The sequence below is a fragment of the Pseudochaenichthys georgianus genome, chromosome 16 (genome assembly GCF_902827115.2).
Source record: "Pseudochaenichthys georgianus chromosome 16, fPseGeo1.2, whole genome shotgun sequence".
Lineage (NCBI taxonomy): Eukaryota > Metazoa > Chordata > Actinopteri > Perciformes > Channichthyidae > Pseudochaenichthys > Pseudochaenichthys georgianus.
Window position 1 is genome coordinate 13,514,388 of NC_047518.2, and position 72,089 is coordinate 13,586,476.

General features: G+C 41.9%; 1 protein-coding gene and 1 long non-coding RNA gene across 2 annotated transcripts; both read left to right on the top strand.

The window, feature by feature from the left end:
• Window positions 1–14,098: 14,098 nt before the first annotated feature.
• Window positions 14,099–39,974, top strand: LOC117460289 (galanin receptor type 1-like). The gene is made up of 3 exons (XM_034101605.2): window positions 14,099–15,060; window positions 15,149–15,214; window positions 36,408–39,974. The coding sequence occupies exons 1-3, from the start codon at window positions 14,398–14,400 to the stop codon at window positions 36,726–36,728; spliced, it is 1,050 nt and encodes a 349-aa protein (XP_033957496.1). The 5' UTR covers window positions 14,099–14,397; the 3' UTR covers window positions 36,729–39,974.
• A 13,348-nt stretch (window positions 39,975–53,322) lies between these two features.
• Window positions 53,323–55,119, top strand: LOC139435477 (uncharacterized). The gene is made up of 3 exons (XR_011644717.1): window positions 53,323–53,410; window positions 54,111–54,173; window positions 54,714–55,119. It is a non-coding gene; the product is annotated as an uncharacterized lncRNA (long non-coding RNA).
• The last annotated feature ends 16,970 nt before the right edge of the window (window positions 55,120–72,089 follow it).

Below are 72,089 nucleotides of genomic sequence, written 5' to 3' on the forward strand. Positions count from 1 at the left end.
CAAGGCAGAACGTATAAAAGTTAGCGCTGAGCTTCAGTCTGCAATGTTCAAAACAACAGATAAAGCCAGACATCTAGGTGTAGTCATGGACTCTGACCTGAGTTTCAACAGTCACATTAAAACAATTACTAAATCAGCCTACTATGTTATGATTCTGTTTAGTTGTATTTTTGTTGTGTGCTTTTGTGTGCTATTTCCTGTCTCACCCCTCTCTTCTCTGTTTTCCTCTGCAGGGCTGGTGTGTGACAGGGAGTTGGCTGGCTCCTCCCAGTAGCAGACGAGGCACACCTGTTTCCACTCACCTCTTCACCTGTAGAGATAAAAGCCCGGTCCTCATGCCACTTCCCTGCCATATAATTCCTCTGTGTTTCGACCCTCCGGTGTGTCTCGCTGCTCTCCTCGTTGTTTGGATTATTGTTTTGATTTTTGCCAGCCAACTTCCTGACTCCACTGCCGTATTTTTTGTTCTCTGCTTGAATAAAGCTTTTTGTTTATCGACCATCTCTCTCCAGTCTTTTGCTTTGGGGTCCAAAATCCTATAGGCCGTAACAGAATTATCTGGCCAAAGCATGGACCCCGCAGAGACTGAGAGATTGAAGCAAGCTATTTCGACACAGGGAGCTCGTGTGGGGCAGCACGAACAAGCTCTACAAGGTATCATGGAATCACCTCCACAACCTTACTGCCGGTTTCACTCAACTCAGCGGCCGCTTGGACCGGTCTTTCACCCAGCTCAACACTCTGACGGCTCCAGCTCCTGCGCCACCGCCTCCAGCTCCTGAGATTCCAGTCATTCATCCCGGCCAACCCCGTGAACCATTCATCCCCACCCCTGTGAGGTATTCAGGTGATTCAGGGACATGCAGTCAGTTTCTTCACCAGTGCTCCATAGTTTTTGATCAGCAGCCTTTAACTTACTCCTCTGACAGAACTAGAGTAGCTTTCGTTATGAGTTTGTTATTGGGTAAAGCAGCTGCATGGGCGGTAGCCATAGCCAAGAGTAACCCAGCTATCTATAACTCCTTTCCTGTGTTTGAGACCGAGATGTATCGAGTTTTTGACCACCTGCTTCAGGGTAAGGAGGCTGGTAATCGGCTCCTTTCTTTACGCCAGGGTTCTGAGTCAGTCTCCACTTACTCCGTTGATTTCCGCATTCTCGCAGCAGAGAGCGGGTGGGATGAGACGGCTCTACAGATAGTTTTTTCCCGTGGATTAAACGAGGAGTTAAAGGACGAGCTAGCTGCTCGAGATGAGACTTCGTCCCTTGAGGAGTTAATTTCTTTGGCCATTCGCTTAGATAATCGCCTCCGTGAGAGGCGTAGGGAGAGAACAGACAGGCAGAGATTCCCTCTCCCCTTTTCCCAACCCAAGTCACCATGTCCGCCTGGACAGTCTGCACCTCCTCACCAACGCCTGGAGCCTTTCTCCTACCGGGACCCACCCACCGTCTCCTCATCCCTAAGCCCAGAGGAGCCTATGCAGCTGGGGAGAATGAGGCTTTCACCTGCTGAACGGGAACGCCGTTTCCTCCAGAGGCTCTGCATATACTGTGGTCAGGCTGGCCACATTCGAGCCAACTGTTCCGCTCGGCCAAAAGAGCAGGCTCAGCAGCCGGGGAGGGGCGCTGGTGAGCCATACTTCTGTCTCCCCTTCCCACGCTAATCGTCTCCAGTTAAAGGGTACGGTTTCTAGTTCTCAAGTTTCCCTTCCTCTCCAAGTCTTAGTTGATTCAGGGGCTGATGAAAATTGTATTGACTCTGACCTGGTTTTCCAGTCTAATCTCCCCTCAGAACTCCTTCCCGAGCCCAAGAACATTTTTTCCCTTGATGGTAGGCTTCTTGCCCGTGTAACTCACCGTACTGCCCCAGTGTCATTGTTACTCTCAGGTAATCATCACGAGACCATTTCCCTGTATCTCATTCCCTCACCCCTTTCTCCGCTGGTATTAGGTCTCCCCTGGCTTAAACTCCACAACCCACACATAGACTGGGCCACTTTATCCATCGTCAATTGGAGTTTGTTCTGCCACTCACTGTTTACACTCTGCCATACCCACCACTGTTACTTCAAAACCTGTTCCCCCCCGACCTGTTGACCTCACGTCAGTTCCCTCTGAGTATCATGACCTCCAGGAGGTTTTCAGCAAGGATCGTGCCCTGTCTCTACCACCTCATCGACCTTATGACTGTGGCATTGACTTGCTCCCCGGTGCTCCCTTGCCTTCGAGCAGACTTTATAATATCTCCAAGCCGGAGAGGGAGGCCATGGAGACCTATATCACTGACTCTGTTGCTACTGGTCTCATTCGCCCTTCTCGCTCTCCATTGGGGGCAGGGTTTTTTTTTGTTGACAAGAAGGATAAGACTCTACGCCCCTGTATTGATTTCAGGGGCTTGAATGACATTACTGTAAAGAATAAGTATCCTCTTCCGCTCATAGACTCAGCTTTTGGTTTCCTCCATCAAGCCACCATCTTCTCTAAGTTGGACCTCCGAAATGCCTACCACCTAGTTAGGATAAGGGAGGGAGACGAGTGGGAGACTGCTACACTAATCACCCAGCATGTTTTTAGATTGCATGGCATTCCTCTGGACATTGTTTCTGACAGGGGTCCACAATTTGCCTCTCGAGTCTGGAAGGCCTTTTGCCAGGCATTGGGGGCGTCGGCCAGTCTGTCATCAGGTTACCACCCGCAGACCAACGGCCAGACTGAGCGTGCTAATCAGGACCTGGAGGCAGCCCTTCGCTGTGTCTCTTCTCACCATCCAGTCTCCTGGGCCTCCCACCTGCCTTGGGTTGAATATGCCCACAACTCCCTGGTTTGCTCCGCCACAGGAATGTCTCCATTCATGGCTTCTGTTGGGTTCCAACCCCCTCTCTTCCCCACCCGGGAGAGGGATGTGGCAGTCCCCTCAGTACAGGGGCATCTTCGGCGGGCCCGCAGAGTCTGGCATGAAGCTCGGGCAGCTCTCGTTCGCACTGCTGCTCGCAACCAGAGGCTTGCAGACCGCCATCGCACTCCAGCCCCGGACTACCAGCCCGGTCAGAAGGTCTGGCTGTCCTCCCGTGATCTGCCACTCCAGACTGACTCCCGCAAACTGGCACCCAGGTACATTGGCCCGTTTGTCATTGAACGGATTATTAACCCCGCTGTGGTTAGGCTCAAGCTGCCTGCTGCCTTGAATGTCCACCCATCATTTCATGTCTCACTTCTCAAACCAGTTTCCTCCAGTCCTCTGAGCCCTCCGGCCGAGCCCCCTCCTCCCCCCCGGAGTATTGACAATCATCCTGCTTTCACCGTCCAGCGGTTGTTGGATGTACGAAGGCGAGGCCGGGGGTTCCAGTACTTGGTGGATTGGGAGGGGTACGGACTAGAGGAGCGTCAATGGGTCTCCCGCTCCCTGATTTTGGACCCTGCTCTCCTTAGGGACTTTTATGAGAGGTACCCGGACAGGCCTGGTAGGACGCCAGGAGGCGTCCGTTGAGGGGGGAGTACTGTTATGATTCTGTTTAGTTGTATTTTTGTTGTGTGCTTTTGTGTGCTATTTCCTGTCTCACCCCTCTCTTCTCTGTGTTCCTCTGCAGGGCTGGCGTGTGACAGGGAGTTGGCTGGCTCCTCCCAGTAGCAGACGAGGCACACCTGTTTCCACTCACCTCTTCACCTGTAGAGATAAAAGCCCGGTCCTCATGCCACTTCCCTGCCAGATAATTCCTCTGTGTTTCGACCCTCCGGTGTGTCTCGCTGCTCTCCTCGTTGTTTGGATTATTGTTTTGATTTTTGCCAGCCAACTTCCTGACTCCACTGCCGTATTTTTGTTCTCTGCTTGAATAAAGCTTTTTGTTTATCGACCATCTCTCTCCAGTCTTTTGCTTTGGGGTCCAAAATCCTATAGGCCGTAACATACTATCACCTAAAGAACATATCTAGGATTAAAAGACTAATGTCACAGCAGGATTTGGAAAAACTTGTCCATGCTTTTATCTTTAGTAGACTGGACTACTGCAATGGTGTCTTCACAGGTCTCACTCAAATATCCATTAGAAAGCTGCAGCTGATTCAGAACGCCGCTGCTCGAGTCCTCACTAACACTAAGAAAGTGGATCACATCACTCCTGTTCTGATGTCTTTACACTGGCTTCCTGTGTGTCAAAGAATAGATTTCAAAAATACTGCTGCTGGTTTATAAAGCTTTGAATGGTTTAGGCTCAAAATACATTTCTGACCTCCTGCTAAATGATGAACCATCCAGATCTCTCAGGTCTTCAGGGACTGGTCAGCTTTCTGTCCCCAGAGTCAGAACTAAACATGGAGAAGCAGCGTTTAGTTATTATGCTCCAAATATCTGGAACAAACTCCCAGAAACCTGCAGGTCCGCTGCAACTCTGACTACTTTTAAATCCAGACTAAAGACTTTTCTTTTTGCCGCTGCTTTTAATTGAAACTGAGCCGTTGTGTTCATCAGTAAAGTGGAACTTCTGTGTGAACTATTCATATCTTAAACTGCACTGTAACTTTTTATTTATGTACTTTTTATTTATGTATTTTTTCTTTTATCTTTTACTGTTTTTAAATGCCTTTGTCTGAATGTCTTTCATTTTTGTAAAGCACCTTGAATTGCCTTGTGTTGAAAGGTGCTATATAAATAAACATGCCTTGCCTTGCCTAAAAGAGTTTGAATACTGGATTTATATTCACAACGATGTCGCAGAAACAACTCAGATTAAAGGATCGTGTTACTACATGCCTGCTAGATTCATAAATGAGCCACTGTTTGTTAATAAGTCCACCATAGCAACCTAAACAGTTAGAATATGTCAACATTGTGTTCACAAGTGATCAACCACTTATTCCAAGAGTCACACACCATCGGTCATTGCAGGTTGCAGAATTGAAACATCCTGGTTTACCGTTTAATCATTACTTGGCAATCAAAAAACACAGAAATGAGCTCCAAGATGGAGCCATAGATAAATCAAATCAGATATGATACAGTGCTTGTTCAGAGTCTTTAAACCTATTTGCAAGTCTTGGTTTTTAATGAGAGCAAATTGTAATGGATGGGCTATGGAAATTAGACCTGTTCACAAAGTGAACATGAGTGCACACAACTCTCATGGCTTTATCTCCAAGCAAAGCAGACTCCAGCACTGTTTACAAGTGTTTAAATTGCATGAGATTAAAATGTATTTTCCACATTATTACACTGTGTATGTTGGAAGCAGGACCCAAATATATAGATATAAACTGAAAAAAACTCCTTTATTTCAAGGCTAGGGATATAAACAAAGACAAAACAGAACACTCACCGACGAACTAGTCATGACACAAGACGAACCAACACTGAACACAGGAAGAGAACAGACTAAATACAGGGAGGGGTAATCACAAGACGAGAAACAGCCGGGCAGGGGAGGAGAAACACAAGGGCCACAGGTGAACACAATCAGACAACTAGACACACCAGGGAAACTAACGACGGGAGGAAAAACACAGGAAGAAGGACCAGACAATATACAATTTTTATCATGTTGACGATGATAAAAATAGCCTTACTGTTGCATTTAACTCTATATTAGATTCTGTTGGTTTCTGTCAGAGTGTAAATAAACCAACCCACTGCTATAATCACACTCTCGACCTTGTTCTGACTTATGGTATTGAAATTGAGCAACTATTAGTCGAACCGCATAATCCTGCTTTATCCGACCATTTCTTAGTAACTTTTGAAGTATTATTACGAGACTACAAAGCATTAGTCAAAAGCTCTTGCAGCAGAAACCTATCTGTTAGTGCTATAGCCACATTTAAGGAAGAGATTCCACCAATACTTAACTCGATAGCATGTCTGCATGTAGGGGAGGAAACTTATACAAAATGTACACCACCCCAAATTGATCATGTTGTTGATAGTGCTATAGATGCGCTGCGAATAAAATTAGACTCTGTTGCTCCTTTGAAAAAGAAGAAAATAAAACAACATAGATTAGCTCCATGACATAATGCCGAAACCCGCAAAATAAAGCAAAAGTCTAGACAACTTGAAAGGATATGGCGTTCCACTAAACTTGAAGAATCTCGTTTAATTTGGCATATTACTCTCAATGAATATAAGAAAGCACTGCGTAAAGCGAGAGCAGCCTACTACTCTTCATTAATAGATGAGAATAAGAATAATGCAAGATTTATTTTCAGCACTGTAGCCAGGCTGACAGAGAGCCACAGCTCCATTGAGCCTTCTATTCCCATAGCACTCAGTAGTAATGATTTTATGTGCTTTTTTAACGATAAAATTGTTACTCTTAGAAACAAAATTAATGACCTCTTGCCTTTGACCAGTATAGTGTTATCAACAGCTCCCGGAAACGTAAGTTCTAATATTACACTAGATAGTAAACTAGAATGCTTTTCAGCCATAAACCTTGAACAATTACATTAAATGATTCTCTCTTCTAAACCATCAACGTGCATGTTAGACCCAATTCCAACTAAGCTGTTGAAGGAAGTTTTTCCATTAATTAGCACTTCTTTATTAAATATTATGAATATGTCTTTATTATCAGGCTATGTTCCACAATAATTCAAAGTAGCAGTGATAAAACCGCTTCTTAAAAAGCACAACCTCGATCCAGAGGTTTTAGCCAACTATAGACCTATTTCTAATCTTCCGTTCCTCTCAAAGATTCTTGAGAAAGCGGTCGCAAAACAGTTGTGTGATTACTTAAAAAACAATGATTTATTTGAAGATTTTCAGTCTGGCTTTAGAACACATCATAACACAGAGACAGCTCTGGTTAAAGTCACAAATGACATTCTAATAGCCTCAGACCAGGGACTTGTCTCTATTCTTGTCTTGCTCGATCTCAGTGCTGCATTTGATACTATCGACCATGATATCCTATTGCAAAGACTAGAGCACTTAGTTGGCATACAGGGAACTGCTTTAGGCTGGTTTAGGTCCTATCTATCTGAACGCTCTCAGTTTGTACGTGTCAACGATGAATCTTCCATGCAAACCAAAGTTAGCCATGGAGTGCCACAGGGCTCAGTGCTCGGACCTATTTTGTTCACATTATATATGCTTCCATTAGGCAATATTATAAGGAATCATTCTGTAAACTTTCATTGTTATGCGGATGATACTCTACTATATTTATCAATCAAGCCTGATGAAATTAATCATCTAAATAAAATTCAAGACTGCCTTAAGGACTTAAAAACGTGGATGACCTTAAACTTTTTGATGTTAAACACGACCAAAACTGAAGTTATTGTACTTGGCCCGAAGAATCTACGAAACAAATTATCTAAAGATATACTAACTATGGATGGCATTAATTTGGCCTCCAGTGAGACTGTAAGGAATCTTGGTGTTATATTTGACGCCCACATAAAATCAATTTCAAGGACCGCCTACTTCCATCTACGTAACATTGCAAAAATCAGGCATATCTTGCCTCAAAACGATGCAGAGAAACTAGTCCATGCATTTGTTACTTCTAGGCTGGATTATTGTAACTCTTTATTATCAGGGAGTACCAAGAAGTCAGTCAAGTCGCTTCAGCTGATTCAAAATGCTGCGGCTCGTGTACTAACCATAGTTAGGAAAAGGGACCACATTACTCCTGTTCTGGCTGCCTTACACTGGCTCCCTATAGAACACAGGATATAATTTAAAATTCTTCTTCTCGCCTACAAAGCCCTTAATGGGCAGGCGCCATCTTACCTTAAAGAACTCATTATACCCTATTGTCCTACTAGGGCATTGCGTTCCAAGAATGCAGGGTTGTTGGTTGTTCCTAGAATCTCTAAAAGTACAATGGGAGCCAGAGCCTTTTCTTATCAAGCTCCACATTTGTGGAATCAGCTTCCAGTTTGTGTTCGGGCGGCAGACACCCTATCCGTTTTTAAGAGTGCGCTTAAAGAGCCTGTGACACCATCCCAACAACTGTTGTGCAATGAAATATTGGGCTACTAGTAATCTCGAACCGTCAGTTTAAAAAAGAAAAAGCGATACCGTTCCGTTAAATATCAATAATTTCGAACATCGCGGGGAAATTCCTTGACTCATTTTGAAGTTTTGGGGGAAGCCGGAAGTGACGTCAATGCGGGAACGCTTAGAGAGCCAAACACGGACAAAGTGTGTGTTGTCATGCGTAGAAATTGTGAATTACTGAGATTAGGCACGTTAATAACGTTTTAATGAAGTTGACTACAGTATATTCATATTTGTCAGTGCTTTCATGTCAATTCGGCGACATAAACATAAATGATCGTGGTGAAGATGATGATTACATTAGGATTAAAAATCGGGAGTGAGAGCTGCTGAATTTCCTCCCGTCGGATGTGATATAAAAACAAATCGATTATTTTTGTGGTTGTAAACTCAAGTGGATGAAACTACATTTATTAGTGCTTTCATGTCAATTCGGCGAACATATGATACATTAAATGATGGATTAAACGTGTGTTTTTTTTACCACAATGTTGGGGAAATTAATGGATAAAATGCACGGATTATTATTATTATTCCCACTCCGATCGGGACACTAGGTCCACCGTTTCCCCACAGCGAGGCTCTCCCCGTTGACAGTTTACGTGGGCTGGGTGCAGTGGCGGACTGGCCATCGGGACGAATCCCGATGGGCCGGTACCGAAGTGGGTCGGTCGGATAAGTAACTAGCACATCCCCCATAGGCGGCACGTGAGGCTCAGGTTTGAGAAGGCTAAATAACTTCTTTTACCTGACGCTGCCCGCCTCCGGCGTCTATAGAAAAGAGATCAACTCAGTGTGCGGAATTTAAATCTCTCAAGTCATATTACAGGATAAAGGAAATACAGTTTAAACTGCCATGCAGAGAAGACGCCGACGTGTCGCACTTATCATTCATATTACATCATCAATCAGATCATCGATCATATAATATCATAATATATCATATATTTCCTTATCTGAGTCAGCTTCTCCAGCCTCATCTGGCCGTGCAACACTCACAGTGTCACAGACTGGATGCAGAAGTATTATTTAACACATTATGTTGACGAAACACTCGAGACAAATGTAATTAAAGTCAGATCCACTCGTGTCTTAGACGTGAACGCGCTCTCAGCTGGAGAGAGAAACCCTGGCTTGATTTACCGAGTTGATAACCAGCGTCGTAGGACCGCTTAGCGAGATCTCGTTTGTTAGTTTGTTGTTGTTAGTTTGTTTGTTACTCAAACATATCCAGGGTCTGTTGAACTGGCTTCGTTGTAGGCTACAGGGCACAGGTGGCGAGCAGCGCTAATGTCAAAGACACAGACATTATACATTATATTTGTATTTTACAAGGATGCAGTGACACAAATATTTACATATTTACATTTACTATCTACAGCACCCTGACATCCCCACTCCCCCCGTTGACAATTTACTAGCGGTACCGAAGTGGGCCGGTCGAGAGTCCCGGGATGATTTTTAGTCCCATTCCACCACTGGCTACATGACCATATGATCGCCCATATTGACGCACCTCATTCCTAAACTTCTAACAGATACAACATAAACCGATCCTTCAGCCTCATATGAGCTCTCAGACACGTTCAACATTAACCTGTCATCGCTGTCTGAGCTTGCTGCTGTGTGCGCCGTCGTGCGTTTACATCTGACTGTATATATATAAAGGTTTTCATGCAGATGCTGGGATCCTGGACGGTGCAGCTGGAGCGCTGTGCCCGCAATGACGTCACCCATCATTTGGCGGGACTTGAAGAATCCGCGAGAAGATCCAGAAAATTGTCAACATTGAAGGCAGATTAATGGTTATCAAAGTACAAATATCCAAAATCAGTTCAGTAACGGTTTTCAAGGGGACAATATGTACTCAAATTGATGGGTTTGGATGATGGGGGAAAACCGTGTCACAGGCTCTTTAAGACCTTCCTTTTTGATAAAGCTTATAGTTAGGGCTGATTAGATTCAGCCCCTAGTTTTGCTGATATAGGCTTAGTTTGTCGGGGGACATCTTACTTCTTCCTTCTCTCTGTCTGTACCTGTGTACTCTCATGTTCCGATTAACCCAGCTTCCCCACATTTCTTTCTTTTTGGTGTATATATACGCCGGGATCCGGAGTCATGGATGATCCTGCGGTCCTGTGTCCTGGATCGCGAGCGCTGGATCTTGAGTCGTTGCTGTGGTCCTGGATCATCGGTCCTGGATGGATATCCTCGTGGATTCATCTTCCTATTATACACACATGCATTTCCAAACATCTGGACTACCTATGTTGCAAATGTATTATCTTTTCAATTTACACACGGCATCTATTGCACGTCTGTCCGTCCTGGGAGAGGGATCCCTCCTCTGTTGCTCTCCCTGAGGTTTCTCCCATTTTTCCCTTTAAACTGGGTTTTCTTTGGAAGTTTTTCCTTGTACGATGTGAGGGTCTAAGGACAGAGGGTGTCGTATTGTCATACTGATATTCTGTACACACTGTGAAGACCACTGAGACAAATGTAACATTTGTGATATTGGGCTATATAAATAAACATTGATTGATTGATTGAAGGAGGAAAATACCCATAACCAGACATACAAAACTACAAATGTGACAAAACATGAGACTCCTGACAGAACCCCCTCAAGCAGGGTGGGTGGAGGGGGTCCGGAGGAGGGATGCAAAACTAGGGCCACCAGGGTGGGTGGAGGGGGTCTGGAGGACAGCTCTTGCAAGGGCTGACAGCCCAGGGGCACGGCAGAGGACCAGGAAGGAGTCTCGGCGGACGGCCCCGGGGCAAGGCAGAAGCCGAGAAGGGGACTCGGGCGGACGGCCCGGGGGCAAGGCAGAGTCCAAAAAGGGGGACCCGGGTGGACGGCCCGGGGGCAAGGCATAGTCCGAGGTGGGGGACTCGGGCGGACGGCCCGGGGGCAAGGCAGAGTCCAAGGTGGGGCAAAAGCCAAACAGCTCCGGAGGCCGGGCAGGACCCGGTGTCGGCCGAACAGGAACCGGAGCCGGTGGGACAGGCTTCGGCAGGATCCCCCACGGAAGAGGACCAGGAGTTGGCAGGACCTCCGGCGAGACAGGTGATGGCGGGGCCTCCAACGGAACAGGACAAGGGGTTGGCAGGACCCCCGGCAGAAGAGTTGACGGCGGGACCCCCAACGGGACTGGACATAGGGTTGGCAGGACCCCCGGCAGGAGAGTGGTCGGCGGGACCTCCAACTGCATAGGACATAGGGTTGGCAGGACCCCCGGCAGAAGAGTCGTCGGCGAGACCCCCAACAGGACAGGACACAGGGTTGGCAGGACCCCCGGCAGGAGAGTAGTCAACGGGACCCCCAACGGGACAGGACATGGAGCTGGCAGGAACCCCAGCGGAACCTCCAACAGCACAGGACAGTGGGGTTGGCAGCACCTCCAGCGTAACCTCCACCAGCACGGACATACGATTGGAAGGACCCCCGGCAGAGGAGTAGTCGACGGGGCCTCCAACGGGACAGGACATGGAGTTGGCAGGACCCCCAGCGGAACATCCAACGGACCAGGACATTGGGTAGGGACTTGAGACGTGACTCGAGAGGGGACTCGAGAGGAGACTCGAGAGGGGAACCAAGGGGGAACTAGAGAGGGGAACTAGAGAGGGGACTCGAGGAGAGACTAGAGGAGAGACTAGAGGAGAGACTAGAGGAGAGACTAGAGAGGGGACTCGAGAGGGGAACTAGAGAGGGGAACTAGAGAGGGGACTAAAGGAGGGAACTCGAGAGGGAACTGGAGAGGGGACTAGAGAGGGAACTGGAGAGGGGACTAGAGAAGTGACTAGAGGAGGGACGAGAGATGGGACTAGGGAATTGACTAGAGGAGGGACTTGAGTAGGGACTAGAGGAGGGACTCGGGAAGGGACCAGAGAGGGGACTATAGAAGTGACTAGAGGAGGGACTTGAGAAGGGACTAGAGATGGAACTCGAGTGGGGACTTGAGAGGTGTCTCGAGAGGGGACTCGAGAGGGAGCTGGAGGGGTGACTTGAGAGGGGACTCGAGAGGAGACTTGAGAGATGACTCGAGAGGGGACTCGAGAGGGAACTGGAGGGGTGACTAGAGAGGGGACTCGAGAGGGGACTTGAGAGGGGACTTGAGAAGAAACTGGAGAGGGGACTCGAGAGGGAACTTGAGATGGGACTAGAGTTGGGACTATGGCAGCTGGGGCCAGAGCTGGGTCTGGAACCACGGCCGCTGGGGCCGGGACCATGGCTGCTGGGGCCAGAACTGGGTCTGGAACCATGGCTGCTGGGCCCAGTACTGGGACTGGAACCATGGCTGCTGGGCCCAGTACTGGGGCTGGAACCATGGCTGCTGGGGCCGGAACCATGGCTGTGTGGGCCTGTTCAGTAGCCGGAACCATGGCAGCTGGGGCTCGGGCTGCTAGCCTGGCCTTGCCACGACTCCTCTTAGCAGCCACCTGAATACTCCGTGGACCTCCATAAGCCAGACGAGTTCCGGATTACAACTCCTGGACAGGAGCAGGAACTGGGGCAGAAGCACGGGTTGACTTCAGGCGGAACCCACCAAGGCGTATGGTGCCAGGTTGGGAATTGGGAGACATGGAGCTAGCATGCCTGGGGCTAGCAGGCCGGGAATCACATGTTTCAAGGAAATCCAAAATCCAGTCAGGTAAGAATTCAACAAAACATAGTTTCTCTGCTACCAACCGGTGCGCCTCTACCAGAGTGGCCCTCTTCTGCCGAACACTGGACGCTCCCTTCCACCAATCGAAGCAGCAAGCCAGATAGAAGGTAAAATGCTGTAATTCTACCTCCCATGGATCATCTGCTGGGGCCATTTGTTGGTTGGTTCGTAATGTTACGGTGTATGTTGTGGGGGGAATATATTTGGATGTTAATACCTGATCACTTTTACTTAAGAAATAAAGTATATAAAATGTAGGACTTTTTTCTACACTGTGGTAGAATACTTATTTCACAACTACACACACAACATAAGTACTTGCATGCTTTATATACTTATATACTTTTCCAGTTATACATTGGTAAAGTGCTATTTTTATAAATGGGAGTGGACATAACACCCTCTAGGGGGGTCCTCACCTCCTCTAGGGGGGTCCGGGGGCATGCTCCCCGGGGAAGATATATATTTTTTTAAATATTGAAGTTAAAAGCATCAATCTGGTGCACTTTGAGAGCAAAATGAAGAGATCTATGGATACATCTCAACACCCATATGAAACAGAACTGTAAGCAGGTTTACTATTTCTTTATGGATATTTTACAAATCACTCCCCTTTCAAGACCGAAATGTCTACAGGCATTATGATGCACAGATGGCATCTTATTTAGAGGAATATTCCAGCCAATCTCTGTTGTGGAACCATTAGCTGCAAAATGTGCGCCTTACCCCACTGTACAGGCTCTGTTTTCCCGAGGTCCTCTGGCACTTGCGGGCCGCCGAGGGGTGGCGGTGTTTTGGGGCAACGAAGAGAGCTACCGCGGGTAACCTAATATCCCCATGATCTGAACTATTATTACCTGCAGTAGATGCAGTGTTACTGCTGGCGATAAGGGCTGGTTGTTTTAACCATTTTCTGATGTCCATCATTGACTGCGCAGCGGCACAGGTCACGCGCACCTGATATAATAACGTTACTTACCGTTTAAATTGACCAAATAAATGCAGCAGACAATGTTATTTAACCACAATTACAATTTATATTATTTCAACTATATTCTTATTATTATTATTACTACTATTATTATTATTATTATTGTTATTATATATGTAATATTTTTCACTTTTAATTAAAAAAAAAAAAGATTCACTTTTATTTATTCATTTTTCACTTTTAATTTTTTTAAATTTTTCTACACCCTTATGCACCCCCGTAGAACCGGACCTGTCAGCCAAACGAGATTGTTGTTGGTACACAATGTTGCCAATTACAGTTGCACACGAATACAAACAGGCTGAATGACTAAATGTATCCATTTGATGAATTTTCCCTATTCCATGGGAGGGTGGTGTACTGGGTGCTGACGTGAACGCCTCAGCCCGGCCCCTTGCTATAATGTGAAGGGGAAAAGTCCACACTCAAAGAGGCAAGGCTTCAGAGCGGATCAGCGCGGACGGTGCGCAGACGCATCAGGTGCGCACCAGGAGAGACTCCAAGACGCGCAGCAGCGAGACAATGCATGCTTTACAGCGAATAAAGTACTGTTGTTTAGAGGTGTTACTAATGTGAGGCGTAAGAAAAAGGGATATAGCGAAATATTGAGTAAGATGCAAGAAAGACAAGTGTGTTGAGGAGCGCGCATGGAGACGCACCGGACAACAAACCTTTTCCCCTAAAACCTCTGCACAGACCTCATTGAGATCATTTTCAAGTTAACATATAGGAGAAAGAATACATCATGAACGACTCGGAGTCTGTGTGGCTCTTGGAAGAGCAGTGGAACCGCAGCAGAGCGGAGGAAGAAGGGGAGAAACTTTTCGGCATCGGCGCGGATAATTTCATAACGCTGCTGGTGTTTGGACTCATCTTTATGCTCGGTGTGCTGGGTAACTCCATGGTGATCACCGTGCTGGCCCGGAGCAAACCGGGGAAGCCACGGAGCACCACCAACATCTTCATCCTCAACCTGAGCATCGCAGACCTGTCCTACCTGCTCTTCTGCATCCCTTTCCAGTCCGTCGTCTACATGATGCAGTCCTGGGTCCTGGGCGCATTCATTTGCAAATTCAGCCACTATGTTTTCACCGTGTCCATGCTGGTGAGCATCTTCACCCTGTCTGCCATGTCCGTGGACCGATACATTGCCATTGTGCACTCCAGGAAGTCCTCTTCTATCCGTGTGGCGAGGCACGCGCTGATCGGGGTGATGGTGATTTGGATACTCTCCCTGGTCATGGCTGCGCCCGTCATGTACTACCAGAACATTTTCCGCATGGGGGATAATCAAACCTACTGCTGGGAAGGGTGGCCAAATCAAACTCTGAAGAAAGTCTATGTGGTGTGCACGTTTATTTTTGGTTATGTGTTGCCTCTGCTGCTGATTTCCTTCTGTTATGCAAAGGTAAGGAAAAGCTTTCCAAACTGGTCGTTTAATAATTATGGACTTTATTTTAAAGACATACAGTTCACCTCTATTTTCTTGCTTGCAGGTTTTAAATCACTTGCACAAAAAACTGAGAAATATGTCCAAAAAGTCAGAGGCATCAAAGAAAAAGGTATGTATTCACACCTGTTTTTTAGGGGTCTGGGGTGTCATTGATTACAGCCATATGTTTCTGATTGTAATCACAAACCAAAAACGTATAAACACTGGATTGCAGATACAAATATGGGGTGAATTCAATAAACATTATGACAGAGATATGGTCATGTATTAGGTTAATAGTTTGTCTAACAATCATATATTAATAGCCAATACATGCTGTAATATGTTCACCAAGTCTCCAGTAGCAAATAGAAGGTTAAAATCTCAGCTATAAGTACATCAATGTGCATGGATAAAACCAACTTCTAAAATTAGTTGATTAGTGATTCCATGAATGTTGTGCATATTTGCCAGCAAACACGAGTTAAAAAAACAAAAGATATGATAACAAAAACTGCCAATTCTTAAGGAATAAAATACCACAGCAAAATTAAACATTCCCAGTGCAAACCCTACATCACAATTGACCCAATTCAGTGTTGAAATTATAGCTTATAGCACTCATGTTAGACTTTAAATCTTACATCGAAATGTAGCAGATTCCTATGGCTAATACCTAGAAGTATCATTTTTTAAGTTTTGTATATGTTTTGTCCACGGACCCCCTTTCTACTTAAAGGAAAGCCATAAAGAATCTTGACTTTGATTCATGCTTTAACATAGATGATTGCAGGTCAGGAAAACGAACATTTCTGATGTTCCATTTTTGTTTCTGTGACCTTCAAAGAAAATGAAAAATGTCCGTTTTCCAACCAGACCCTGTTGCCATTTAGCAAATGATGATTATTATGAAGGTTAAACTATGTCACCCTTTACAAAATGCCCTTTTCAAGAGAAGAAAGACCCAAGTAATTAATGAAATGACCTCAATATTTCTGGATCTGTGCATTTCATGCTAAAGCAGGAGCCTTTTCGTCTGTCGACACGTTGTTCCATTCAAAGCAGGGGTCAGGGTTCTTTGCCTTAAGGAAGATATAAACCACAACTTCAAGGACCCTCACATTATTCAGCGAGGGGCTACAATCCCTCTGCACCAAATACACCATCAGAGAAAACAATTTCCCTGGTTTCTGCTGTTCCTTAGGGTCAAAATGATTGAGATGAATATAATGTTCTAATGCTAACTGGTAATGGCACACTCGAGCAAAGTAGCCGAAAGGGCTATGTGCAATCATTCAGCCCTTAATTATGGCCGTAATTCCGCTTCCCTGAGAGACAGTTATCTGCTGTCGCCCGCTTGATTGTCTATCTGTCTGTCAGCCTCTTCATTGTCCCTAACATCGGGCAGGTTTCAGTAGCAAACCCTCTAATAACGGCATTGTGCAACGACACCAGGATGTGAGGAATTGATGCGTTAATGTGTACCTCTCTACATGCATGTTTTGTTGCACTAGGCTCAAAAAGGAAACTTCCACATATCCTGATGATTTACTGCGCTGACTGTGCAGAGTACTGGTCCAGAATACACACAGGGAATGTTACACTGACAGCTTTGTGACTAACAGTGCATTAAAGCCGGGGCTGAGAAATAAATTACCCTGGCAGGAAGGCTACTGTTAAACTCTAATGTCACAACAACGGACTGTTTGCACACACATATTAAATCTGAGTGAGGTATCAACAACTTCAGGGATTCATTTCATATTGGACGCTGACTTTTCTATTAATATACAAGCATGGAGCCATTGCCAAAATCTAATTTATTGGCAGTGTGTCTGTTTCGTACAGTGTGTTTCAAGGAGAATGTTGGAATGGAAAGAAGACTAATGTGCAGCCAAGCACTGTGCAGTATGTCGCTTGTATAATTGGTGGATAATAAATTATACATGCGCTAGGTAAATTAACTACTGGATAGAGTCACTGAAAAACACGATTACAAAATGAAGGAATAATATACAGGGAAAATGTACATTTCTAACCATTTAGAGAGCTTTGAAATTATTAGCCATAAACTGCACTTAACAAGCTATTCTCAAAACTGCTTTTAATTACTTCCATTGTAACCCGGCAGGAGCTGTCAAAGACGCTACAGTGTGTTCTAGCAGCTGTCACCAATGTCAAGCAGTCCTAAATCTGTCTTTCATTCCGTAAAGCTTATATTTAAATGAGTAGTCCAACAGTTTTTCAACTAAGCTTTTTTGCCCATTGTTAGACTAGGAGATCAATACACTCTTAAATCTGTACTGTAAATATGAAGCTACAGCCAGTAGCAGGTTAGCTTAGCATTCAAAACTAAACCACTGCTAGCCTGGCTCTGTCCAAAGGTAACAGGACAGGAAGGCTGTGGCTCAGCAGGTTATTCCCTAATTACCGTGTCCACATTCAGAAGTGTCCTCAACAAGACACTGAACCTCAATTGCTCCAGATGTCAGGCCGGTGCTTTGCATGGTGGCTTACTGACATTGATTGATGTGTGTGTGTGTGTGTGTGTGTGTGTGCGTGCGCGTGCGTGTGTGTGCGTGTGTGTGTGTGCCAATTGTATTTAAAAAAAAGAGATAAAAGTGCAACATAAATGCTGTCTTTTGAGTATGTTTTACAATATTTTAACAGACTCTCACCACAAATAACCCAATAACACATCTCAATCTCATAATATTGGCCATTATATCTTCTTATTTTACTCATGTTCTGTGAGTGAATGGCAACCCTTTAAATAATAAGTTGTGACAGATAATGGATGGATATAATGGAAAACATTCAATGTAACAACAACATGTATTTTGTTGGTTACAGACAGTTATGTAAGGGTATTTCTTGACCGGGAGTATTGACTTGGCTGGTTGCCTGGTAATCTAATGATAATGATAAGATATGGAAGTAAATGCTACACTTCAACTAAGAAGGAACAAATATGTGACATATAAACTATACAGTTTATTTTAACCCTGACGCGGTAAACCTCAAGCAATCTCCACAGGAGCAATTTGGGGTGAAGTATGTTGCCCAGGGACACAACGACATGCTGACTGCAGTGGGGTTTGAACCTGATGGGACCCCCTGATCCGAACACCAACGCACAACCCACTGCGTCACACACCTCCTATATGAGAAAATTACCTTTATTCTCACTTTTTTTTAACTCGGTTACCATTTTCTTAATGGTTATGGTCTCAATCACTAGTTTCAAATCTTCATATATACAGCTCCATATTTATTTTATACATTTAGTTCCCATTTCTTTATCAAGCAGATGATAAAAGAGGGTTTGTTTTATAGAATGTGAGGTAACCTACCTTTTTCAACATTTGGACAGAGCCAAACTTGCCATTTACCCCTGCCTCCAGTCTTGCCAAGCTATGCTAACTTTTATCTGGTTGTAGGTTCATATTTTTCGTACAGCTATGAGAGGGAAATCAAACTTTCATCTAACTCTTGGCCAAAAATGAATAACCAGATCTTCCACTATGTCAAACTATTAATTGAAGCCTTAACTAAAGTGTCTCAAAGGTTGGAGTGATGTTTGTTGGGGTCAATGTGCATATCATGTGCTCTCGTAAAGCATTAACTGATATGCCACAGGAGCATGGGTGCTTCTCACAAAACATCAGGTGAGACAAATCAGGAGATTGCAGAGGGTTACAGAGTAATAATAAGTGTTTAATCAATACTTTGCGGTTCACTTGGGTCTGCAGCTTAACACCAGGCCTGTGAATATCATGTCAGTGACAGCTGTAAAGAGCAAGGTTATTCCCACTGCTGTTCCGACAAACATCTTATCACCCTCAGTAGGCATCAGACAGCCTGTTAAAGTCATGCAGACACGCACAAAAGCTAATCTCAAAAAACAACATCAACCTAGCAGTACATCTTTCGTAATCTTTCCACAAGACCTGTGAGCATAAATGTGACACATCCACTTTTAATAAATCTCTTTCTCCCCTCTGGTTTTTATGTCGTGTTCAGATAAAGAACAGCTGAATATGTTTATTTATGGCTCACAGTTTTATGGTCTCGGAAATGAATACCTGAGTTTATTTGACTTGGCAAACAATAATGCTTTTAATGGCTTCTCAGAAGTTAAAATGTAGTAATTAACAATGTAGGTTAAGGATTTTCTTTCTTAGGGATATGAGTCAGTCATACATCCAGACTGAGCACACACAGATGGTTATGGATAATTAGGAATATGAATATTTAGCCAAGTCGTCTTGAAATTATTTTAACAGCATCTGTAAAGTGAAACAGGCACAGCTAACTACCCAACCTCTCACATGTGACGGAGATGCTCATTACCATCCTGAACTGAGTGTTGGTATGACACACTCAACATCACTGAGTCACATTTCAGTGGCTTTAATTGTTATTTAGAGGAATATTAAAGGAACATTTAGGAATAATTAAGATAAATATATTCATTTCCCTAATAGTGCTTTACATACTCAAACATTTTACTTCCACCCACATTAGGGTCGATGTCAAGATATGGAACCCCAATGCCAATAGGTGGGTCCCCAAGTGAAGTGCTAATTGTGGTTAGCAGCCTTTCTTATCCTCTAAAACCTTTTTAAAACAGAATTTGAAATCATTCTTAGAGTAAACTCCACATTAGATATTAAGTATCTTGAAGATAATGTTGTAGGAGTTAGCTAAATATAGTTTTGTAGTATGTAAACTGTAAAAGCGTTTCAGCTAAATAACACAAAGTACATCCTGGCTGATGTAAAGGGCAGGTAGTGTTAGCCTGTTTGAGAAGCTAGTAGTATAAAGACCATGTCAAAATGATTGTTATATCTGGAATAAAATATAAATCTATCCGAGGACGTCAATAAGTTCAATTTAATTCAATTCAAGTGTATTTATATAGCCCAAAATCACAAATCCTATTTGTCTCAGAGGGCTTCACAAGTCAACAAACACAATTGGCAATGTAAAACAATGTAAAAACAACAAACGTATCTTATAAGACCAATGTTAAAATACCAATTTAAAAAGAAACATAACACAATGACACAAATACAGTTAGAGTACAATAAATACAATTCCATACAATGAAGGGTCCATGAGGATGTATAAAAGGGAGTTTAAAACCAGTCTTAACTGTACGCTGTACTAAAAAGGAAAGTCTTTAACCTGCTCTTAAATGTGTGGACACTGTCTCCCTAATCGTCACTGGAAGTTGCTTGGTAGCCGAAAGCTCTAGCACCTGACCTTTTTTTGTGGACTCTGGGAACCACCAAGTACAATAGTGTGTTACCATTTACCCGTTGTAATGCACAATTTCATTTCATCCATAAACAAGCACACATTTGCAATAGCTAAGACCATGCACACACATCAAGCATTCAGACACAACAACGTTGTTGTTATATTATCCCAGTGTGTCTCACAGGCTTTTTATATCGAACAATATTACTTCTATATTGACTTTCAGCCTTCTAACTCAGATATGAGGTCTGCAGCTGAACCTCCAAACCAAATCAGTCTTATGCCTACAATGCATTCTGGTCTATTGAAAATGTTGTCAATACAAACCAACCTTGAAGAAAATTGGCACCTTGTTCCTGTGATGCATTTCTTCCCCTTTCATTCTGATATCAAAACCTGATGATTACCAATGACGCTTTACATGGCTGACGTATTTCCTGCAACAGTTTTCAATTCAGGTGCACTGGTAATACCTCCACAAGATTTGCTGTTGCCATTTATTATGGAATGTATGGATGAAAAGGCGCCTTGAATTGCAGAGAACATCATATCATGATAACCATGTTTGCCTTTAAATGTGTTGTTAGTATGTACTTTTTCTGTCTGTCTTGTGTCCTGATATCCTGGTTTGCCTTTCATTAGACACAAAGATGGATCATTGCAAATATAAAATAGGAATGTCAAAAATACATATTGACAGGTTTTAATCAATGGTTGGATGCTTTCCAGGGAGCAGCTAAACCAGCGTGCAGGAGAATATTTGAGTAGTTGTGTCTTCCTGTGATAATGCTGCTGTTTATATTAGCCTCTGACGGCTCTCTGGGGGTTGAGTTGAAGACATGAATATGTTATGGAGGCTATCCAAACAAGGCAGTTATTAACAATCTGCTCTTTGGGGAACCTCTGTTTGGTTAATGTCTATTTGTATGCGTTTGTGTGTGTATAACGGTCTGGCTGATATCTCTGGCCAATATTTACCTTTCTTTTCGATTTGTCCATGATCCACTCAGAGACATTTATTTCTCATAGGATCAATATATAAAACAGATCGACGCTGCATTCTGTTGGCTTTGGGGAGTCGACATTCTTTTGTGTTCGTTCTGCTAGAATCATTTTCATGATTGTTTAAATTCACCTTTCACAATGGTGTATTTTAGTTTAGGTGCTATAAAAATAAATTAGATATCCCTAAATTGAAACAACATTGATGCAACCTTTCAACAGGGAGAGATGTGGTATGGTCCCTTGATAAATATCTAGTGCATTCACACCTAATATTCCGCTTCTCTGGTGCGCACCAGACCACAATTTGTTACATTGTTTCATTTTTCAGAAGGTTCGGTTTGCGTTCACACCAAGGGGAAAACTCTCGGGAAGAGCCGGGACGCGAATACGGAAGTGCCACACACTGCAGTTCATCTAGTGGCCAGTAGGAGCAGTCTGCAGAAGGGAGCAATTTCCATAGACCCCATGTTAAAATGCCCAAATTTACAGCAGAAATAAACATGTTTACATCGTGGTTCAAAAAACCATATTCTCTGTATAGTTAGATTCCCCCTTCATGACTACTGTGTGGGGGGTGCATTTTTTCTCAACTCATCTGTTTAATTAATATTAAGCCTTAAAGTGATGCATATATTAGGGCGTGGTCACATTGAGTGACAGCTCTGTCAAGTGACTGCTGCTGCTAGCTTCTTGTCTCTCTGCTACCTGGTCCGTGAAGCTAGCTACAGGGACTCTGCCTGCTCAGCTCATCCAGGAACACAACTTGAAGCCGGCCGTGGTTGTTTGTTCTTCATGCTTATTATCGGACTATTGTGACTCGCTCTGCGGTTGAAACAGACGGTGCATGAATGCGGTTTTTGCGGTAAGTGAAATTCGAGTACTTATTGATGTGTTTATGATTTGAATCAGCTACGTAATGAATGTTAAGGCTTGGGTTAGCGTGTAAGTGAGTGGTAGCTACATCGGTGCTAACGATGCTAATCGTAGTCTCCAAGTTAAAACCATAGACTGTATATTCTTTCACACACACATACGGGTATTGGGCCGAGCGCGACACCGTACTTCCGGTATCCGCCGTTTTATGCGAGGTGCAAGCAGCCGTACACCGTCTAGGTGTTGCTAAGCTTACTGTACTGAATATCATAGTCTATTGCCTTAATCAATATCTAGTCAACTCTAAAATACCACATATATGCAATGGCATGATAATATTATTGTGACAAGTGGGGTATTCACCTGGTGTTTCCAGAAATTAGACGTAGATGCAGCCAAAATCGACGAAGGCCACTGTCGTTTTTCCATTCATCTGCATCTGTCTGTAAGGGCAATCCGACAACCCACACAACTCTAGTTTACGCTGGTAACGACCTAAAGCACACCCCTCAAGTCCAGAGATGTAATCCGAAGACATGCAGCGATTTCTTCGGTCGTTAATTCAGAAAAAAAACCTAGTGCGCTCTGCCTGGCTACATTGCTAGCTGTTTATATTTGCACTTCCAGGATATTTGCACCTCCAGGAAAATGGCGTATTTATATATATATTAGGGCTGTCATACATTTTTTTATCAGATTAATCACAGTTTAAAAATTAATTAATCATGATTAATCACCATTCGAACTATGTCCAAAATATGCCATTTATTTATGTATATTGTTGTGGGAATGGAAAGATAAATGAAAGAAGGCGGATATATCCATTCAACATATTATAACATTTTTCTGCGTGTCAAAATGAAAGACAACCCACACACCTATCAATCATCAAACCGTGGGGTCTTAATTCATTACGTGTTGATTTCTATCAACGGGGGAGTACTTCAGGAAAGTCGACAGGGGGTGGCGGCGGCTAGTGGAGTACTTCGTGACCACAGAGTGTGAACATTGTGATCAGCTGTTTTAGCGCAGTTCTCCAGTGAAGGGGGGGGGAGTCTCCCTCCGCAGCCGGTTGGCGTAGTTTTGGCACAAGTCCGTTGTACAGACCGACGTTAACAGCAGCCCTGGCCCCTGTCTGTGCACACGGAGACCGACTCTGTCGTCCGGTGATCTAACCGCCTTCTGGAAAAGCTTCACAAGTACGTCGGTACGCAAATGCGCTTTGTGACACAAGTGACGGTACGCATTTCAGATTACGCCATAACCTGCGTACCAGTTATGTGCACCCCTGTACTACAGCAAAAGTATTCTCCGTCGGGACTTCCTGCAACAACACCACGCCTATGAAAGATGTTCTATTGAGAAGACGATCACTACGTGACAAAAGTTTTCAAAACCGTGGCTACTGAAATCAATCTTACTAACTGCTGTCTGTGCAATTTACTCCGCGCGAGTTGGTAGACTTTATTTTGCTTACTTTAACATCATTTTTCATGGTGGGGCTAAGCCATTTCTTGGTATGGGTGTAGCCTACCCCAGCCATACCCTGGCGCTGCCACTGGTGGCACGTATGGGGCGGGCCTTTCTGCACATGCGTTAAATATTTTAACGCAATTAATTAAAAAAATTAATTACCGCCGTTAACGCGATAATTTTTACAGCACTAATATATATATATGGCGCGTGTTGCATTGTGGGTAGCTCGTGACGTCACTGTGTGTGAAAGAATATAAAGGTTAAAACAAAATAGACAAGTGTTAAGCGTTAAGTGGGATAATACTGTTGAACAAACGGCTTCTGTTTGAGGTTATAAAATAAGGTCATCCTTGTAACTTAGAGATATATTTTAGTATGTAGGAGGAACTGTATGCATCGCTAAGGTTAATTTAAATTGGCTATGCTCAAGTATGTAGACAAGCTCATGTCGAAGTAGTGTATGTGAAATCAACCTCACAATAAGATGTGTGTATATTACAAATAATAATGTCATATTTCAAGATGATTACTTAGATATTACAATATGGTTGGTTGAGCTGGAGTTCATTATTGAGATTACACGTTAACGTCACAGTCATCTGAAGAACGAACCCAAACCTCGTTGTTTTTATTAATTGCATTACCAAATTGATATCAAATAAACAGTAAGCATTGGTAACACAACTTCCAAAGTTACAGTAAAGTAAAAAGGACCCTGACTCGGACAATACACAATCCAACATGTTCAACAGAAGAGAATCAGTTATATTGTTTGTACACATGGTACATATATATATCTGTTTGTTTAAGGTGTCCAGGTGATGCAGACAGGCTGGACCAGAGAGTGAGAGACAGAACTGGACTCCTCACAGCAGTGAACTTCAGCACAGGTACAAAGACTCTATTTTTCATACTGTACAAAGAATCAAGAAAGATATTGTTTAAAAAATGAAGTATTGACTTGAATACACTGATATACATTCCATTAAACAATACTAAATACTAGATCACCTACACATCAGTTAAGTTGAGGGTTTTTCCATGCAAAAGGTTACATTTAGATGTTAACAAGCAATATGATTGTGTGAAAATGAGACCTTGTGTCTCAATGAGATCTACACCTGTATAAATAAAGGCTAAAGAAATATGGTTTTGTCAGCTTTCTAATTTAATGTATTGAAGGCAAAGATATTTAACACATAGTGAGAACTGCTACTATTTATCTCTCAATATTGTCTGAAAAAAACGTGGTAAAAGTTATTCTTTCAGTGAGACAACAGAGCAAGCTTCTCTAGTTGCACTACGTTTTGATAATAACATATATTTCAATGTTGATGAGCTTCATACTGTTCATTCATAATCTGATCGTCTTTGTAGCTCACTGTTGAAATAAAAAAAATCATTACAATTACAAAATAATTATATCTACAGCCCCTAAACACACAAACACTTTCATAAATAACACACTTGTTCTGCAATAATATGTTTTATGTGTCCTGTCATTTTTGTTAGGAAAGGACATGCCTGAAAGACACGACATTTTCTCCTTCTCTGAGGGTCAAGAAGAACATCCAAGAGGAACATTAAAAGCTGATGTTATGAGATTTTAAGACCAGTACAGGACATTCACTAAGAAACTACTTTTATTGTGAAAACACAGTCAGCTGATCGAATGCACCTATTTCCACATCTACACTCCATCAGCTGATTATTTCTATTTGCCTCACTTTATGAGCTTCACATCACTGTGCCTTGTACCGCAGAGTTTGCAACGTCACAAATAAATGGGGCCAATCTTCAGTCAGATGTGAATGTGTAATCTAACATTTCAGTAAGAATAATGGACAAAAGGAATGCAAATACAAATACAATTTATTGAAATGTGAACCAAAAGTTAATCAAATGTTTTAAATAAAAAGCACATATGGACAGAAGGTGTAAACCTATTAAATGTATAAGTAAACACATTTAGTCAAATAAAGTGACAGACTAGGCCTGTGCAGTTGGTATCAGCTTGCCCAGCATGGGCTCCTCCATCAGGCCTGGTCCTCCTCGCTGAGGAAAGACCCTCAGTCCTCTCCAAACCAACAGACAGGACGTCCATCACACGGAGGTTTCTCCCTGAAGTCTCTGCAGCCCTCTGGACGCCAGGCTGTCTCAATCCGTCCACACTGAATATGAGAGGGGGGAAATGAAAATAATAAATGCTTTAGACAATAAGAAATATAAAGTTGACTGTTGAGTTGCTCAGTTTTTTTAGATTGTCAATACTATTACTGTATAACTAATATCTCAGGTTAAGAGGCACATTCAAATAAAGATCTTGGTCTTGATCTTGGTCTTTAAATACATTTTGTCTTTTGAATTGTTTGTCTAAAGTCAAGGATCTCGAACTGGTACTTAGTTTTAATGATACAGTGTGGTTATTATGCTGTTTGGAGGAGGCCTCACAGGTAAGAGCACTAACTAGCTACCATCACATGTACCTTAGCTTGACTTAAATGTATTAAACGTATAATTAAGTGATATCAAAATATAAATAACTAATGTCATGCAAACATATTAATATTTGCTTGATTCGAGTGTTGAATTTAGCACAATTGCATACAGACGTTAAGGGGTTTTAAGATTCTGAAGTATTATGCTAAAAACTCAATAACTTAGATTATTATTTATAGTTTTGTTGAATAGTTTCATGTTCGCTTACCTTAGAAACGTAAAATGCCACTGCAGTGTGCAGATGGGGAGCTTGTTAGCTTAGCTTGGTAGCTTCAGCTAGCTCTGGAACTTCCAGCTCGGTGGCAGCAGGTCCCGCCTCTTTGCCCTTATTTGGAGCAGGCTGGAACAGGCGGGAGTTGAACTCTGACGTCACTGTCGAGCCGTTAGTGGCCGACTCCGCCTACTAAGGGCTTCTCGGCAACTCTGCAGAATCCTATGGGTGACGTCACGGACCCTGACCCTGACCTTTGCGTGAGTGAGCATCCTGAACTTGTATTTTCTGAGGTATTTGTTCAGAGCCCTTAAATCCAGGATAGGGCGAATTCCGTTCCCTCCCCGTTTGGGGACGAGGAAATACCTGGAATAAAAGCCGCTCTGACTCTGTTCGGGGGGCACTATATTGATGGCCTTTTTTTCTAACAGCGAGAAAATCTCCAGCTTTAGAATACGGGCCGAATTTCCCCAGGCTTGTGAATGCACAATGCCCGAGAAGTGAGGGGGGGTGACAGCGAATTGGAGTCCCGTGATATCGTCCTCAAGACCCAAGCTGAGCTTGTGAGCGCTTTCCACCTCTCGCTCATGAGAGTGAGAGGAGAAGTGGCCTCTGCCCTGCTGTCGGCTCTCTGTTCCTTTATTAGTTGTGTTATGGGGCCCTCTAGTGTCTGAACACGATAGTACCCCTGACTGACAACCTCGGCCGACACTGCGCATGCGCGAGCTGATAATGCGTTGACAGACTCGGTTACCGTCCGCTTGTTGAGAGAGGCGACAGCTCCCCTCAGAAACGGCACAGTCACCTGAATGTTTATTGTTTTTCTTTTCATTATTTTTGACTGCGCCCTTGGCGTCAAGCCTGGAAACGACAGTGGAATATGCTTTATTGAAAAACGTGGACATGTGCTTGTGTGACGGGCAGCAGAACCTGCTGTCTTCAACGTAAAGTCCACGTTCCCCATGGCGCGAACCGGATGTCGTTTGGACATCACATGAGGCAACAGGGAGTTGGGGGCATGGATGGCCTCCGGAAGCACAGTCCAGCGCAGAACAGGTGGAGCTGGAGAACAGGGAACTTCCAGCTCGTACACCGAGGAGAGGAGGGAAGGCTGTCAGGCTGCTCTCTTCTTCTTCCTCGCCTGATGACCGAAGGTCTGGGCCGCCTGTGCCGGTGGAGCCGCTATCGGAGCTGGGGACTTTCTTGGCCAGCTTGTCCTCGCCTCGTGCCTGGGTGGGGGACCCGGGGTGGGCTGTGGCTTTTGCCGTTTTGGGATCTTAAATTGGGAGGGTCGTGAGGCAGCCTGAGTGAAGGTCTGTCGCTGGGCCGTCGGAGGTGGCGGCTGGACCTTCCGGGGAAGACAGAGCTGGAGAGCCTCGTCTTCTCTTTTTTTAGCCTCACACCGCTGCTGCATCGAAGCCAGAGCAGTGCCAAATATGCCTTCAGGGACAATTGGCATGTCCAAAACGTCCTCTTTCTCCCGGTCTGGTAGGTTCGTCAGGTTAAGCCACCTGGCTCTCTCCTGCACCACCATCATCCCAAGCGACTTACCCGTGGCTTGGACCGCACAGCGCTGCACGCGGACGCAAATGTCCATGATGGCGGTAATTTCATCCCACACAGCAGACACAGGTTTATTTGTCATGTCTTCGCACAGCTCTGCTTGGTAAGCAGTCAGCATCGATGATACATTGAGCGCCGTGACAGACAAAGCCGCCACTTTGTAAGCCCGTTCGGTCATTGCTGACTGAAAACGATCTGCTTTTGTCGGCAGTGTGGGGTTCCTGTTAGACGCAGAAGACAGCCGCGGTTGGAGGTGGGCTGCAACAAGCGGCTCCATAGTCGGCATGCGAAGCAAGCTGAGTTTCTCCATGCCCTCGAAATCCAAAGAGGAAGCTCCTTATCATCCTCGTCTTCGTCTGAGTCGGATAAGAGAAACTCAGAGGCAGCCTCTTCGTCTTCCTCTATATAATCCAACTCCAGGACATCCTCCGCGAGCGGAACCACGGTGAGGTCCAGCTGGGAGCCCCAGCTAGCCTCAGCGCAAGGCTCAGCCTCCGCGGCAGCTACCTGCATGTCTCGGTTGCCGGCCGGCACATCGCCAGACATGAAAGGATCTCCTCCCGACAGGCTAGCTTGGCGCGCTAGCCGTCGGCGGAGGCTCTTGATGGTGTAGCGGGCACAGTGTCCGCACGAACCGGGGGCGTCGATAGCCTTCCGGGCATGTTCCAGCCCAAGGCAGGACGAGCAGACCTGGTGTGAGTCCGTGCTCGATATTTTATACCCGCAGCCGCAAAGTCGAGCCTCAGAGCCTCCGTCTCCTCTGGTGTGAGGAAGAGAAGGGTCCATCCTGGATAGCCGGAGTGCCGACTTGGAGGGATGGAACAACAACTGGTATGTTACTGTTCAATATATCAAAAACCCTTACCGTTAATAAATGGCGGGGCAGAATCGAGTATTAACTGGTGTGTTAATATTCGAATCTGCGAAGCAACAATAACTGGTATGTTACTGTTCAATAATCAAAAACCTTACCGTTGAAAAATAAAACGGCGGGGCAGAATTGAGTATTATCTGGTGTGTTAATATTCTAATCTTATGCGAAGCAAGTGTAGCCGGCAAGCGTCCAGCGACCGAAAGTTAGCTTAGAGTGGTTCAGTCTATGAACAGTTAAGCTAGCCAGGCTACTACAAATTTAGAGATGTGCTCCGAAGCGAGAAGAGGTGTTTGAATGACGCTGCGTCGTAGCGCAAGCTACTTAAAGGGTGGTCGGATTCCCTGACGTGGTCGTCAAGATCACCAGCCAATCAGGATTGGCGTAATGAGATTGATGCTTCTGAGGCATTCGCGGGGAGGCGTATCCCATAGTGAGACATCGAACGGAGTGTTATGAATGAGAACTCCGTGTGATGGACGTCCTGTCTGTTGGTTTGGAGAGGACTGAGGGTCTTTCCTCAGCGAGGAAGACCAGGCCTGATGGAGGAGCCCATGCTGGGCAAAGCTGATACCAACTGCACAGGCCTAGTCTGTCACGTTATTTGACTAAATGTGTTTACTTATACATTTAATAGGTTTACACCTTCTGTCCATACTGTATGTGATTTTTAATTAAAACATGTTTCAATAAATTGTATTTGTATTTGCATTCCTTTCGTCCATTATTCTTTCTGAAAATGTTACATTACACATTCACATCTGACTGAAGATTGGCCCCATTTATTTGTGACGTTGCAAACTCTGCGGTACAAGGCACAAGTGATGTGAAGCTCATAAAGTGAGGCAAATAGAAATAATCAGCTGATGGAGTGTAGATGTGGAAATAGGTGCATTCGATCAGCTGACTGTGTTTTGACAATAAAAGTAGTTTCTTAGTGAATGTCCTGTACTGGTCTTAAAATCTCATAACATCAGCTGTTAATGTTCCTCTTGGATGTTCTTCATGACCCTCTGAGAAGGAGAAAATGTTGTGTCTTTCAGGCATGTCCTTTCCTAACAAAAATGACAGGAAACATAAAACATATTATTGCAGAACAAGTGTGTTATTTATGAAAGTGGTGTGTTTGTGTGTTTAGGGGCTGTAGATATAATTATTTTGTAATTGTAATGTTTTTTTTTTATTTCAACAGTGAGCTAAGACAATCAGATTATGAATGAACAGTATGAAGCTCATCAACATTGAAATATATGTTATTATCAAAATAATATTAAACTGTTATCAAAATGTAGTGCAACTGTAGAAGCTTGCTCTGTTATCTCACTGAAAGAATAACTTTCACCACGTTTTTTACAGACAATATTGAGAGATAAATAGTAGCAGTTCTCACTATGTGTTAAATATCTTTGCCTTCAATACATTAAATTAGAAAGCTGACACAATCATATTGCTTGTTAACATCTAAATGTAACTTTTTGCATGGAAAAAACCCTCAACTTAACTGATGTGTAGGTGATCTAGTATTTAGTATTGTTTAATGGAATACATATCAGTGTATTCAAGTCAATACTTCATTAATTTAAACCAATATCTTTCTTGATTCTTTGTGCAGTATGAAAAAAAGAGTCTTTGTACCTGTGCTGAAGTTCACTGCTGTGAGGAGTCCAGTTCTGTCTCTCACTCTCTGGTCCAGCCTGTCTGCATCACCTGGACACCTTAAACAAACAGATATATATGTAAAGTACCATGTGTACAAACAATATAACTGATTCTCTTCTGTTGAACATGTTGGATTGTGTATTGTCCGAGTCAGGGTCCTTTTTATTTTACTGTAACTTTGGAAGTTGTGTAATGCTTACTGTTTATTTGATACCAATTTGGTAATGCAATTAATAAAAACAACAAGGTTTGGGTTCGTTCTTCAGATGACTGTGACGTTAACGTGTAAGCTCAATAATGAACTCCAGCTCAACCAACCATATTGTAATATCTAAGTAATCATCTTGAAATATGACATTAATAATTGTAATATACACACATCTTATTGTGAAGTTGATTTCACATACACTACTTCGACATTAGCTTGTCTACATACTTGAGCATAGCCAATTTAAATTAACCTTAGCGATGCATACAGTTCCTACCCACATAATAAAATATCTCTAAGTTACAAGGATGACCTTATTTTATAACCTCAAACAGAAGCCGTTTGTTCAACAGTATTATCCCACTTAACGCTTAACACTTGTCTATTTCGTTTCAACCTTTATATATGCAGTCTATGATTTTAACTTGGAGGCTACGATTAGCATTGTTAGAACCGATGTAGCTACCACTCGCTTAACCCAAGCCTTAACATTCATTACGTAGCTGATTAAAATCATTAACACATAAATAAAGTACTCGATTTCACTTACCGCAAAACCGCATTCATGCACCGTCTGTTTCAACCGCAGAGCGAGTCACAATAGTCCGATCCGATATATAAGCATGAAGAACAAACAAACACGGCCGGGGTCAAGTTGTGTTCCCTGGATGAACTGAGCAGCAGGGTCGGCTCTAGAACAAATCGAATGGGGGGGGGGCAATCATTTACCAAGGGGGGGCACACACTGCCGTCAACAACCAACACACAAACACCAACGCAACTTCAAAAAACATGCTGTGAAGTCTATTGTTTTTCACACACATTGCAGGGGTGTAGTGCTATTGTATAGCCAGTGGCGTTTTTATATGTACAAAAGTGGTGGGGAACAACAAACTTAGATGTCTATAAGCTTCTGCAGTGAGGTTCATGGCTGGTGAGGCACTGGCACTGACTCTTCAGGTTTACAAATATTATATTTTGACCTAAATCAAAATATAATATTATTTGTCTGATGCTTCAATTAATTTTAAACAGACAGTTCAACAGAAGGATACCCAAAACATTTAATTTGATCATTTAAATATTGAATTGTTCTCTCTTAGTAAGATCCCATTTTCAATAAAATTGCAGTCTTACCTTGACTTGAAGATTAAGTCCATTTGCCTTTCCTTCTGGACAAAAATCTCTATTACTTTTTTGTAAAAGTCCTCCTTATGTTCTTGTAGTTTCAAAAGTCTATCATAAATCTAATCTAATCAATAGATTTATGATTCGAAAATAATAAAAGTAGGGTAGACATGTGGATGTTATCCGGCTGAACAAAACGTGCATTTATCTAACAGGTTTGTTTCCCACAGATCTTATTTGGAGCTATTTTCTAAAATCCTATGGAGAAATCTCATTGCTTTTTTGTCGAGGGAAGCCATGCGCAGCTTACTTCCGGGTTTTAGGACGCGTCACTGCAGCTCTCTCGTCTCCTCTTCACACACCACACTTTTCGCGGCACACGTACTTACAGCCAATCAGCTCTGAATTATGTGAGATGACGTATGGTGGGAATGGCAGCTCTATGCCCCTCTGGTCATTATTCTTTTGCCACACACATTAAATAGGAAAATATTCTGAACATGTAGTTTTTACAGTCACCATTGAATTAGACAGTAAGGGGGAGGGGCAGTATCGGGTTTTGTCCCACATGGCTCTAAACAGCTCAATAGGCACACACTGTAGACACTAATTAGAAGAACACAGACTAAAACAGCAATTTACAGACGAATCAGATGATTAAACATGATCTTAAAATATATTTTATATATCTTTTTATTTATTTTTTGCATTTTTTTGTAATAATTATTTTTAATACTTTCCATGTGAACATATTTTAGGTGGGGGTGGACCTAACCTCCTCTAGGAGGGTCTGGGAGCATGCTCCCCCGGGAAGATTCTTTAAGTTAAATGCATCAATCTGGTGCACTTTGAGAGCAAAATGAAGAGATCTATGGATAGCCTACATCTCTCAGCATCCATATGAAACAGAACTGCACACAAATGCACTTTTTCTTTATGGATATTTGACTAATCACTCCCCTTTTAAACTGTATTCTTGTGTTACTGTCCTATAGTATTTCATCCCCGTTTTTCATTTATTCTCTTATTCTTTAATAACTATAATGATCATATAAAGGTATTCCTCACAAATACTTGTTTACATAAATGGTGACCAAACCGTTTGAGACCCACTGAGATAACCTACACTAAAGTTAACTACCTAAACACTGAGAGAGTCCTTACCTCACTGAGCTGACGTTATAAGATCCTCTCAGTCTGACAGGAGAGGACTCTCCTCCACCTTGGTGTAGAAACAGCTCTTTATATCCGTTAGCATAGCTAGCTAACCAGATGCTAACAACAACATTCCGTTACCGCTCATGCACTCATAAAATGCGCTCGTGCCACACACAGAGCCGAGCTTGAATGAAACACAGAGACCCAGAAGTAGGCTACTTGTACTGTGCTGTATATCGTATTATTTTCGATGGCTTTACTGTATAATCAGTGTAACAGATTAACAGATCGCCACTGGGCTTTCATCTAAACACACAGCCACGTAATGATAACAAAACAAAGGTCGGGGGTCATTGGTCAATCAACACACCAATCAGAGAGCAGCAGTGAGCACACCTCAGGCTGTGTTTTATATTTGTATTCTTTATTTCTGATGTATTTCACACAAAACGTTTTCACTTATATGATTTAAAAAATTAAAGAAACGGCAAAGTGGCAAGGCTTGCCCACCCTGCGTTGGGGGGGCACAGTGACTCATTTGGGGGAGCATGGCCCGCGAATGACCCCCCATGACGCCGACCCTGCTGAGCAGGCAGTGCCTGTAGCTTCACAGAGCAGCTAGCAGAGAGACAAGAAGCTAGCAGCAGCAGTCACTTGACAGAGCTGTCTCTCAATGTGACCACGCCCTAATTTATGCAAAAACTTCAAGACCTAATATAAATAAAAGGGTCGTGTTAGAAAACAATTCACTCACATATCCATAATCATGAAGGTGGAATTTAACTTTATCCATAATAATATGTATTGCAGCCAGGGGTAGAAACATGTTTTTTTTCTGCTGTAAAGTTGGGCATTTTAACATGGGGGTCTATGGAAATTGCTCCTTTCTGCAGTCATCGCCTATCGGCCAATATATGAACTGCAATGTGTGGCACTTCCGTATTGGCGTCCCGGCTCTTCCCCAGAGTTTGCCGCTTGGTGTGAATGCACCCAACATTGAATGTTTTCCAATAAATGAACCAGTTTAATTTTAAGGGGTTTCTTTCAATTTTAATTTTTAATTTTTCAACGTAATTCGACTCTCATTTTAGCTCTGTGTCGGCTTGTTGGAGCTCTTGCCCCCCCTTCCCCGTGAGCCCAGTGTGCTCCGATTGGTCAGCTCGGCCACTCTGTTCTGATTAGTCAACCACCAGAGAGGCTCCGCCCATGTCTAACACAGTGCATTTTTCGGCTCTGAGCGGAACATAAGTTTTACAATGTAAGTTATTCTTACCTGTAATAAACTACTACTGTGTTTGATGAAAAATCAAATCATGGTTTGCTATATATGAATGATATGTTATAGGAGCAAATAATTCAGTGAAGAAAGGCTACTAAGTATTTCCATCAAACTTTATTTTTAGAAATGTACAAAATGTACATATATACACTGTATATCATCCATTCCTCCCCTTATAGGCGTTTTCGGCATCTTGCCTATCGCAGCTTTGTAAGCTGGTGCTGTGGCTTTTTAGGACGAGGCTTCAGAGTGGTCATCCCGTCATGTGTTGGCCGCCAGATACGCCAGGAGTTTCCTGATCTGGCTGGACGAAATCAAATGCAAATCACAAAATATTAGAGAAACTTAGTTGTTTTAGGTTTGTTAGCTTGCCAGCTAGATTAATATGCTAACCTACGTTCGCTAGTTGTTTAGTGTAATATGCCAACCTACTATGAACAACAGCTAGTGGTTCATATTAGGCTAGCAAGAACATGTTTACAATTGCAATCTTATAGGCCTACGGGTAGTCTGCTACGTTCGGTCATTCATTGTAGCTGGCATAAAAACAATGTTTTCCCTAGCAAACTCATGTCTAGCTCTTGGTAGCCTTCTTTTTTAGCTCGGTAGCATACACGCTAGGAACGCCAACTATAATGTAATTACGTTTCGCGACTGACCGTACGGTAAATTCCCCGGAGTATACTGTCTATGAGTATTTCATGTGTGAATGCAGACATTCTCCTGCTATGAGATACATGTAAGGCCATCTGCTAACATTGGAGTTGATATATGAAAACGCTAGCAACTTAATTAGTTAGCCCAGTTAGCATTGAGTCCAGGGGCCATCGTGGGCCGGTACTGAAGTGGGCCGGTCGGACGAAGTGGGCCGGCCGGATAAGTCATTAGCACCCCCCCCCCCATTGACAATTTACTAGCGGTAATTACTTGCGGTACCAAAGTGAGCGGTCGAGAGTCCCGGGCTGATTTGTAGTCCCAGTTCGCCCGAAAAACGTTTACCCATTTAAACAGTTGTGGGATATACCTTGTTTGTTTTAAACATCATAAATACACAAACAACGATGAATACTTAGGTTTTGTACCCGAATCTCCCGCTGGTCCAAACAAAGTAGGAACAGCATCGTTCTTCAGTGCCCTACGCTGTACATATCCGGCATGAGTCTCTGAAAGGTTTGTGAAGCTTTGTTTCATGAAATGCCGCACACACAGTACAATACCGGCTCGAACATCTGAAGGAACAGTGTTAAAAATACATTTCAACCACTGACTTTGTCGTGGTTCTGCCCTCGGTAAGGCATGCATTGAAGATTTCCCCTCACAATACAGGACACAGACCCTCGTTGGCATGACTGGATACAATTTTGAACTGAACCTGAGCTTCCAACAGTATATGTTCTGCTGGCAGAGGGTGTGGCCTCTGGGTGTTCACATGTCACAGTACCCAGGAAGTAAACAATGGAAAATGAGAAATTTCCAACGAGGCGTTTAGGGGCAGGTCTTTTCTGTGTTAGAGTTTTACTCGCTACAAGGTGTACTTTGAGGGTTTTTGACACTGCAGACCGTTAACATGCATAAAAACCTTCATAACACACAAGTAGACGGGTAATAACCGGAAAAGCATGACATGGGCCCTTTAATGGTGCATTTTCGTATATTTCTGCTCAATGTTTTATTCATTTGGTCTCATTATTATCAGTTAGTTTCTAGCAAGTGAACATGGTGGTTTATTTCTTTCTAAAAAGCTGGATATGTTTTTCAGAAGTTGGTAAATAGAGCTAAAAGAAGAGACAATATCCGGCCTACATTTACCAAACTGTCTGAAATCAAAAAATTACCTGTGATGAAATTTAAACTAGGACTCGTATCAAAGCATAAGACATTCGTAAATGTTTGGATAATTTACTACCCAGGTACAACTATTGCCATTTTTATGGAAATATCGCAACATGCAAGGGCATCCCATAGAGCAAAAAAGATAAAAAGGTAACAAGCTAACACTGAGAAATTAACAAACAAGTGGTCATTTTGATTTTCATTTAAACCTAAGTACAAATGTTGATTCTCTGAGTAATGTTGTCGCAGTTACCTGACTAAATCTCTCTCTGTATCCCCCATTTGTATCTCCCAGACTGCTCAGACGGTCCTGGTGGTGGTGGTGGTGTTCTGCATCTCTTGGCTCCCTCACCACATCGTCCACCTGTGGGCGGAGTTTGGGGAATTCCCGCTGAACCAGGCCTCTTTCGTGTTTCGGGTGGCCGCCCACTGCCTGGCGTACAGCAACTCCTCTGTGAACCCGGTCATCTATGCCTTCCTGTCGGAGAACTTCAGGAAGGCCTACAAGCAGGTGTTCAAATGCCAGATCGGCACCAGTGACTCCCCGCTCAACGACCTCAAAGAGATTCGCAGCAAGGCAGACACCCCACCCTCGACTAACTGCACCAACGTCTGACATAGGAGGTGGGGATGGTGGCTCAAATTGAATACCTACCATCCCACTGAAACTCAATGTAAAGTCATAATGAAAGAGCCATAGGACATGAGTTGGTGTGTGGACCTTTTGCTCTAGGTAAGTGTGGTTACTTGGATATTGCTGCAGCTATATTGTTCCACATAAGCGCTGTTCATTATTGGACCAGAGGAGATAAAGCCACTGTAGCTGCAGGGCATGATTACTCCGTCTTTGATCAGTGTCTGTGTCTCTCTTTCATAATAAACGGTGGAGTCCTTCACCCACAAAATCACCCTCTCTCTAAATAAAAATGACTTTGATTGGAGACAGAATTTACTAAAGGTCAAAATACAATAGGCCTACCTATATGAGGTTGTTTTACTTTCGGACTTCAAACATATTGAAAATGTAAATTGGCAGTCTTCTTTCAAGATTATTATTGCATTGTATATATATATATATATGAACTCCAATGTCACAGCATCATCATCTGCTGAAGTAAAACTGTTTTAGAACAGTAGAACAGTGTTTTGGGCATTACTCAGTGAGCTTTTACAGAATTGTGTTCTTTGAGGTATGAGTAAGAGATTACAACTTGAAATTCAGAAAATACATTTACTAAACCCAGTAACACAATTGTGTTTGAACAGGACTACAGAAGCTGATTTCACAGAGTTATGACCAGTGGCGTCGCCTGGCTTTAGCCCCGAATGTTTTTTCTGTAGCCCCGGACAATTCTCCCCCAATAATATAATATATTAATTAACCATGCTTTACGTGAACTTTATCATGACACAAGAGAGGACGGCAGGACTGTAATTTCCCGTGTTCAGTGAATGCAACAGAGGCATGACACCAGACCAATCAGAGAGTTGCATGGAAATAAACGTGTGCTTGTGTCATTCAAGCTCGGCTCTGTGTGTGTGTGGGGAGAGAGAGAGAGAGAGAGAGAGAGAGAGAGAGAGAGAGAGAGAGAGAGAGAGAGAGAGAGAGAGAGAGCTCAGGTGAGCTCCAGGACTCTCTGAGTGTTTAGATAGTTAATTTAGTCTAAGTTATCTCAGTGGGTCTCAAACGGTTTGGTCACACATTATTCAAAAGATTATTTCCACGGCACACCTTCATATGATCATTATAGTTATAAAAAAAATAAGAGAATAAAGGAAAAACAGTTATGAAATACTAGCTAGCTAGATTTCCAAGTTAACAGAGACGATCGTTAACAGAGAAAATCGCCACTGCTGGGGAGGGACTAGCAGCCATTTAAGCCATTTAAGAACACACTATATATTACAAATGCATGCACTGCATTAGTGTGTCCACAGTGTATGACATGCAGTGTATTAAGGGAAGTATACAAATTTGTCAAACTGCCTAGCCCTCCTTGCTTTAGTAGGATGAAATCTCAATGTGACCAGTAACACGACTGGCTGGCAAGACAAGGGCTAGGTTATTTAGCTAACTTATCAATAAGAAGTCATGTTTCTATTCCATTCTCAAATGCGATTGAAGTGCGTTTTTATCAAATTACTTTGCAAATTGTAGTTTTGTCAGATATTGTTGGACTTTGCACTTGACCCATAAACAGAGTAGATGAAGTAATGTGCACATTGTAACAAAACAACTCACCATGGCCATCTAACCAATCTACAATAGATACATGCCTTATTGAACCCCTCCACTCTGTAGGTTGGCCCCTTGTTAAACTACAACAACACGCTTTTTTATTTCTACACAAGTACAGAAAATGCTGTGTGTATGTGTGGAGTTTTGGTGTTGTCAAAAAGTATAATGGTAATGACAGTAATGTATAGACTAATGGATAAAATGTTAAATAAAATAAAAGTTTTATGTTAATTGCTCAACACTGCTAAAAAAGGTTGCATCTGTAAATATGGAGAAAAAACACCATACCATTGCCACTGCATTAAAGCCTGTATTTTACATTTGGTTGTCATTACTGAGAACCAACGAAGCTGATTTTCACATATGCCTGTAAAAGCTTCACTATGCTATGTTAACAGTTTTCAGATTGTGTTGTGCTGTATGAGCCGGAATATTGGGCATATAAGGCTCCATGCTTGTTTTGCACCCTTTCTGGTAGCCATCTTTCCGACCATAAAAAAAGAGATCTTGTGGAAATAAATAATTCTGATGTTGCTTTGTGTATGTGATGTGCCAAGCCTCCACGCAGCAGCTTTACCTCAGTTTCACAACATCATTATACGTGAGGCCTTTAACCTGGACCTACAGTGTCACATATTTTGGAAGTTGTGGACTTCAAGGAATGTGCCGCATCCATAATTCGTTTTTTAATTATTGTTGCTGAATAGTGTGAAACACAAATTAAGTGTTGTGTTCTGAGATATAACCACTTAAAGAGCACATGAACAACATATGTTTTGTTAGCAGAACACTTTCAATTACATCTCACAGATTAATGTAATGTATTAACCATAGGAGGTATCAGTATAATATGTACATATAGGGGAGGAAGACAAGTTTCAGCTATTTTAGAGGGACTTAGAAATAAATAACACTATTACATTAATAAAACACTTGATATGGAAGCCAACAGAGGAAAGAGAGAAAAAAAATCCTGTCAACCATATCCCTGGAAATAAACTACAAATAATGTTTCTTCTCTACAGTAAGGACTTTTTTCTTCTCTTGGTGTAAGGACTTTACAGTTTTCTTTGGTTCCTTTTAATGTAGTAATGGATTACCCATTTTCAATGTTTGTTGGGTTAAAAGGCAAGAAAAATGAAAAATAAAATAAAACGAGTTATGGTTAAGGTTATCATTGGTTTTATAATCATAACTTTCAGGTTTTTTAAATAATTGTTGTACAAACAATAAGTCTAAAGTGAAACAAAAAAGAAAATACAGTATGTTCAAATGTAAAAATCTCTTAATAACAAATACAGATATATTCTTCACTGCCCTTAATTCCAAAGTGTTAATTTAAACTTTCACAACATCATTTGACTTTGGGTGAAAATATTTATTTTTTAATATTTACAGAAAATATTTGTACAGCGTTCAGTGCTTTATGTGTTTTACTGAGGTGGTCCTGGTGTGTATTTTCAACCTTCTTTCCTGTATTGATTCAGTGTGTCGTCTAAATCAAATTATTTACCAGATGTTTAATCTGTTTATGCTTGAAAATGCAACATGTAAAACACTTTGAAGGCTCTGGATGGTATTTTTAAATATATCAAGGCGATTGATTGTGTCTTTATGCAGTGCTACTGATATTAAATGATTGTATTAACCTGTCCTGCATTTTTTTGAAAATATTTTATTTCTTTGTCACTATCTGCCTTTTTATTAATTTAGACTAGGCAGAATTTCAGAAAATGTGCTTATTTAAAGTGCTGAAGGCATTTTGTGTTTATTTATGCTATACAACATTTCTAGGGGTATTAAGGGGTGCTGAATCCACATCTGCTGTATATGAAGCTCAAAAATGTCCCAGAATGCCTCAAAATTGAGAAATCCAACATGGCTGAAATCTATTTTAGTACATTACTTTTTGACTAAACAAGGTACAAACTAGAATTAAATGTGTTTTTTATATGTTTTCACACATGGGGAATTGAATATACTGTCCTGATTTTAGATCAAATGTGAATAATCAGCTTGAAATCATACATGTATAGTGAAAAAGGTGGTCATTAGTGATAAATAAGTTGTCAGACTCAACCAGGGCTTGCTTAGAAAGTGTATTAATACAATTTTTATTTGGCCACCAAACCATAACGTAAACATGACGCGATTAGGCCTACAGTGGAGCAACAGTACCGTCAACAAAGCCCTATTGATGCTTTTATTTGCTCCAATACAGTAAGAACATGGGTGGCATTGGAATTTTCAACTCAATAAGAATACAAATCATACTGAAATGGTAAAAACCTCATTCAAGTATCTCATAAAACACCACCATATATCAATGATTACAAAATAATAATAATGTAAAAAATATATTAAAACAACAAATAAACCCAAATTATAGCTCTCAGGCCATCCAGTGTTAAGGCAATGAAGAAGAAGGAGTGGGCCTGTTCACACTGCCTTTTTTACATCAAACCCTATGGGAAATTGCCAAAAGGCAGGCACTTTTAAAAAGCAGCGTCTTCTTCAGTGTTCCGGCAGGTGTTGTCATGTTTCCTGCTGTTGCATGCCTCTATACATTCCATGTGACTCTTTCTGAATATAATATAATATAATAGACAGATTATGACCAGTACAAGTACAGGTACATTGGAATACACGTTACAGTTATCCTTACACTTATTGTGTTCCTTTGTTACTTTTTTTCTCAGTTATAGGTTCACAATTATCCGGTTATGGTTTCAACAATCTGTTAACAACAAACAGTCAGCAGTATGCAGTCTGGCAGGCTGATATTCTCAACCAGTCTATCATATTTGTACGATCTTGTACACATTGATCAGCTAATCCTCTACACATACCTGCAGCTGCAGCGTTGGCTGAGGCATCCCTTGGTACACCCACATGAAGTGAACTCCCTGCAGGCTTTAGGCATAGGTGGCAAAGACAGTAGCCGTGGCACTAACTGACCTTCCTTGTGCATCCATCCCATTTCATCCACGGAAGATCAGGATGTGGCAGGTGAGCTTGGTTCCAGATTGTCGATTGATAGTGTAAACGCATGATATGAAACTTCACTGCATCTGAGGTTGGTGGCAGAGTCTCTTGTGGACGACCTTTGCAAAACAACTTAACTCTTGCTTTGTTGCATGTATCAACCTCTGGCACACCATACATCTTACAGATACATTTATCTGTTGATGTTACAATACCTTCTGTGAGAGGGCCCTTCACAAGGCCAGTAAGATCGGTGTGATGTTGCTCGAACACCTGCCAGGCTGTTTTCTTTCCGTGACCGCTGAACTGAGACACACTATCACAGCCAGTGATGGCATGGAAGGCAAGGAGTGTGTCCACTTGATCATCAGATAATAACTTGCGAATGTCATGTACTGGAAAATACTTTGGATCCTTTGATGTCCCGGCTTTAATGTAGAGATGGGTACATCCGATTCTGTCATGTTGTGCTAAAAGTAGAAGAAGCACGTCTGTGTCACGCACTGACACAACTATTGTGTCCATTGGAGCCTGGATGCAGTGCAAAATCAGACGTGTATCAGCCTCCTCGTGGTCAGCCATTGAAGAGGAGAAATCAAGATCAGGATCTGATGACTTGACAGTGGTTGCTTCAACAAACCCACCCGATATTACAACCACAGGCTCATCTTCTGGGCTGTGTTCTATCAGATGGTTTGAGAGTATTCGAGCGAGATCTGCTTTGTTCTCTTCCAGTGCCATGAAGCTTGACCAGTCTGCTGGAAGTGGAACGGAGTCATTAACGATTTCTCTGCGTACTGGTCGGTGACGCTGTTTACGTTTCCTCCTTGTGCCCGTTTTGATGGATTTGTCACGGTACCTGTCAAAGACTACATCAACCCTCTGGTACTTCTCTCCCATCTTCAACACCGTCTCAGCAAACTTGTTGGCATAGTCGCCAAATGTTGTAGTGTCAGGCGGCTTCCCAAGTGCCATTACAAGTGCTTGGCCATCAATAGCCAGGCAGCTGGGTTCCTGAAGGGGCACATCTGCAGGCGTTTGGACATGTTTTGTCAGTATATTTGCTAAAACAGACTTGTTGGTGGAATGTAGACTGCCGTTAGTTGCGGCCAGAGATGGCGGGATGGGCATGAGTTCATGCTGGAGGACATTTTCCAGGTCTACCTTACGACCTGCTCTGTAAGCTGTGACTAGCCTTTGTAGAATCTGCCTGTCCACTTTGATGGTGTTTTGCTTGTTCTTGGAAAGTTGCACGACTTCATACAAAGAGGCAAATGTCTTGGCTTTGTTCTTTGGAATGGGTGACTTCAGTCCCAAGTGCTGGTCACTAGCTGGAGGTTCACACAGACGTTTGTCCACAAACACTTTCATTTGTGCCTGTCCAAGGTGTTCTGCACCAAGCAGAGATTCTTGAATCTCCGGTGTGACCACTTCCTTGTTGATTATGTTCTTGAGTGTGTCCCCACCATCTTGAAACACACAGTGCTCTTTCAATGATACACATATTTTGCTTTCATCCCTGTCGTCTCTCTCCATTCTACTCTTTGTGCACTCAGTGTGTGTGTACTCATCGTCTTCATCATCTGTTGTCAGTCTCAGCATTTCTTTTGTCTGAGAAGCTATGACTGTTCTCAGATTATACGACAATGTCCATCTACTGAGGGATGTTGCTATCCTGGTGATGCCCACTAAACCTCCACTCTTTTTGCCTGTTCAGGTTCAGGTTCAGGTTCAGGTTCAGGTTATTTATTTGTACCCGTAGGTAGATTCTGTTTGCAGAGAAAAATACAAGGGTTCCATCCTGACACTAAAAACAAACACAAACAACAGACACATCTCTAATAAAGGACTTGTAAAAGTACAAGTATACCCTGCTCAACCAAATCTCAAAAATATTTAAAAAACATTTTAAGAAGGAAAACACTAGTACAAACATGGACATTCAAAATTCACAATTCAAAATTAAATAAATAAATAAAATAGGCATCAGTGTGACGCTCCTATGATGTGTTAATGTGTGCAATAGCTGCTGGGATAAAACTGTTTTTATACCGCTTCGTTCTACTCCTTGGGACAAGTAACCTCCGGCCCGAAGGAAGAAGCTTGAATTCTGAGTGCAGAGGGTGGGAGTCATCGTCTAATATGGAGCTGGATAACCGCTGTAACTGCCTGAGGTACAGGGTCTCCAGGTTTAGCTGTGGCTCACCAATCAGCCTGCTGGACCACTTTATGATCTGACTCAGAGAGTTTCTGCTCTTCAAAGTCAGGTTACCAAACCATGACATTAGTGAAAAAGACAGAATTGACTCGATAAAAGCACGATAAAACATAATCATCATGGTTTTGTCAATGTTAAAATAGGACAGTTTCCTAAGACAATACAAACGATGGTGCCCCCTTTTGCACACAGCTTCACAGTTTGGATCAGAGCTCAATTTTGAATCAATAATTGTCCCGAGATATTTGTATGTAGTGCTGCGTACCTGGACTCACATTCAGGTTCAGGTCCGGACTCAAGTCCAGAGGTTCAGGTGCAGGTCCGGACTTATAAGTCCGGACCTGAACCCATGGCTTGTGTCAAGTTGTGTGAGTAACTAAAGTGAACTTATTGTGAGCTAATTATCAATTGAAAATTAACTCATAATCAACTCAAATTCAAACTCGTGAGGTTTATTGTGCTCCCTTCCAACTTGTGTCTACATTTCTCTACAAAGTACAAATGTAAAAAAAACACTTTTTGCCACTTAGTCTACAAATGACTTATGACAGCAGTGAACTACTACAAAGTTCAAACATTTATTTCATTTACCAAACAGTCCCTGAGCTGACTGAGCCTAAATCCCTAAAGCGTTGCTGAAAGGTAGAGTGTAGAGTAGACTATACGCATTACACTGTTACACACCTACTATACAGTATACACTGTAGTGACTGTACAGTCAGAGTGTACTGTACTGTCTGACAGTACACCATGTATTTTCTACAACTCTACATGTGTACATTATACAGTACATACTACATACATAGTGATGTACATACACACTGTTAGAAATTAAAATCAATGTTGATGTGGCGTAATTTTGAATTAAATACACTATTTAATTTAAATCAGTTTTATTCTGAAAACACCGAAAGTTCACACTATTAACTTAATACTTTTATTCTGAAAATTCTTCACTTCCGGTTAGCATTAGCATGTGGCGAAATGCTACGTTTTCAAACTGTGAATCGAAGGTGAAATGACATGTGATGTTGTACACTGAGCACACTGGGATTAGCACTCATTTATTGACGCTGAATAACGTTTATCAGGGAATGTTTAAATAACAACAGACACCAGAATATACGTAAGTGCTAGTCTTTTTGCGAGTCCAAGTACCGGTTCCCGACGTTCCGGTTTTAACCGGACTTGAACCGAAACTTTTTACAAGTCCAGTACCGGTTCGGCGTACCGGTACGCAGCACTATTTGTATGATTGCACAAATTCTACATTCTGATTCTGGATTGTTAAGACTTCATGTATGTGGGGATGTCTTCTAAAATCAATGATCATGCCTGTAGCGTTTAGCCACTCGGTACTTTGATCCGCAGAACCTGATTGAAGCGTCGATCACTGCGTTTCACAAAGAAGTTGCCTTTCTGAAACTCGAGGAGGATTTCTGGTGGGAGAGCAGACATCTCAGCCAGGTACACAGTACCCCATCTGGCGTCGTTTATATGATCGTACCTGAAGAAGAAGGGCAGCTTACGTTTGAAAGCATACAGGTGGAGATCCCACAATCCATCACGTTGCGCTCTTATGAAGCAGAGTACGATGCTGACCATAGTCATGTAGTCCCACCAGAATGCGGCATTCGGGTCATCAACTGCAAGCAATGCAGCAAACTCTTTCATGGGCTGCTGGAATCTGTCTGTAGTCAGTTTGTCGACCATCTGCGCGATGTGGTCAGCATCTACGGATTGGCAGAGATCTGAGAGTTCAGCTCTCAGTGTAACATCAACCTCATCCAGATATGTGTAAAGCCGTGGGAGCAGTAGCTGCCAAAGAGCCTGTAGGGTAAGTTTGTGGGTCCTTATGGCACGTGCATACCCCTTTCCTGCCATGACATGCTGAGCAGCATTTTCTCCCATTAGATCACACTTGACCCATAGCTCGCTCAGGCCAAAATCAACCATGTGTTGTCCTATCACACCCAGGAAGTTCATGGCAATGTGAAGGCCTCCAAGGCAAGGGATAAGCACGTCCTTGTATTCTTCTACTGACCACTTTAGTTCTAGCAACTTCGGATAAAGTGCCTCGCCCACTGTCAGAATGACATGCTGTTGTTCCATTGATTTGGAGATATGAAGCACTCGCTTGATAACTGTGTTCAGTGTATCGAGTTCAGATGCAGGAGCCTGGATGATAGGTAGGTAGCCTACTGTAGTTTTCTCTGGGTTGACTGTGCTTGCCTTTTGATTGTACAATATCCAGGAAGGCATTGGCTTTTTAGATGTCCTGGACATGAAGAAGGCCATGTCTGTAGCTTGTGCTTTCTGTGCTGCAGGACATTGTTCAGATGACTGTGTGAAACAGTCATCTGCTAATACACCGCTGAATGGGCGCTCTGTGATTCCTCTTTTTGGTTTGTTTTTTTGCTTTTGTGGGTGGGGGGGCAATAGTGGGGAAGGCAAAGGTTCCATCACAGCACATTTGAAACATTTAATCTCAAAACAATATACAACGTAAGTAAAAGTAGCCTCATAATAATAATAATAGCTGAGTAATTATTCATAGTTAAAAACTACTATTTTTGCAATATATATGAGATCTAAGCAGTTTATTCACATAACATCTCAAATCTGAATATGGCATCAGATTGCCCATGTAGGAGAACTTACAAAAGCACATTTAATTCAAGTTTGTACCTTGTTTAGTCAAAAAGATATACTTAAAATAGATTTCAGGCTGGTGGTGGTGGCCATGTTGGATTTCTCAATTTCGAGGCATTTTGGGACATTTTTGAGCTTCATATACAGCAGATTTGGATTCAGCACCCCTTAATACCCCTATAAATGTTGTATGGCATAAATAAACACAAAATGCCTTCAGGGTTCTGATTTTGTGAAAATTGACCCTGTCTAATTCCTCTATTTTCTCATGAATGAAAATCTCAAAATACAATTTATTGAGGCTTTCACTTCTATAAAAGGAGCTTTTCTTCAGCCTCACTGACACATCAATCCTCACCTCCCTCACTCTCACAACGGGATGTGAAAAAAGAAAGAAAATAGCACGGTAGGTTCCCACCAGTTGGGTTCCCCTCTGAGTTTTTATGTATTACATTTCCTGGCATCAAGTCAACCCAATGATCTGAGGCCTGAGGAAACACAGCCTTGCCCTGTAAATGTCTATAGCAACAAGGGGTCTTTTTCAATTAAATTAGCAAAGAATGGATTATAAAGATTAGATTATTTTTACATGGGAAAGATATGAACCAAAGCATATATGATGCTTTGGTTGATGGACGCAGCGATGGTATGCACATCCTCCACTGAAATACAAAAACACAAGGGACTAGAAAATAAAGGATATGGTGTATAATGTGTACCTTAAATATGGCATGCATGTTTATTAGGGTTGCCAATCGATAAAAAATGTAATCCCAATAAATGTTTTTGATTGTCCATTGTCGCGATTAATTATTTGTTTTGAAAATGGACATTTAAGGGATATTTTTTGTTTTTAATACCCTTTTAAACATGGGAGTGGATAAATATGCTTGTTTTATAGAAGATTAATCTTTGTCTGTCCTCCGCTCGCCATGAAACACGGTTTTCTCATAACTTAAGTGAAAATACTCCAAACAGCCCAAAACTTCCCAGGTTTGGTAATGATGCAGCCATCAACGCATCTAAGTGTATTATGGGGTGTCATCAAATGCCGTTGCCATGGCGACAGACCACTCACCATGAAACATGCTGTTGCTGTAAGTCCAATGGACACGGTCCAATCGTCCCCCAATCTTCACTTGTATATCACCGGTCCATGCCTCAACAGCTCTACGACAAATCTGAGATCTCACCATATGCCGTTTCCATGGAAACGCATCCCTCGCCATAAAACATGATGTCACTATAAGTCCAATGGACACGGTCCAATCGTCTCCCAATCTTCACTTGTATATCACCGGTCCATGCCTCAACAGCTCTACGCCAAATATGAGATCTCACCATATGCCGTTTCCATGGAAACGCATCCCTCGCCATAAAACATCATGTCGCTATAACTCCTATGCAAATGTTCAAAAAGTGCTCAAACTTCACAAGTGTGCTAACAGTCCAGCCGTGAAGACATCTACAGGACAGTTTTAAGATTTCTTCAAATGCCGTTGCCATGGCAACACAACGCTCACCTTGAAACACGGTTTTCTCATAACTTCAGTGAAAATACTCCAAACAGCCCAAAACTTCACAGGTTTGTTAACAATGCAGCCATAAACGCATCTAAGCGTATTATGGGGTGTCATCAAATGCCGTTGCCATGCCGACAGATCATTCGCCACCAAGTTCGTTCAGAAGTTTGCGGTTCAAATATTCTGTTGCTATTCCAAGCCTTTTCACTTTCTTTTCTTCTCTCATCACACATTCAAGCCACCAGTGTTCATGTATCATTTCAATCTAAATGATTCACTTTTTTTCTTACACATTACATTTCAACATAGCAGTTTAGCGTCAGATTTTCAGCATAAAGCATTCCCACTAGCAATTTCTTCAGGAATTGCATTATCTAGTTACAGTATAACACCCAATTCTGGTCACTTGTAAGCAACAGCAGTTTTTCAGACACACTAGCCTCAAACTTTCCTGAGTGTTATATGTCATAGGAAAAAACGTTAAAGCTTATATTAGGCTTCTGACCACATACACATTCAAGAAACCATTGTCTTCATGACAAGGGAAGTGGTGAAATGCCAAGTCATTACTGGGTTTTAGGAATCATATACCACTCTATTAGAACACAGCACAACACCTTTGCGGCAGCTTAACTGATGCTTATAATAAAAAATAAGCAATGCCTCTCAATTTTACAAGTGGATTCATCATTCAGCACACCTGGGTAAGACCCAATATTGATGGTTTAGAATTGTTGGTGCATTGGGAGTTATACTCTCTTAACAGAGAAGTAAGAAAAAGCAGAGAGAAAAAGGTCAGATAAGATAAAGATATCTTGATTGATCCCAATTTGGGAAATTCGTTGCTACACAAAGATTTTGCCTTAATCAAGCTTTCAGAGTCAGTGCTGTTCTGTTGGCTCTGGACAAATTAAATAAACTGTATGCAAGGCACAACTCTGCTGGACAAGTCTAGGTGATATGCAGGGGAAGATTGTTTTTTGTCTATCAAATTATTATTCCTCTGCTTTTGCTGCCTGACACTCATCTGGGCTTGATTCCAAATAAACAAACTTTGCCAATGTAAAAACAATATTTGCTTACGTGGGAAAACTGCTTCTAGTTCCATAATACATTTTGAGTTGTTTCATGGCTTGAGTTTTATGTTCAGCCACATGTAAGGTAATTATCCTAATTTGTGTACGTGAAACTATTAATGATGCCAACACTTTCTATGTCCGATCATTTGACAATTTGATCACAGTTCCAGTTAGTAGTTGGTTTATACATGAAGTATGCAGACTCATTTTAATTGATTGCGTAAGATAATTCTCCCCAAATCTGATAATTTTAAGGTTTTGTACGATAGTTTGACATTTCCCATTTGGCAATGCTGCTCGGGTTAGGGATACATTTAGAGATATCTATGTGAACATGGTTTGTTTTAAATTTGTTGTTGTTTACTCCATTTGTTGACATGTCAGAAAGTCATTTAAATATGTGTCTTTTTGTCTTGAGCCGCTGAGAGTGGGGTTGTTGAATTACTCCAAAGAGTTTTCTCTTTTGTTTTTATCTGATGACCAAAGAACCATTGACACTGGCTGGTATGATCGAAAGTCAAACGGCCTTCCTACATTAGCCTTAATAAAACAAGTAGAGGGAATGGCAATTTCTTAGTTTTTTTTCTCCTAAATTTCTTAATCGACTTTTACATTGGCCTTTAAATCCCGTCGGTTCTTGCAACAGTAAAAAGGATCTTAATGATTCATTTTTCACACACTAAAACTACAAGAAAAAAAACATTTCACGACTGTCAATTCATTAAAAAGGAATGAACTGATTCTGCTATTTTAAAAGAAGTACAATTGGGAAGATCACCTGAGTAACACTTCATTTCATCTCATGGTTCTTTAGCCATCTAACACATAATGCTTCTTTATTTCCTTCTCATGAAGAAAGGACTTAGTATTGCTAATCTAACCATCACACCTTGAGACTAGCACAAGAGACTAATACCACTCACACTGCGTTTTCTTCACCACAAAAGGACAAGAGACAAAAAGCTGTCTTGCTGAAAGCAACAGCAAAACACTCCTAGCAGTGATCAACACTTAGGCTTAAAAATACCTCACTCCAGAACACGTCTCTCACTCTACCCACGTACACTTAGCGTAGCCTAATTTCCTAATTAGAAATTCTAATTGACATTGATGGAGCGAGAATTGGTTCAAATTTGGCTCGAATGAGCAGCTGTGCATACTGGAGGTAAATTATTAAAATTAGAGAGCCGCATTGAAAAGGTCCCATTACCAAGTGTGTACTGTTCTCGTTTCAACATATGGATATTGAACTTAACAGCCAGCTAAACTCTCCTCAGCATCATTCCTCCAAGGAACAGGCAGGTGTTGTTTTTGGCAGGAATTTTAATGATAAGAAGTGTAAAACTGAAACAGAATACATTTCTCCATAAGTACTCATAAAACAATGATATGTTCTTAACATTTACAGAATACATTTATTTTTTAAAAGAGCAGGTTATTGGAGGTAAATATGCGATGCAACATTACAGTGCATTACGTAACACACTATAACACAGCAACAAGTTTTTACAAAAATAATAATTATCCTTACTACAAAATTATATTACCACAAATAATATCAAACACTTGTAGCTAAGATAATAATTATTAACTTGACTTACTGATAATGTCACGTTTAGGGCTTAGAACGAAGGATGGATGGAGATTCTGCAGCGAGTGCTCCCATTACATGCTTATTGCATTAGTGTCCATGTGTAAAAGGACTAGTGATGTGTCGGCTCTTTTAAGTGAACAACGGGAGTCGGCTCGTTTTAATTTTTTTTAAGTAATACAAGACAGAATGATATGATGATCTCCGCGCTACGGGTGCTCTGTGCATGCCTGCAGTGACATGTAATATCCAAGGATTAGAGACTGTTGGATGCTGCTGTTTTGAGCATTGCAATATATTTATTTTCATTATGTTATTTATTTATGATTATTTTTAGGCTCAGCAAAGATTTGTTGTCAGGTTGTATCGGTGTTGCTATCTGCTTTTTTTTAGCGTGGTTCTACAATCAGAGTCAGAGAGTTACAAGGGTCTGTAAATGCAATTAAAACAATTGGCCACAGCAAATCATTTATATTAAAAACGTAATTTTTACTTTTGAATACTTCAGTACAAAGGATGTTGTAGGAGCCATGAAACGTGTTTAGTAATCCTTTATGTTTTAATATAAGATATTTGTTTGATCACTATTGATTGGTTGGCTTGGGTCACATGGATATGGCCGGCACTCATTATAATCCTGTTCACCTGCGTGAGGTGTGTGTGTGTGGAAGAGAGGGTGACACAGGGCCGTTTTACTTTTTTGTTGACCGCAAGATTTACGATTGCTTTGATTATTATAACAATGTATATGTCTTATCACCGAGTCTTTTGTCATTAAACTACAATACTACGAAACAGAGCTTTTGATCTCAGCAAGTACTTTTTTAGCGTGTCATACAACATCAAACAGGCCCGGCCGAAGCCTCTCAGCGACTTAGTTTGTTTCCTGCTGTCGCTATAGATGTATTGAATAATTTAAGTGATATATGTGTACACATATAAATCATTAGTCAAAACAGGGCTATATTTGATTGAATTATTAAAGGTATATTTTGCAGATAAACCTATTAACCCCGCCCCCTTAAAAAAAACGGCTCTTTTGAACGGCTCTCGCAATGGAACGGAGCCATAACATCCGGCTCCCTTCAAAGAGTCATAATTCCCATTGTCACTACCCGATCTGCCCCCCTGCCCGATCTGTACTGCGCATGTGCGAGATGATCCGCCATATTGGACAACTCTGTACGGCAACCCAACTAGGACACTTGACACAGTGGCGTTTGGCAAAGCACACAGAAAACTCGAAAAACCGAGAGGGATGAGTTATTGTTATTACAACGTGACTTCACTATTATTCAACAACTCTTTTTATTGGGTTCTTTTATTTGGGGTTAAGTACATTGTCATAATAAGTGAGAAATGGATTTAACTTCTGTTAGACAGCTATCATACTGAATAAATATTTACTGTGAATACATGCAAAAATGTATTGCATATAGCTGTCTAACAGAAGTTAAATCCATTTCTCACTTTTTTTTTTTTTCACAAGTATTTTTATTGGGCCATCAATCTTAAAACATACAAATTGTTGACATAAGATCACCCGATTTTACTTTTTTTTTTCAACAAACATGGCATAGTAACCACCCCCCCACCCCCCTACAAAACAAAACCGAAAAGCGTCACAATACAATATAAAAGAGGAGCAAAAATAAGTAAATACAAAAGAAATACAAAAAAAAAAAAATACAAGAGGATATCACAAAAGCACAGAAATACAAAGAAACACTGTGTTGCACCATGCACATTGGGCTGCATGACCATTCACACGCCAAAGGAGACAATCACTTATCATTGCATTATAACTGTCCAGTCTCAATAGTAGCTACGACGTACATTAATGAGTAATAGAATTGTCTAATCCCCTAAAGAAGGAATCGAATTAACAAAAGAGAGAATAGGATCCCAGGTTTTACTAAATTTATCAGAGCATCCCCTTATACTATACTTAATCTTCTCTAAGTATAAGAAAGACATTAAGTCCTTCAGCCACGACTGAGAAGATGGAGGTTTCTGGTCCTTCCACTGCAGTAAAATACGTCTGCGGGCTACAAGTGAAGCAAAAGCAATAACATTTCTCTCCTTGTTAGTGAAACTAGAGAATTCCTCAGGGACACCAAAAATATAAATTAAAGGGCTAGGAACCACCGGCTTATTGAAGGCCTTTGAGAGTGTATCATAAAAAGAGGACCAGAATGAACCCAGCTTTGGACAGGAGAAAAACATGTGTGTGTGGTTGGCCGGAGAGAGAGAGCATCTATCACACATCTCACTTGTGTCAAACAGTTTGCTGAGTCTAACTTTGGTCAGGTGTGATCTGTGTAGGACCTTAAACTGTATCAGTGTCAGTCTGGCGCAAGATGAAGTAGAGTTGACTCTGTCTAGGGCCCCCTGCCACCATTCATCTGAAAAGGTAGCCCCAATATGAAGGTAGATATGGTGCAAAATGCGAGAGCGTGAAAACCTGATGTGAGCACTTGCAGAAAAAAAATCTGAGTTTGTGTGCTTACATTTACACTTGTATACAATATCCACATAACTGTGAACCAAATTTACACTTGTAAAAAATATCCACGTAACTGTGAACCAAATTTGAAGTCACAGAAGAAGAAAAAAATGTTTTGTAGCTTGTAGGAAAAAAATGAACTTAGAGATGAAATGTTCACTTGCAGAAAAATACACATTTTTTAAATATATTTTCCATTACAACTGCAACTTTATTTATTACAACCTCTCAAATCAGTCATTACAACTTGACGAATCTGCTCTGTGGCAGTATAAATCGACGAATCTGCGGTCTTGACTTTTGCTACACTTCTTGCGATAAATGTGTCGCAAAAGTAATTTTCACCTGTAGATGTGGGGGGAGGGAGGGGGGTTGGAGCGAAGGGGCGGAGCTATCAGAAGGACGAGGCTTGGGTCTGTCACAGTCACAGTCAGGTCGAACCGGATGACAGCGGGGCTACTGTTCGTGTCGCTACCAGTCCGCTGACATGGCGCGTCAATCAACGGTAAGTTTCGCCCATTACTTGCCCAGTATTACTTTGAATATTATTATTGTGATTGAGGATTAAATCCGCTTTGAAGACCACCGTTTTATATCGTGCAGTTTATAACGCTAGCTTTGTTGAGTGTAGGCTAGCTAAACAAGTAGTGGTTGTAGTCTATACAGCAGTAATTCATATATTATAGCCTACTGCTTTGGCACTAACGGTTGATAAGCGTTTATAAAAATAAAACCAATTGAACTGTACTGAAATAATGACACGTTTTATAATTGTCTTGGGCTCCTGCAGTGTTTTTAAAGCCTTTGTAAATTATCCATGCTATTTTCTATTTAGCTAACGTCAAAGTAGTGTATGTGAAATCAACCTCACAATAAGATGTGTGTATATTACAATTATTCATGTCATATTTCAAGATGATTACTTAGATATTACAATATGGTTGGTTGAGCTGGAGTTCATTATTGAGCTTACACGTTAACGTCACAGTCATCTGAATAACGAACCCAAACCTTGTTGTTTTTATTAATTGTATTACAAATTGATATCAAATAAACAGTAAGCATTGGTAACACAATTTCCAAAGTTACAGTAAAATAAAAAGGACCCTGACTCGGACAATACACAATCCAACATGTTCAACAGAAGATCATTAGTTATATTGTTTGTACACATGGTACTTTACATATATATCTGTTTGTTTAAGGTGTCCAGGTGATGCAGACAGGCTGGACCAGAGAGTGAGAGACAGAACTGGACTCCAGCACAGGTACTAAGACTCTTTTTTCATACTGTACAAAGAATCAAGAAAGATATTGGTTTAAATGAATGAAGTATTGACTTCAATACACTGATATACATTCCATTAAACAATACTAAATACTAGATCACCTACACATCAGTTAAGTTGAGGGTTTATTCCATGCAAAAGTCACATTTAGATGTTAACAAGCAATATGACTTTGTCAGCTTTCTAATTTAATGTATTGAAGGCAAAGATATTTAACACATAGTGAGAACTGCTACTATTTATCTCTCAATATTGTCTGTAAAAAACGTGGTAAAAGTTATTCTTTCAGTGAGACAACAGAGCAAGCTTCTACAGTTGCACTATGTTTTGATAACAGTTAAATATTATTTTGATAATAACATATATTTCAATGTTGATGAATTTCATAGTGTTCATTCATAATCTGATTACAATTAAAAAAATAATTATATCAACAGCCCCATAACACACAAACACACCTCTTTCATAAATAACACCTTTTCTGCAATAATGTTTTATGTTTCCTGTAATTTTTGTTAGGAAAGGACATGCCCGAAAGACACAACATCTTCTCCTTCTCTGAGAGAAGAACATCCAAGAGGAACATTAAAAGCTGATGTTATGAGATTTTAAGACCAGTTCAAGACATTCACTAAGAAACTACTTTTATTGTGAAAACAAAGATCTGCACACCGAATATTTTTGTAGTCTATCAGGACCATCATTTGTTTGTGACACTGCCTGCACCTCAGAGAAGGGGTGGTTATAGTCAGGCTTATAAAGTGTGGCGAAAAACATAGTCAGCTGATCGAATGCACCTATTTCCACATCTACACTCCATCAGCTGATTATTTCTATGTGCCTCACTTTATGAGCTTCACATCACTTGTGCCTTGTACCGCAGAGTTTGCAACGTCACAAATAAATGGGGCCAATCTTCAGTCAGATGTGAAATCTAACATTTTCAGTAAGAATAATGGACAAATACAAATACAATTTCTTGAAATGTGAACCAAAAGTTAATCAAATGTTTTAAATAAAAAGCACATATGGACAGAAGGTGTAAACCTATTAAATGTATAAGTAAACACATTTAGTCAAATAACGTGACAGACTAGGCCTGTGCAGTTGGTATCAGCTTTGCCCAGCATGGGCTCCTTCATCAGCCCTGGTCCTCCTCGCAGAGGAAAGACCCTCAGTCCTCTCCAAACCAACAGACAGGACGTCCATCACACGGAGGTTTCCCCCTGAAGTCTCTGCAGCCCTCTGGACACCACGCTGTCTCAATCCGTCCACACTGAATATGAGAGGGGAAAAATGAAAATAATAAATGCTTTAGAGACAATAAGAAACATAAAGTTGACTGTTGAGTTGCTCAGTTTTTTTAGATTATCAATACTATTACTGTATAACTAATATCTCAGGTTAAGAGGCACCTTCAAATAAAGATTGGTCTTTAAATACATGTTGTCTTTTGAATTGTTTGTCTAAAGTCAAGGATCTAGAACTGGTACTTAGTTTTAATGATACAGTCTGGTTATTATGCTGTTTGGAGGAGGCATCGGTAAGAGCACTAACTAGCTGTACACATGTAACACATGTACCTTAGCTTGACTTAAATGTATTAAACGTATAGTTCAGTGATGGCAACATATAAATAACTAATGTCATGCAAACATTAATATTTGCTTGATTCCAGAGTTGAATTTAGCACAATTGCATACAAACGTTACGGGATTTTAAGATTCTGAAGTCTTCGTTCTAAATAGAAAATAGCATGGATAATTTACAAAGGCTTTAAAAACACAGCAGGAGTCCAAGACAATTATAAAACTTGTCATTATTTCAGTACAGTTCAATTGGTTTTATTTTCATAAACGGTTATCAACCGTTAGTGCCAAAGCAGTAGGCTATAATATATGAATTACTGCTGTATAGACGACAACCACTACTTGTTTAGCTAGAATAAACTCAACAAAGCTAGCGTTAGCTGGCTGACTGACGTTATTTCGCCGCTAAACTGCACGATATAAAACGGTGGTCTTCAAAGCGGATTTAATCCTCAATCACAATAATAATATTCAAAGTAATACTGGGCAAGTAATGGGCCAAAATGTACCGTTCATTGATGCGCCATGTCAGTGGACTGGTAGCGACGACACGAACCGTTAGCCCCGCAGTCTCCAGTCACCCGAGCCTCGTCCTTCTGATAGCTCCGCCCAGAGCCATTTAATAGAAGAGTTACGACATCTCCGTTCACTCCAATGGACCACTTTTTTACAGCAATGGCGGATCGTGGAGCCTCTCAATCGTTCCCCGGAAGTTAGCGCCAAGGCTGGCAGAGCTGTGGAGTTGCAGCATAATACACCGTTCGTGACGGACTTTTAAAGGTAAGAAGAAGTTTAAAGATGTATATTGCGGATATTATCAGTACATCTGATTCAAATGAACATGTGTATTAAAGGATGTCAGTGGATTATCCCTAAATTAGTAGATTTAGGGAACGTTTACAGATAACAGATTAAGCTAGCATACCGAAGCAAGTTAGCAACACACGTTGAACAGCCTTTTAATTGTAAATTCCGTTCTCTCTATGTCATTTCGTCCAACATGTTGAATTAGAGAAGAGGGGCTTCTAAACGGGATTGTATGCGGGGGTGGAGGGAGTTAAATATTAGATAAATATAACTTTGGTGCGTGTAAGAGTGAGTGTTTTTAGCAGAGCCATATTGTGTCCTTGTGATTATGTATAATGTTGCAGCCCAGCTGATTCTGGATTGATGGCAAAGGGAGAGGGACTTAAGTGAGAGTGAAAACACAAGGTACGTGTAATACTACTGTTTTATATAAGTAAACACGTTATCTCCCCAAGGCAATAGGTGTGCTATATAGGTGTGTATAACCCTTTCTCCTGTCTGTTGCTCCCTCTCTCAGCACAAGAACCAGAGGGGGGTTCAATGGAGCCTGAATACCTGCACTGAGACCCTCACCCTGCACCCTGAGTCTCAACTCTGTGTTTTTCAAGCCTTTCCCTGTTTTTTAGTATTAAACAAAACATGAAGCTTTCCCAATGGTGTGGTTTTCGTTTTGTGAAAAAGTGCAAATGCAGTGTTTGTATATAAATCACATATTTTGTTGCTGTTGGTCGTGAAATTGCTCCTGCTGACTTGAGCCAGCCATTTTTTCCTCCGCTCTGTGTCAGTGGGGAAGCCGTACATTCGTACTCCTTTCTCTGAGCGAGTTGAGCATCCCCAGGCAGCACATCAAACCATGGTGGCGACTAGGAGGCAGCACAGCAAACCATGGTGGCGACGAGGAGGCAGCACAGCAAACCAGGACAACACGGAGGAAAAGGCACCGACAAACTGCATGATATGCTCTTCTATGTTTATTGAATTCCATGTATTTGCAATGGATGTTCCTAAAGCAACACATTTAACATCATTATCATCATCATCATATCCTGTCGGTCTCCTGTCCTTTCTGAAAGCCATAAAGACGACATTAGTCATTTAGATAACTTGTGTCCTCAATTACCAGGGGATTACTGAAACTACCATGAATTTAAGAAAATGGTAGAAATGAATCCAATCTGAATTTTAAAGCATTACTTTAGATCCCCTCCCTCTAAATATATCAATAAACATTAGAAAGTGATGCTCCTGACTACCATACAAGTTTAAGAAGATAATATTGGTTTGAAAGAATTCAAAGCTATAAATAAACAGCAACAGGCTCTTTAACCAAGGCACTGTTAGTAACATGTAAACTAGTTGTTCACACTAATCCTAATATTATCACTTAATATTAGCAAATTCGATTTTATTTTTGAAAACATATTGATGTAAATACATACACATATCGATTTGTTGTATAAATATTGCAAATCAAAACCTTTATTCACTAATAATTAACAAAAATCGTAGTTCTATCTCCTGTTATCAATGCATTCACATTGCCCGCCATGAACTTCCGGGGAACGATCCCTCGTCTACATGAACCACGTGACGATAACCGTTTTTGGACTTCCGGTGTCGTAACTCTTCTATTAAATAGCTCTGGCTCCGCCCCTTCGCTCCAACCCCCCTCCCTCCCCCCACATCTACAGGTGAAAATTACTTTTGCGACACATTTATCGCAAGAAGTGTAGCAAAAGTCAAGACCGCAGATTCGTCGATTTATACTGCCACAGAGCAGATTCGTCAAGTTGTAATGACTGATTTGAGGGGTTGTAATAAATAAAGTTGCAGTTGTAATGGAAAATATATTTAAAAAATGTGTATTTTTCTGCAAGTGAACATTTCATCTCTAAGTTCATTTTTTTCCTACAAGCTACAAAACATTTTTTTTTCTTCTGTGACTTCAAATTTGGTTCACAGTTACGTGGATATTTTTTACAAGTGTAAATTTGATTCACAGTTACGTGGATATTTTATACAAGTGTACATTTGGTTCACAGTTATGTGTATATTTTATACAAGTGTAAATGTAAGCACACAAACTCAGATTTTTTTTCTGCAAGTGCTCACATCAGGTTTTCACGCTCTCGCATTTTGCACCATATCTACCTTCATACCCCAAGCTCCTTCTCCCAGATGTTCCTAGTCGCTAAAGGAGATGATAGTGCTGACAAGATTAACTTCCCCACGGGTGAAATTACTCCACGTACAGGGGTCAATAGAATTGTATCAATGAGAGAATTAGGTGGTTGATGAGGAAAATTGGGGAAGTTACAACGAGCAAAGTCTCGGATTTGAAAATATCTAAATAACTGAGAGTTTGGAAGGTCAAATTTAGTCTTGAGAATATCGAAGGAGACAAAAATGTTATCAACAAAAAGTTGTTTGAAATAAACCAACCCTTTCTCCTTCCACAAAGAGAAAACTGGGTCAAGAGATGAAGGAAGAAAAATATGATTATTACAAATGGGCATTAGCAGGGAAAGGGAAACAATTTTAAAGTGGCGTCTAAATTGCCTCCAAATCTTTACAGTAGATTGTACAATTGGGTTGGATACGCATTTAGCAGGATATGATTTTAGGGGGGCACAAATTAACGACGATAAAGAGATAGAGCCACAAGTCCGCGCTTCCATCTGGCACCAGTCTGTAATGGGGGAGTTGTGCCAAGTGTGAATCTTTTGAATATTGGCCGCCCAATAGTATGCCAGAAGGTTAGGTAGAGCAAGGCCACCATCTTCTTTAGCCCTTTGTAGGACAGAATATTTTACCCTTGGGGTCTTTCCTGCCCAAATAAAAGATGAAATAGTCTTGTCTAAGTCCTTAAAAAAAGATTTGGGGAGGAATAATGGTAAACATTGAAAAAGGAATGAGAATCTGGAAGCACATTCATTTTGATTGAATTGATTCTACCTACAATCGACAGAGGGAGAGAGTTCCAGCGCTGTAGGTCAGATTTAACCTCCTTCACCAACTTCAAAACGTTATGCTTATGAAGTGAGGGGAGACTATGTGAAATATTAATGCCCAGGTACCGGAAACCAGAGGAGGCCAAATGAAAAGGCAGACTCTGGGCCGGAATCTGTTTTGCCGCAAGATTAAGAGGGAAGCATTCGCTCTTACTGATGTTCAACTTGTATCCCGAAAAGGAACCAAACGTTTGTAAAACGTCAAGAATCCCGTTAATACTGGCCGTAGGGTTCGAGACATAGAGCAGCAAATCATCTGCGTACAGCGAAACCCTGTGTTCAACCCCATTCCTATAGATACCTGTAAAAGCTGGTGAGTTTCTGAGAACGATGGAAAGTGGCTCGATTGCAATTGCAAACAGTAAAGGCGACAGGGGACAGCCTTGGCGGCAACCGCGTTGTAAGGGGAACAATTTGGATTGAGTGGAGTTGGTAGTCACACTAGCTGTAGGAGCACTATACAATAATTGAATCCATGAAATATATCTTTGACCAAAACCAAACTTGTCAAGAGCTGAAAATAAATAACCCCACTCCACTCGGTCAAAAGCCTTCTCCGCATCCATAGAGATTACCATTTCAGCCTCTTGTGTGCTAGACTTAGACATTATAATATTAAGGAGGCGACGAATATTTGAGGACAACTGTCTACCCCTTATGAAGCCAGTTTGATTACCCGAAATAATGTTTGGTAGACAGGGGTCCAGACGGCTAGCCAGGGTCTTAGCTAATAGCTTTATGTCAGAGTTGAGCAAACCAACAGCTCTCCAGCTGCTACATTCTGCTGGATCTTTGTTTTTTTTTGGAATGAGTGAAATTGATGCTTGAGTTACGGATGGAGGAAGGGACCCACGCTCTAAGGAGTCGTTGAACATGTCCAATAGCAAGGGAGCCAGTTGATCAGAGAATTTCTTTAAAAAGTCAGCTGGGAAGCCGTCCGGGCCCGGTGCCTTGCCATTCTGTATTAATCTGAGACTGTCTGTAACCTCCTTTAAACTGAGTGGAGCATCTAGATTCCTTTTACTTGTTTCGTTGATCGTAGGGAAGTCCAAATTATCCAAAAATTGTTTCATTAAGATGTTGTCAGGTGGAGCCTCTGATTGGTAAAGATTAGAATAGTACGAAGCGAAAACATTATTTATCTCCTTTGGGTCTGTAACTATTGTATGGGGGGATTTGCGAATTTGTGTAATAAAACGTGAGGCAGATTGACGCTTTAGTTGTAACGCTAGCAGTCGGCTGGCCTTGTCCCCATATTCATAATAGGTACTCTTTGTGCGCCTTAAAACAAACTCTGCTTTGTTTGTGGAAATAAGATCAAATTCAGTTTGGAGCTTGAGTCTCTCCGTCTGAAGAGCAGGACTAGGAGAAGAGGGGTTCTGTCTGTCAATTTGTCGAATTGCTTCCATCAGCTCAAGTTGTCTCTGTATTTGCTGCTTATGTTCCCTGGCACTGTAAGAGATAATCTCACCGCGAATTACCGCTTTACAGGTTTCCCACAGGAGGGAAGGAGAAGTCGAGTCAGATTTGTTATTTAGGATAAAGAGCCTAATTTTCTCAGAAATAAATTCGCAGAATTTATTAGAAGATAATAACCCAGTATTCAATCTCCAATTTGAGCGCTGTCCACTTTTAGGAAGCAATTCCAAGTCTAATAAAAGGGGGGCATGGTCTGATATGACTATTGCTGAATATTCACATAATTTCACTGAAGGAAGGAGTATTTTGTCTAAAAAAAAATAATCAATGCGAGAATATGTTTGATGAACATGGGAGTAGAATGAAAACTCTTTTGCTGTTGGGTGGCTGAATCTCCACGTATCCACACAACCGATTTGGTCCACAAGTGACATAAGAGCTCTAGCCGTACTAGATGGGGTTAGGTTTTTTGGCTTGGATAAATCAAGGGCAGGATTAACAACCAAATTAAGATCTCCCCCCAAAATAAGGTGGTGTGAATCCAGGCATGGGATTAATGAGAATAAGGATGTCATAAAATTAGGACAACTCCAATTAGGGGCATAGACGCAAACCATAATAACAGGAATTTGGAGCAATACACCCACGACTATAATGTAACGCCCATTTGTATCAGAAATACACTTTTCTAAAGAGAACTGCAGTCGTTTGTGTAGTAAAATTGCTGTACCTCTGGAACGGCTATTGAAGCTGGAGTGGAACACTTGTCCGACCCAGGGTTTCCGCAGTCTGGTGTGGTCACAGACACGCAGGTGGGTCTCCTGCAGAAAAGCAATGTCCGTCGTCATATCCTTAAGATGTGAAAATACTCTGGCTCTTTTAGTAGGCCCGCCAAGTCCTCTGACATTCCAGCTTGTAAACCTGATTGATCCTTGCATAGCTCTCTGTCTTATATCAGCCATAGAGCATGAGCCACAATATCAGCCTTTGGAATAATATGATGAAATTATGAATTAGCCAGTAGGCTACAACACAGAGCAAGGTAACAACTTCAAATGTGTTATAAAGATGGGCACCAAAGAAAAAAGTTCCTCCCGTATTGAGAAAAACGAGAAAGAAAGAGAAAGAAAAAAACACACACAAAAAACACAACGCAACGAGATCAGATGTCTGAATCTCTAACAAATCCCTACAACCTTGTCCTAAACTCATCCTGTAACGTAGATGAAATGTTCTGCACACCTCCGGTTAACTACGGTGTAGTTGGCTTCCCTTCAAAATGTATAATTATCACATATACAACCCCATCTGATTTGCAGTCATTCCCCAGTCCACACCCCCATAAACGAGACAGCAGTGACCTCTATTGGCCTAGCAGGGAGCTGCAAGCAATGTCTAATTTAACGTTCATGTCCGTGTAGCTTCAGCTCGGTTATAGAAATAAAAATAACTTAAGTGAAAAACAAGATTCAGAGGGGGTATGTGGACAGAGTCCTGATCATTCACTTACTGCTATGAACCTGGTAGAAACGCTCTGCCTCTTCCGCGGAGTCAAAAATGCGAGTCTGTCCGTTAATAGTAACACGCAGGCGGGCTGGGTAGAGTAAGCCGAAGCGTATTCCCTCCTTGTAGAGCTGCGACTTCACTTTGTTAAAGGCGGCCCGCTTCTTGGCGAGTGTGGCGCTGAAATCTTCAAAGATCCTGATGGGATGACCTTGGTACGAGACATCCCGGGATTTCCTAGCCCACAGCAGCACACGTTCCTTCTGGGCATATTTATGGAAGTGGACAATGAGGGGCCGGGAACCTTGCGGCGGTTTCGGAGCCAGACTGCGATGTGCACGGTCTAGCTCCAAGGTATCCAGCTGAGGGTCTCCGACCATCTTCTTGAACAGTGTAGTCATGAAGAGACGAGCATCATCCCCCTCCATTCCTTCTGGAATGCCAATCACACGGAGATTCTGTCGTTTGGAACGTGAAACCAGGTCTTCCACCGCCAGCTGCAATCTGTCATTCACCTGATTAGTGGTCTCCAACTTGGATTTCAATACGGCCACCTCTCGCTCCAGAGTAGTGATTCCATCTGAATGAGCGCTGAGAGCCGTTTCCATTCCGGTGATGGTGGCAGTATGTGTAGCCACGGTGTCTGTGATCTTTTGAAGAGAGGCTTGGATTGGGGCCAGGGCGGTGTTCATGGAAGCGGTAAGTTCACCTGTTACGTCTTTACGCAGTTTCTCAAGCTCTCCGACTAGCATATCGAGTGTTAGCGGCTGCACGCTAGCTTCCGAAGCACTGGTAGCCATCTTGTTAGCCTCTTTATCTTGCGAGCTGAAGAGTTTAGTTTGTTGCTGACTTTTGCCACGACTGCCTTGAGTTTTACTCATTTCAACAACGAAAAAGTTACTGAGGCACTCCTAATGACTAATCAAATAAGAAAAGTAGCAGACGTCTGGGTGTATATGTGTAAAAGCGAAAAAGGATTAGGGAGCAAACGCCAATGCGACCGATCACTCCAACGCCATAACCGGAAGCCTTTCTCACTTATTCTGACAATGTACTAAACCTGTTGAGCCCCATCCCTGTTTTTCAGGTCTCAGGCTCGAAAATGACATTTGACAAATGACCATAACTACACTTCTAAAAGGGGAAAATGAATAATGTCTTTTCTCAAAGTAATGATAATCCTGTGAGTTGGATGTATAACAGTCATAATCAATATAGATGTTTTTTATTTTAAAGAAAATTCAGATTGAACATAGTAAAAAACTGTAAATTATAGTGTCCGTCCAAAAAAATATGTTTTACTTATAGTGAAAACTACCCTTGGATGATGGTATGGTAGACTAAAAGCTTTAGGAATCCAAAGTACAACATATAATAAGTACCCTATATCAAGATTGATGCAAAACAAGTGACATTTGACCTTCTTAGAGAGGTTTAGCAAAACAAACTCCACCTCTGGGGTGATTTGGGAGGAAATGGGTGTTTTTGCCGTTTCTCTCGAAGCCATTGGTCGATTTTGGTGATTGACATCTCTTTTTAACCGCAAGAGCCAATAGAATCAAAGGGGAATTTCCACATACGCACTAACGTTAACAAAAAAAAGTGGGGGCTTCGCGCATGCAGTTTTGCCCAGAGCGAACCTATCTCATGCTCTGACATCTGAAAACGGAAAAGTAGGTTTATTGCTTATGGATTATCAGAAATCATTTCAAAGTGACACAGACACATTGTATTAACCTTCAGCAGCATTTTTATCGTTTTAATACCATTGAAGACAACTTTTGATCAGACAACGACAAAGGTAAGCCATATTCCCGTTTTTGCTACCTAGTGCCACGTGTTGTGATGTCTGTTTTTGTTTATAAAGTTGCGAGTTCTGATCATGGAGTGATGATGTAGGTACCGATCGATTCTGTGTCTTCTCACGATACTAGTCGATATGTTGGATGTGCAGTGACGACAAGTGATAAGGGTGTTAAACCGTGTTTTCTGTGGAAGCGTCGTTAGCATTTTTCCGCTCGTGGCTAATGCAGAGGCTCGGCGTTAGCTTTGTGGTTTAAAAAAAAAAAATTGATAAGTTAGCTGAGTTTCTTCCCGTTACATGGATATAAAACATTCATAGTTTATTAAATATTAAGAAGCCCTCAGACGCTGTTTCCTGCATGATGCGTTTTTCCGCCCGGGGGCGGGTCGATGGGTTTCAACAGGTTAACCCCAAATAAAATAACTCAATAAAAAGAGTTGTTAAATTAATTAATGTTCTTTTTCTGCTTTGCCAAACGCCACTGTTTCAAGTGTCCTATTAGAGTTGCCGTATTGTCCAATATGGCGGACCATCTTGCACATGCGCAGTGCAGATCGGGCAGATCGGGTAGTGACACCCATAGATATATAGGGCCCTTCTCACTTCGGTTAAATGGATTCCTTGCGTCCCTCACTTGCGTCGTTTCCCTGCGACTAGTCCCTCCCACCAGGGAAGCATGGAGAGATGCAAGGAAACCACGAGAAGCAGGGAAATGAGTTTTAAGAGCAATGGGACGTCCTTTCCTCCGGAGTGTCACGTGAAGCGATGTCCATTTGTGATGACGCCGCACAGCTGTTCGTCTGACAGCAGCCAGCTCTGTCCCCGTTGTTTCCACACACACCCCGCCTCTGTTAGTACACATGTACTGACACAAACATTTGTATCATCTGTTGTAGACCCAAATAAATAAAATAAAATAAGAACTAATTCTCAAAAAAGATAAACGCCATTCTTAAAATGTATAAACGAATAATAGTTTGATTAATTATTGATTAGAGTGCACAATATAAATAAAATAATTGAGAGAAGAAAAAGAGATATATTATCTATCAAAACCCAGTTTGATTAACATTCATTGGATTGCACACTTTGTTTGTTTGTTTGTTTGGATATGTAGCAAATTAACATTTTAAATAGCACTTAATGACTGAATGAATGGAAATGAAAATAAATAAAAATGTAAAACGAAAAAAGGCGATCATGAAAATGTTTCCAAAAAATGAATAAAAAGATTTTTGACCACTTTGTTGTTCAGATATATCATATTTGTAACTAAATGATACATGAATTGAAACAAAACACAGTATAAACTGAGGAGTGACTCTCGTGAGGTTCATGTATTGTCTTCACTCTGCTGGAAAACTGCTCTCATGTCAAGAAGCATCAGATCAGTGCATGCGCTGCATCGTCCAATCAGTGAGCGATACACAGTAAGGGGGCGGGGCGAGTGTCTGAGGATTTCATCGGAGGATGGTCTGATGGTTCCTCCATTATCGCTCCTCCATTATCGCTCCTCGATCCTCCGGCAAAAATAAGGCCATTGGGACGCTACTCAAGATGGCGCAGACAAATCAACTTCCGGTGAGACAGAGACCGAGGAGCGAGGAAATGAAAAATAAGAGAAGTGAGAAGGGCCCTTATATATCTATGGTGACACCCATCACTAAAAAGGACTTCCTGAAACTTAAGGAAGTGATCATAGCCACAAAGGAAGTGCCATCTCTTTCAAAGTACAATTCAAAATAAAAGCTGCCTTCTAACTGCTAATACATTCTTATTTGTGTTCCATGACAAAGTGTGTGTATTACGGCGTTTAACATGCCTAACGTTTTTATTTCAAAAATGTTCCATTGCCTGCTATATATTAAGCTGTCTGAATAGAAATCTGCATTCAAAATGTTTACTCTTTTCTAACTTTTCAGAAGATGATGTGAATAGAATTGTTATGTTCCTTGTCTGCACTTCTGTGTTTGCCTAATTCTGTGGCAACGGAATCATACGGTGCATCCGGAAGTCGAAGGAAAAGGAGCAGAACATTTGTTTCACTGCCTCTCTGCAGAGTAAATAGGCTTCATGCTGTGAATGTTTGTGCTGTTGTCATTATGAATCATGCATGATTAGTAAAGAGACATTGTTAGTGCACACTCACAGCATGCAACAATCTGAATAAATGTAACATTTGCTTAATTGTGTGAATTCAACTTAATACTGAATGTCTGCTGCTGGCAAAAACAAACAGTCGTTAAAGTTAATCCAACAAGTATTACATTTAATTTTTTAAATAATTCTGTACTTGAAATTGATACAATATCACACAGACAGCAGGATTTGCTTTCTCCTTGTGTTGTATTGCTTTCAGAAAAACCCTTCCAGAGTGAAAAACCAATTACCACAGCTTCATGTCTATTCCCAGAAAAAGCATTAAGATTTCCCAATCGTAGACCATGGGCTGACTTGCTTATTCATAATACAAAAATTGTGGATTGGGAGTCTGAGAACTGCAGAAGACCAATGTGAGACTTTAGCTATCCTCAAACAATCCAAAGTTCATTGGCAATCTATTTGCATATGTTAGTGGAAAGTACTCTGAATGAACATTCTGGTTAAAAGAAAATGACATACTGCAAAAACCAGGGTTCACTATTTTACCCAGGACCTGGGGCTTTCAGTCGATAGCGGGGAGACAATAAAAAAAAATGCAGAATTATTCACCAAGTGCTAAGGTAAATGTAATTGATTATATAGTAATAGTGCAAGAATGTAGACTTATCTTTTTCCACCTTCGGTTTCTATTCGTTTTAATAACAAGGAGGTGAAAAAAAGGCCCATTTTCATTAAAGTAACATTTTTTAAACAAGGCAAATCACTGGATGAATACAATAATTATGTTTCAATTTAGTTTACATTAGAATTTGTGTGGTATCAGATTAATCAGGAAAATGAATTCCAGGCTGGGAAACAGTACAGATGGAACAATAAAGTACAACACAATTTCTCTGTAGCGTCATTTTTGTTACCGCATTACAACCTAAAGTGGATGATCACACCAAAGTCACAAGAACTTTCTTAAAAGGGAAAACAGGACCATACAATGAGCACCATTGGCCTTGGCCCAGGTCTGCACCCTCACAGTTCCACTCTACTTTGCATGTTGAAGGACCCTGAGCAGAGTTAAAAGCTGTACATTATTCCAGTTACACAATCTTGATGCATTACAACAAATTGGCTGAGTTTTATTCAGATCAGGGTTTTGCCCTCATGGCTAAGAAGGCTGAAGGGTTCCCCGATGATGGGAGTTAATTCCCTCTCCTTCGTTCCACTCCAAAAACATCAGCTATTCCCAGTCACCCTGAATGGAACCCGTACTAACTGCTTGATATTAATGCACTGATAATACCTGAAGCATAATGACCAAAGACCTCACCACGACACCATCCATTAGAGTCCTGTGATCATCTCGCACAAGTTTTACATATTTACCACATCATTAGCAATAGAAACACTTTCAGAGAGTCCTTATCCTGCTACTTTTTTAACTGAGATGTGTAACAGGGATGGTTACATTATTGTAGTTCAGTAGCTTTTTAAAATGCATGGTTTAATAACAGCATCAAAGTCCATGTTTGAGTTTGGCCCATGGACTGCGGTAGCAACTGTGACGTCACCCATTGGCATTTGGCTGATGCCAACTGACAATGTTTGGATAAAGCTGGCCAAGGGTGAGGCCCAGCAAGGCCATGTATATGATATGCTAATGCTAGCTAGCTAGGTTGGTAAGCAAGTTGTATCTGGAATTCACGTTGACTGTGATATTAATTGGGATGCTAATTTTGGTTAGCGCAAAACATGATCCAAACAAAACCTACTGTGATGTCCTGAGGGGTCGGGATCTTTCACTTGGAGCACTTTAGTAAGACAGCAAGCGTGGATATCCGGTGTATTCAATCTTCTTGAAACATGTCCTCTCTCTGTGTCCTGTTCCATTGGGGGTCACCTGTCTCGCCGGGGGTCCTGCCAACTCCTTGTCCTGTTTCGTTGGGGGTTCCGCTGGGAGTCCTGCCAACTCTGTGCCCTGACCTGTTGGGGGTCCCGTCGACACCTGTCCCACCGGGGGTCCCGCCAACACCTGTTCCGTCGGAGGTCCAGCCAGCTCCGAATCCTGTTCAGTCAGAGATCCCGCTGCCACCAGATCCTGCCCCGCCAGGGGTCCCGCCTACACCATGTCCAGTTCTGTTGGGGGTCCTGCTGACGCCTCTTCCGCCGACACCGTGTCCTGTTCCGACGGCGGTCCCGTTGACACCAGCCCTTGTTCGGTCCAAGGTCCCACCTGTGCCTGTCCCATCGGGGTTTCCGTCTGCACCTGTCCCGACGGCTCCGGTTTCTGTCCGGCTGACACCGGTTCCTGTCCCACCGGGGGTCCCGCCAGCTCCCTGTGCTCCTGCTCCGGCAATCCAGCTGACCCCGGAGGAGCCCTTGTCCCGGCGCTGCCTCCCTGCCCGTCCTCCGGAGCTGTCCCGACGCTGCCTTCCTGCCCGTCCTCCGGAGCTGTCCCGACGCTGCCTTCCTGCCCGTCCTCCGGAGCTGTCCCGTCGCCGCCTTCTTGCCCGTCCTTGTGCCCGGCCCCCTGAGTTCCCCAGCCGCGGCCTTCGCCCTCGAGCCTGGCCCCCTGAGTTCCCCAGCCGTGGCCTTCACCCTCGAGCCGGGCCCCCTGACTTTCCCAGCCGCTGCCTTCTCCCTCGAGTCCGGCCCCCTAATTTACCCCGACGAGGCCTTCCCCCCTGTCTTCGGCCCACCGAGTTTCCCCGCCGCGGACTTCCCAGCTCTGTTGCTGTTCCTCCGGGCCATCCGCACGAGTCCCCCTTCTTGGCCTCTACCTTGCCCCCGGGCCCTCCGCCAGAGTCCCCCTTCTCGGCCTCTGCTTTGCCCCCGGGTCGTCCGCCCGAGTCCCCCTTCTCGGCTTCTGCTTTGCCCCGGGATGTCCGTCCGAGTCCTTCCTCCGGTCCCCCTCCACCCACCCTGTTGGACGTTTTGGACTTTGTTTTTTTTTAGGGACATCTGAGATCCGTCCCTTGAGGGGGGGGTAATGTCACGATCTGTCTGTGTTGTGTTTTGTCTTGATCTGTCTTTGGTTTCCTGTTTTATTTTGAAAAAGTGTTCACCCCCTGTCTTGCCTGTTGCTTTCTGTGTTCCCTCCTGTCTGATTACCCAATTGTGTTCACCTTGTGCCCCTGTGTTTTCTCCTCCCTCCTCACCTGTGTCTTGTTTCTGTGATTAGTCTTGTGTGCATTTAAGTTCTGGTTTTTCTGTCTGTCATTGTTAGATCCACGTTAGTCTTTGACTGTGTTCACGGGGAAGAGTTCTGTATGTAATTATTTAGCCTTGAAATAAAGGTATTTTCTGTTTAATCTGCTTTTGGGTCCTGCCTGCTTTGCTCAACCCTGACAGAGTGTCTTTCCCAGCACAGAATACCTGACTGTGGAGGACATTGTTGCAGAACTCTCTGCAAAAATAACAAATACATCTTGCAGCAGGTTCAATATTAATAGAGCCAATGTATGGGATGGAGCAATCCGCGCCTTCAAAGGTGCCTCATTCGACCCCTCTGATGAGACGTCAGTTAAGTTCACTGATGATGAGGGACAAACTGAGGATGGAGTGGACACTGGTGGTCCCAAGCGTGAGTTCCTGACCCTCCTTATGGAATGCCTGAGAATGCGAAGAAAACATCATGTCATAGCAACTGTTTGCGCTCCATGGCGGTGTGACTTTCCCAGCCGCTCACTGTCTCAAAATCTGATTCTAAATGTATAATTTTCTCTAATACTAATACACACTTATTAATGTATAATATAAGCTGTTTTGTGTATTTAATTATGCATTGGTCTACAATGTAATGATGGCTTCTACATATTTCACATAAACAGACAATGAAAAAATGTGTCCTTCATGCTGATAACTAGTGTATGCATCTGCCAATTAGTATTCTAAACAGAGTAGTGTGTTGAATCCTTATTTCTTGCATTTGAAACGGATACAATAAAAACAAGTGAACTTACTGTCCGCGGTACTTACTGTGGCCCGTGTTATTTACCTGCACTCGATTTGCCATCTCTTTTAACAATGTTCTTCCTCACTTTATCTTCTCTTCACATGAAGCTCTCCTCAACTGGTGTAGCAGTTACTGTAGGCACTCTAATGCTAGCTGTGTAAATATGACGCTCTTTGTATAAAAACAAAACAAAACGTACCTTCTTATATATCAACTTTGTCCACTTCGATCAACTTTGTTTCCTCCGGCTTCAATTTCCATCACTCTTGTTTGTTTTCTCTATGTCTGGTCAGACATCAATCTGTTCCACGTAACGCGCCCCCTAGAGGCCTGGAGCACTGTGTTTTTGGGTTTGTATGTGTTTTTGACTTTGCATATCATTTTTGTATTTGCAGCGTTTTTCTGTTGCATTTATTTTCGGGGTTTGTGTGTTGTATTTAGTTTGCATCATGTCTGTAAATGCAGCGGTTTTTTTTGTTGTATTTGTTTTCAGGGTTTGTTTGTTTTCATTTCATTATTTGGCAGCTGTTTCCTGCTTATTATGTGTTTTTGGTCGTTGTTCCGCGTTTGCACCTGCCGGCCAGGTTACAGATCAAAGGAGGAGAATATTCATTTTCTCATTGACTTCTATAGATTTTTGGACTCATTTTTTTTCAACCGGTGGAGTCACCTCCTGCTGGCAGACTTTCACTTCCATGGTCACTTGGTTTGGCCAGAGGGTCACCGAGTTGTCTCCTCAACATGGTGCTTTTCAGATACCCAGACTGACCTTTCACTGGTATCTCCATCTACTGTAACTACATTATGATAATGTAGTTATCCTCTACAGCAGATGGGGGATGGATTTCTTAAGGTTAACAAAAGGGGCATGCACAGTAGTCTGCATCGGATGTGGTCTTCCTTATCAATGTCATGTTTTGAATCAATTTAGCTTATGTGCAATTGGGCATGATGTTTTCATAGTGATTTTCTGGAGATTGTCCAGTGGCCGACCGGGAACACATTTAATATGACCAGAATCAGGTCGACAGTAGGCTGTCAGAGCATTAAAGCACACGAGGCCTTGGAGTAAGTCACCCGAGCTAAATAGCCTATCAATACAAAACCATGGTCGCTTAACGTGTCAAATTGACTTGAATTTGTAAGATTGTTAGCATGTTAAACACGTTTCGTCAGTGTGTCACATCATGTATAAACCATCCGTTGACACTAAAGATTTTAAACTTTACCAACAGCCTAGTGCTTGTATACAAAATACAGATGGCAAAGACCAATGTATGTAAGGGTCAGAATTTGCTAATTTTATCTATCATTTCTTATTTTCTCTAAAACCTTAACTGGTGCCACCAGAATACCTTGAAAGTTGCTGTTTTTGCGCAGTTGCTTCAACATTGTGATTCATATCTGTGGTGAGGACTTGTGTGGGATAATGAAGTTTACTTTCTTACTCAGCACACGAGCCAAAGTGTTCACAGCGTGGGATGTTTCCTTGTGAAATGTTGCAGGTGTCAGCTGCTGACTTGCATCTCTTGTGCAATCATACAAAAACACTGCACCAACCCCCCAAATCTGATCGCAGCTAAACATATCACTGTCACTCTAGCACCCTTTATGTTCATATAATCTGTCAGACAGCATATGATTAACATCACTTAAAAGGTTTTTAGGTGAGCAGAAAAGTTAGACACAGAAAAGAGCAGACAAATTACATTT

Coding starts and splice junctions, on each gene's coding strand:
- LOC117460289 (XM_034101605.2), top strand. CDS start 14,398: ATGAACGACTCGGAGTCTGTGTGGCTCTTGGAAGAGCAGTGGAACCGC. Junction 15,061..15,148: donor TTTCCTTCTGTTATGCAAAG/GTAAGGAAAAGC, acceptor TCTTGCTTGCAG/GTTTTAAATCACTTGCACAA. Junction 15,215..36,407: donor CAGAGGCATCAAAGAAAAAG/GTATGTATTCAC, acceptor TGTATCTCCCAG/ACTGCTCAGACGGTCCTGGT.